The sequence below is a fragment of the Halichoerus grypus genome, chromosome 11 (genome assembly GCF_964656455.1).
Source record: "Halichoerus grypus chromosome 11, mHalGry1.hap1.1, whole genome shotgun sequence".
NCBI classification, from domain to species: Eukaryota; Metazoa; Chordata; class Mammalia; order Carnivora; family Phocidae; genus Halichoerus; species Halichoerus grypus.
The window spans coordinates 24,923,079-24,994,366 of record NC_135722.1 but is presented as its reverse complement, the minus strand read 5'-3'; the positions used below and the strand labels follow the sequence as shown (position 1 = coordinate 24,994,366).

Below are 71,288 nucleotides of genomic sequence, written 5' to 3'. Positions count from 1 at the left end.
TCCCTCTATGGAAGTACAAACCCCAAATCAAAAGTCCTGGCATTAAAGAAAGGAAAAGGTGGAGGAGGGACCCTCATTCTGGAAAGGAGATAGTCTTTGTGTCTTCTGGAAAGTTCTGGACAGTGCTCATCCAAGTCAGCCTGGTCTCTTGGGTGGCTCATCTGAGATGGGGCTTGCTAAAAAGGGGCGGGAAGTGGTATGGTCCAACCTTTGGGGGATGTCTGTGAACGTGGCTCTTGTCTGATAGAAGCCCCACAGTCAAGGTTTGTACGGAAACCTCCAGGGGGTGTGCTGAGGCAGGCATGGTGAGAGAAAAGTTAAGCCACTCTTTCCTGGGTCCCGGCTGTCATTCCCCCTTCCTCCAAACACACACACCCCACCCAGCACCTGCAGACACGCCTCCCGGGTGCCCTTCCCAGCAACCCCTGCCAGTTAGTGCAGCGCCAAACCTCTTGGCTCTGCCCCAGGGGGCCCATGACCCAGGGCTGCGCCTCTGGGTCCTCCCTGTCTCGCAGGGAGAACTGGGCCCTGAGTCAGGCTCTCCTGCTCCAACCCAGTGGCCACCTGTGCTCCTGGGGAGCTCTGGAGGCTGGGAAACCTTCAAAGAGCAGTTAATGACTAACTAGCTGGAGATAAGAGAGAATGCAACAATGGAGAAATGCCCAACCCAGAGCTTAGCGCTTCCCTGCCTGCACACGCCAGGACCCAGCCTCCCCGAGGAGCCGGGATCAAACTGAGGTGCTTCCCCGGGGGAGAAGTGGCAGGCCAGGCCTGGGGGTCTGAGAGCGGCTGCTGCCCCTCCCTCACCGGACCCTCTCCCTTCAGCCAAGCCTCAGCCCCGAGGACAAATGTGGGCAGGGAGCCAGGAGGGCTCTCTTTATCTCCAAGTTCAGGGTCTGGAATTCAGATTGGCCATTTATTATGCCAGTCCTGCAGGGGACACAGAGATCTAAGATCAATCAGACAGGGTCCCTGCCCTCATTGAGCTCGCGGTGAGAAATGGGGAAAAAAGGAACAGACACGAACAGAAGGACTTCCAGCCGTCTACCTGCTAAAATGGCAGAGCAGGTGCCAGGCTGGGATCTCCGAGGGAGGGGTCAGCCCGAGCCGGGGAAGTCAGAATCACAGTCATTCATGGAGGGTGCCAGGGGCCAGCATGCTCCTCGGCACTTCCTGCACATTATCTCGAATCCCACAAACACCCTGCACGGGAGGAACTAGCTCCACTTTACAGATGAGGAACTTGGTGACTTGCCCAAGGACACACAGCAGGCAAATGCTAGAGCCTGATTCAAACTCGGGGCTTCCCGACCTCAAAACCACATCACTTTCCTTCCGCTGCCCCTTCCCCACGGCTGATGGGGAAAATGTTCTCAGTGGAGTGTTTCTCCTTCAGCCAAAGACTTGGATTCTGGGGAAAGCAAAAGCCCAGACTTCCACTCAACCTGCTGACAGTCATTCATGCCTTTGTACAGGTGATGCGGACGGGAGCTGTGCTGGTGCAGCGCTCGTGATGCGGACGGGAGCTGTGCTGGTGCAGCGCTCGTGATGCGGACGGGAGCTGTGCTGGTGCAGCGCTCGTGATGCGGACGGGAGCTGTGCTGGTGCAGCGCTCGTGATGCGGACGGGAGCTGTGCTGGTGCAGCGCTCGTGATGCGGACGGGAGCTGTGCTGGTGCAGCGCTCGTGATGCGGACGGGAGCTGTGCTGGTGCAGCGCTCGTGATGCGGACGGGAGCTGTGCTGGTGCAGCGCTCGTGATGCGGACGGGAGCTGTGCTGGTGCAGCGCTCGTGATGCGGACGGGAGCTGTGCTGGTGCAGCGCTCGTGATGCGGACGGGAGCTGTGCTGGTGCAGCGCTCGTGATGCGGACGGGAGGTGTGCTGGTGCAGCGCTCGTGATGCGGACGGGAGGTGTGCTGGTGCAGCGCTCGTGATGCGGACGGGAGCTGTGCTGGTGCAGCGCTCGTGATGCGGACGGGAGCTGTGCTGGTGCAGCGCTCGTGATGCGGACGGGAGCTGTGCTGGTGCAGCGCTCGTGATGCGGACGGGAGCTGTGCTGGTGCAGCGCTCGTGATGCGGACGGGAGCTGTGCTGGTGCAGCGCTCGTGATGCGGACGGGAGCTGTGCTGGTGCAGCGCTCGTGATGCGGACGGGAGCTGTGCTGGTGCAGCGCTCGTGATGCGGACGGGAGCTGTGCTGGTGCAGCGCTCGTGATGCGGACGGGAGCTGTGCTGGTGAAGTGTTCGTGATGCGGACGGGAGCTGTGCTGGTGAAGTGTTCGTGATGCGGACGGGAGGTGTGCTGGTGCAGTGCTCGTGATGCGGACGGGAGGTGTGCTGGTGCAGTGCTCGTGATGCGGACGGGAGGTGTGCTGGTGCAGTGCTCGTGATGCGGACGGGAGCTGTGCTGGTGAAGTGCTCGTGATGCGGACGGGAGGTGTGCTGGTGCAGTGCTCGTGATGCGGACGGGAGGTGTGCTGGTGCAGTGCTCGTGATGCGGACGGGAGCTGTGCTGGTGCAGTGCTCGTGATGCGGACGGGAGCTGTGCTGGTGCAGCGCTCGTGATGCGGACGGGAGCTGTGCTGGTGCAGCGCTCGTGATGCGGACGGGAGCTGTGCTGGTGCAGCGCTCGTGATGCGGACGGGAGCTGTGCTGGTGCAGCGCTCGTGATGCGGACGGGAGCTGTGCTGGTGCAGCGCTCGTGATGCGGACGGGAGCTGTGCTGGTGCAGCGCTCGTGATGCGGACGGGAGCTGTGCTGGTGAAGCGTTCGTGATGCGGACGGGAGGTGTGCTGGTGCAGTGCTCGTGATGCGGACGGGAGCTGTGCTGGTGCAGTGCTCGTGATGCGGACGGGAGGTGTGCTGGTGCAGTGTTCGTGATGCGGACGGGAGCTGTGCTGGTGCAGCGCTCGTGATGCGGACGGGAGCTGTGCTGGTGCAGCGCTCGTGATGCGGACGGGAGCTGTGCTGGTGCAGTGCTCGTGATGCGGACGGGAGCTGTGCTGGTGCAGCGCTCGTGATGCGGACGGGAGGTGTGCTGGTGCAGCGCTCGTGATGCGGACGGGAGGTGTGCTGGTGCAGCGCTCGTGATGCGGACGGGAGGTGTGCTGGTGCAGCGCTCGTGATGCGGACGGGAGGTGTGCTGGTGCAGTGTTCGTGATGCGGACGGGAGCTGTGCTGGTGCAGTGCTCGTGATGCGGACGGGAGCTGTGCTGGTGAAGTGTTCGTGATGCGGACGGGAGCTGTGCTGGTGCAGTGCTCGTGATGCGGACGGGAGCTGTGCTGGTGCAGTGCTCGTGATGCGGACGGGAGCTGTGCTGGTGCAGTGCTCGTGATGCGGACGGGAGCTGTGCTGGTGCAGCGCTCGTGATGCGGACGGGAGGTGTGCTGGTGCAGCGCTCGTGATGCGGACGGGAGGTGTGCTGGTGCAGCGCTCGTGATGCGGACGGGAGGTGTGCTGGTGCAGCGCTCGTGATGCGGACGGGAGGTGTGCTGGTGCAGTGTTCGTGATGCGGACGGGAGCTGTGCTGGTGCAGTGCTCGTGATGCGGACGGGAGCTGTGCTGGTGAAGTGTTCGTGATGCGGACGGGAGCTGTGCTGGTGCAGTGCTCGTGATGCGGACGGGAGCTGTGCTGGTGCAGTGCTCGGGGACAGGAAAGCTCGGGGGAGGGACGTGACAAGAGTAGAGATAAAGAATCCCCCAGCCAGAGAAAGAGGAACCAACCTCTGGGTACCTGGTTCCCAGTTTTTCCCAAGCCCTTGCTGACCTGATAACCCCAAGGACTTTGAATTTATGCCTTCTGAGAACTCCCCTGATAAGCACGCCTGCCTTTCTTTTTGATGGTATTAGCAGGATTCAGCACAGCTACCTCATCGATCTTTATTACCTTCTGGCTCTTCAGGATCTTGGAGATAAAAATGCTCTGCCTCCTGAAAGCTCTGAGAGGCTTTTAGAGAAAACAAATCCAAACTGTTGCCAGTTGGAACCTCAGCTCTGCAAGGGGGAGCTCTGCTGTCTCTCCCTGGGGCGCATTCTCCTCTGCTCAGCTCCCACAGCCACGGGTGGGGCTGGGGGTGGTGGGTGGGGCGGGGCGGGGCGGGGCAGTGTCCTGGGCTGCTCTGAACGTTCCCTGGGCTATGCGGGCTCATCCTTTCTGGCCTCAGGCTAGCTGGATGTCGGAGAAGAACGTGTTGACTCTTCTGGGGTGGGCAGCCAGGACAGGAGGCAGGACGACTGCCTTCCTATGAGAAAGGCTCCCCCCTACCTGTGCACCTGAGTCCTGTGCACGCTGCAGCCTGCGAAGCCCTGCCCCCACCACATCACACACACTTTTCTCCCTGTAGTAGATTTGGTTCCACAACTGCTCATTCATTCAGTGTTCCTGAGCTCTGGACATCGTGCCAGGAGATCGATGGCGTCCAAGGGACAAATGTCCTCACGGAGCTGTTGCTTGTGCCTCACGTGTGCACAGTGTGTTTGGTGGGGCGAGGGTCCGTGCACGCCCGGGGCTTGGATCCACATCCTGGTGCCACCGTGTGCTGGCTGGTGGCGAGACCAAGGCTGAGTCATTTCACCTTCTGGGTTCCAGGTTGTACAAAACAAGGCAGGTGAACCAGAAGGCTCCTGGCCCCGTGCTGAATTCTCCATGCACAGGGCAGGCTAGCCAGCAGGCCATCTGCTGCAGGACAGAGGGAAGGAATGAATGAGGGTGCTGATCCCCAGCATGGGTTTTCTGTTTGTCCCCCAGTTTCCAAGTGAAGAAAAAAGTACTTCAGTGTAAGAGACGTAGGAGTGCCTCCTCTGTTGGTGAAGAGGCAGGGCTGTCCCATCCCTCTCATCCATGACACGGAAATCCTAGATTTCCCCCTCAATGCTCCTCGACCCCTCAGTGTATTTCTCTCGCTGAGATTTTGCCTCACATCTGTGGGTCACTGGGTAACATTGGCCGCACATCACTATGGGCAGAGATCAGGGTGGAGGGAGTGAGGAATGACAGAGAATCCCAGCCTCTGGCTTTAGGAACCTCACAGGTGGAAGGGAAGGAGCAAAGGAAGTCTGGACAACACCGGTGGTTTGGCTCTCCCGCTACCTCCTTCCCACACTTCTCCTTCCTCCTCCCCACTTGTCCTCTCTGCAGACTGCTGTGACTCCCTTTTGGTTACCAAGATAAAAAACCAATCCTGTGTTAATACTGGCCAGTATTGGGGCACCTGGGTGGCTCAGTTGGTTAAGCTTCTGCCTTTGGCTCAGGTCATGATCCTGGGGTCCTGGGATCGAGCCCCGCATCGGGCTCCCTGCTGAGTGGGGAGTCTGCTTCTCCCTCTGCCTCTGCCCCTCTCCCCCACTTGTGCACACACACACACACACACACACACACACTCTATCTCTCACTCTCTCTCTCAAATAAATAAAATCTTAAAAAAAAATACTGGCCAGTATTTTGGTATCTCTTACTCGAAGCCAGTCACTGAACAATGCACTTTACCTACATTATCTCGGGGAGTCCTCCAAACAATCTGAGGGTACACAGAAGCTATTGCTACCCCCATTTCATAGCCCAGACGGTGAGGTTCAGCATGGTTGAGCTGCTTGCCTGAGACCACTCAGCCACTGCCTTGTGCTGAGTGCAGGATTTGAATCCAGGTTTTTTTTAAAAAATCTTTTTTATTATGTTATGTTAATCACCATACATTACATCATTAGTTTTTGATGTAGTGTTCCATGATTCATTGTTTGTGTATAACACCCAGCGCTTCATGCAGAACGTGCCCTCTTTAATACCCATCACCAGGCTAACCCATCCTCCCACCCCCTCCCCTCTAGAACCCTCAGTTTTTTTCTCAGAGTCCATAGTCTCTCATGGTTCGCCTCCCCCTCCGATTTCCCCCCCTTCATTCTTGCCTTCCTGCTATCTTCTTCTTTTTTTTTTTTTTTAACATATAATGTATTATTTGTTTCAGAGGTACAGGTCTGTGATTCATCAGTCTTACACAATTCACAGCGCTCACCATAGCACATACCCTCCCCAATGTCCATCACCCAGCCACCCCATCTCTCCCACCCCCCACCACTCCAGCAACCCTCAGTTTGTTTCCTGAGATTAAGAATTCCTCATATCAGTGAGATCATATGATACATGTCTTTCTCTGATTGACTTATCTTGCTCAGCATAATACCCTCCAGTTCCATCCATGTCATTGCAAATGGCAAGATTTCATTCCTTTTGATGGCTGCATAATATTCCCTTGTATGTATATATACCACATCTTTTTTTTTTTTTTTTGAAGATTTTATTTATTTATTTGACAGAGAGAGACACAGCGAGAGAGGGAACATAAGCAGGGGGAGTGGGAGAGGGAGAGGGAGAAGCAAGCTTCCCGCTGAATGGGGAGCCTGATGCGGGGCTCGATCCCAGGACCCTGGGATCATAACCTGAGCCGAAGGCAGACACTTAATGACTGAGCCACCCAGGCGCCCCTATACCACATCTTCTTTATCCATTCATCTGTCAATGGACATCTTGGCTCTTTCCATAGTTTGGCTATTGTGGACATTGCTGCTATAAACATCGGGGTGCACATACCCCTTCAGATCCCTACATTTGTATCTTTGGGGTAAATACCCAGTAGTGCAATTGCTGGGTCATATGGTAGCTCTATTTTCAACTTTTTGAGGAACCTCCATACTGTTTTCCAGAGTGGCTGCACCAGCTTGCATTCCCACCAACAGTGTAGGAGGGTTCCCCTTTCTCTGAATCCCTGCCAGCATCTGTCGTTTCCTGACTTGTTAATTTTAGCCATTCTGACTGGTGTGAGGTGGTATCTCATTGAGGTTTTGATTTGGATTTCCCTGATGCTGAGCGATGTTGAGCACTTTTTCATGTGTCTGTTGGCCATTTGGATGTCTTCTTTGGAAAAATGTCTGTTCATGTCTTCTGCCCATTTCTTGATTGGATCATTTGTTCTTTGGGTGTTGAGTTTGATAAGTTCTTTATAGATTTTGGATACTAGCCCTTTATCTGATATGTCATTTGCAAATATCTTCTCCCATTCTGTCAGTTGTCTTTTGGTTTTGTTGACTGTTTCCTTTGCTGTGCAAGAGCTTTTTATCTTGATGAAGTCCCAATAGTTCATTTTTGCTCTTGCTTCCCTTGCCTTTGACGATGTTTCTAGGAAGAAGTTGCTGTGGCTGAGGTGGAAGAGGTTGCTGCCTGTGTTCTCCTTTAGGATTTTGATGAACTCCTGTGTCACATTTAGGTCTTTCAACCATTTTGAGTCTATTTTTGTGTGTGGTGTAAGGAAATGGTCCAGTTTCATTCTTCTGCATGTGGCTGTCCAATTTTCCCAACACCATTTGTTGAAGAGGCTGTCTTTTTTCCATTGGACATTCTTTCCTGCTTTGTCCAAGATTAGTTGACCATAGAGTTGAGGGTCCATTTCTGGGCTCTCTATTCTGTTCCATTGATCGATGTGTCTGTTTTTGTGCCAGTACCATACTGTCTTGATGATGACAGCTTTGTAATAGAACTTGAAGTACGTAATTGCGATGCCACCAGCTTTGCTTTTCTTTTTCAACATTTCTCTGGCTATTCGGGGTCTTTTCTGGTTCCATACAAATTTTAGAATTATTTGTTCCATTTCTTTGAAAAAAGTTGATGGTATTTTGATAAGAATTGCATTAAATGTGTAGATTGCTCTAGGTAGCATGGACATGTTCACAATATTTGTTCTTCCAATCCATGAGCATGGAACATTTTTCCATTTCTTTGTGTCTTCCTCAATTTCTTTCATGAGTATTTTATAGTTTTCTGAGTACAGATCCTTTGCGTCTTTGGTTAGATTTATTCCTAGGTATCTTATGGTTTTGGGTGCTATTATAAATGGGATTGACTCCTTAATTTCTCTTTCTTCTATCTTATTGGTGTATAGGAATGCCACTGATTTCTGTGCATTGATTTTATATCCTGCCACTTTATTGAATTCCTGTATGAGTTCTAGCAGTTTTGGGGTGGAGTCTTTTGGGTTTTCCACATAAAGTATCGTATTAACTGCTCCAAAACCCACGTAATTAAACCTCTCCACTTACTACCTTGTTAAGATAACTGTGGGTCGTTCCTCAGCCACATAGAAAGGAGCAGGGTTTCCAACCAAGATCACTGGCTTCCAGACCCAGCTGAAAGGCTGACTCTTGGAAGAGCACAAAATGCAGCTTGCCAGGCTCCCCCACCCTTGGGTGGCTCTGACTCCGGGAGTCTGTGTGGGGCCCAGGTGCCTTCATAGTGTGGCCAAGCCCCACAGGTGCTTCTGATACGGAGGCCGTGCGGGACCCCTCCCCGGGGAGAAGCCAGGCTCCCCTGAGGCTGGACACAGTTCTTCCGCATGCAGAGCAGGAGAAGCACCTTGGCTTCTGAGAACGAAGGCTGATTAACTTCCAGGGAACGTCCTGCGAGTGACCCTTGCCCTCAGTGAAAGTGTGGAGATTGAGATAAGGGAGATAAATCACTGGCGTCGCTGGCGGTGGCGGGAAGGGCAGGGTGTTTGCTGTCGGGCTCCAGGCCCGGCTCCCTTGGCCTCTCTCCTGGAGACCGCGTGGTGCGAGCCCGGCGGTGGCCGCAGGGTGGGCAGGGTCCGCGGCGACAGGGGCAAGAGTCGTTAGAGCCTGAAGCCGGGAACCTCTGAGCTCTCGCGATGCTGGATCGTCACAGCGGCCGAGGAGCACGGGGCCAGGAGCGCGTGTGCATTGTTTTTGGGATGCAGCAGGGCTCCCGGCCACACGTGTGACACTGTCTGCTTCCAGGCTCCCCGACACCCAGGGCTCTGCCCCTGCCCTTGACCACCTGTCCTGTCAGCCTCTCAGGAGCTTCTTCAAAATGATGCACTGATCAGAGCATTTACCTTTATGTAAAAAGTGACCGTATCACTACCTTTCATGGAAACTTGGCATCACTTGCCACACACAGACGTTAACTGTTAATAAATGGGATGAGAACCCACCAATGGAATTCACTTCTCGCTGGTTCCCACAGCCGCTCCCTTTTCCTTGAAAGGGGTATCCGCAGACTGAGGCCTCCTTCAAAGTCTGGAAAGGATTGAAAGACAATTGGAAAGGGCGCACATTTCCCACTATGTGATTCAATATTGTTGAATTCCAGGCCCATGTGTCATCTAAACTCGTGTCATTTATAGCCACTTACAAAAACCAGAATATAAGCTCCAGGCTGGGTTTCGATGGTCCCATCCCTCGCTTCTTCCCGGATGGAGAAGCAGAATGTCAAAGTGTGGAGGGTGTCGGACTGGCAACCAAATGTCCTGGTTCCTTGATCCTAGCCCAGCCACCTGTTTAGGACTGAAGACTCTGGGAAACTGACCCAAAGCCTGCCGCAGCCCGAGCTTCTTCCCAGTCCTAGGCTGCACGCACCATCGTGGTGTTGTGCGGACCCAGTGAGATCATGGGTGGGAGAGGACTTCCGGCGTGGTAAAGTCCTGTGCACGGGGGAAGGGCTGAGGTGATTATAAATGGCAAGGGAGATGGCTGATTGTGACCCTGATGACTTTGTGTCTCTAGAACCTGACTCTAGAACATTTTCTTTGCCCTCTTCTTAAGGAGAACCCGCTTGCTTCCCTTTTCCTGGCATTGGGCCATCCTGTTAGCATCAGGGATATAGTCAGACCTCACATAGTTGAGACCATGTTGGTTCCATGTTCTACTGACTACAGGGAGGTTGTGACACCATCTTCCCTGTGAGTGCTTATTTTTAGTGGAACCATTATTATACTGTTAATAATAATAATAATAATAATAATAATAAACAGACTCCTGTTTATAATATAAGGAGGCACCCATTTGTCTGTGATTGAACCAGTCTTGCCTGGAGGCAGGGGAATGGACTCTTGACCTCCTGAACCTGGTCACAGCCCTCTGGTTCTATTACCACCTTGTAAACCTGAGGGTGTTCTATTTTTACCCCCTAAGGAATTGTGGTTGGAACCTGCCAGAAATTTCTCACAACACACCTCCCAATAGTCATTGCCCTTCATAATATACCTTGTCATTCAAGGCTTAAGATCTCCCAGACAATGGCAAAGAGGAGCTGGCCATATGGATCAAGGCAGCAGGATTTAGGTGACACCTGCCAGGGCTGCCAAGGCTAAGTTCCATTGCTAAAGTTAGATACCTGTCATCTACCATGGGGTGACAGCCATATCATGCCATTCTTCATTCATTAATTATATACTTAGGGATTCCTATAACATATCAGCCACGTGGTACTAGTCCAGCCAGGGAGAGAGACAAGCAAATGAGCCATTACAATGCAGTGTGGCAAGTGCTTGAGAGACAAAGACTCAGGAAGAATGGAGACAAAGACTCAGGAAGATGGTGTCACAACCTCCCTGAGGCCAGTGGGGGAGATGGTGGAAGGTGGAGCCTATCTGAAAGGGTCTCCAGAGGAAGCTATGTTTGGGCTGAAGTCTGAAGCATGTGGAGCAGTTAGCTAGTAGAAGGGGGGAGTAAATATGCTCTGGGCAGATGGTACAGCTTATAGAATAGACTGGGAGGGGGGGAAGACAGATAGGGGGAGAGAGGGGGAGGATGGCCTCCCTGTTGAGGGTACTGAGCGGAGTCAATGTGCAGAATGCCAGGTGAGAATACCTGGAGATGCTGCTGAGAAAACAAGTGGATGGCAGATCACAGGAGGCCTTGTGAATTATGCTGGGTAGCCTGGACTTTACCCCAAAGGGCATGGGGCCACTGAAGCATGTGAAACAAGCAGGTGCTCACTATAAAAAGGCCCCTGAGATCTCTTATCCTGCTGTCGCTCTGAGGACAGACCCCTGTGGGCCTCTTGAGCAGAAGTTCATGTGACATACCTAGGATGGGAATGGTCCCACTGCCACACTGGGGTTTAGGCTCACCCCCCATTCAGCCTCGAGCAAGATGGGGACAAATGACTCATCCCCAAACAACGGAGCAGGAGCGGGAAGGAGGTACCTGTTAGGGTCATGCTTAGCTGGTTTGCTGATGGACTACACATGTAATTATTAAACAGGATGCCAAGCATCAAACCTTTTTAATCTCTCCCCTCTACCATGTCCTTCCCCTTCCCCGCTCTCTCTGTTCTTCCCCACCCCACACCCCTCAGCTTTGTTAGCAATGCCCAGGTACTCTGGTGTTTGCCTTGTGTCAGAGAAGATCTGAGGCCAGCATCTTCTGATTTGGGCCATGGAAGGAATATTGTAGGTATCAGCTGGGAGGGCTGGGAAGGTGCCTGCTGTTGGAGGTGGACAACCTGGGCTTCTGGTCCTGGCTCTACCAACCACCAGCCCTTCGCCATGCGGCAGAGCCTCTTCTCCTCTAGGAGCCTTCTTTGGAAAAATGGGAATAATCAGTTGGGGATGGTGTGAGATTCAAAGGAGATTTTGTTTGTGAAAGTGCTTGGTAAACTGCAAAGCACTGAGTAAATGTTTATTTGGGGGTGATTACTCATTCTTTGCTAGAAGATTCAACCAGAGGGATGACAGGGAGAAAAACTGAGATCCATTGTGTTGGGATACTCTCGTCATATAGACATAAATACAGGTAAATATACACCTGTCACAAAATTAAAACAAAGAAGCATGTGAACTTCTCCCCAACCCCACCCCCTTGCAGCCACTGTTAACTGTGTTTGTCGCATATTCTCCCATGGGTAAAAATACATGTGTTTAAACAAAAAGAATGCCATCATATTATAAGTCCTATTCTTAAGCTTGCTTTTTCACCGTTTCATGTCATAGCATATAGCTCTGTCTTCCTAATATGACTTCATGGTGTAAATGGACTCTAGTTTATTTAAGTATCCTCCTACCGATGAACACTAATGTTACCTTCGATTTTTCATCATATATTTCTGTGGCCTTTTGTACGTATCTTTAGGGGAGAAATTCTGAGTAATAGGATTGCTGAGTCAAAGGGTATAAGCATTAAAATTTTGATAGATACCCCCAAATTTCTCTCCATAAAGATTGCACAAAAATACCCTCCCACAGTGTTCCTGCCTCCCCATGCCCGAACCAACGATGGGTGTTACCAGTTCTGCTGGAGCTTTAAAGCTGTGAAACCCTCCTCCTCCCTGCACTGGTCCTGTGGGCCACTGGTCAGCAGTATTCCATTCCTTCTCTGCTATAAGTTACCCAATAAAATGGTAGTCACCAGGCCTGAGGATATCTGGAAAGCCTGCTTTTAGGGCTAAATGGAGTATCTCTGTTTCCAAACATAAAGTCTAGAAGCAAAGGGTAATCTAAGCACATAGCAAATATTACTATGGCTTTTGTTATTATAGAAAGTTCTGACTCAGGGATCTTTGTTGTGCTTGGTGGGATGGTAGTTAGGAGAGGGCATATATCTGGGTTGTGAGATCGAGCCCTGTGTCAGGCTCCATGCTGAGCAGGGAGTCTGCTTCTCTCCCTCTCCCTCTGCCCCTCCCCACGCTCTCGCATGCTCTCTCTCTCTTTCTGTCTCAAATAAATAAATAAATCTGTCAGAAAAAAAACCCTGTCTGTTTCTAAGTCAGGAAACCTTTCCCCTGTGATGGATGGTCTTTAGGAATGGGTCTGTATATTCGACTATTGAGGACTGAAAAACAACCTGTCCAATCTGGTTTTCATTGGCGTGGGTTGGTTCTATGTTCTCTCCCCAGTCTGAAGCCATGAGCAACGTAATGAGATTTTGTAAATATTTATTCGGGGTTCTGGGAAGCCCAGCAGGGTTTAGGGTAAGCCATCCTCCAGCAAGCAAGGGCTCACCTGCTAATTCCCCTTCCCTCCAAGGCTGATCAGATTGCTCAGAGGCCAGTTTCCTTCTATATGCCAAGGGAGAACAGCAGTCCGCTCCTGCAGGGCCACAGGGAGAGGCTGCTTCCTGCATCTGGGCAGATGGTGGCTAGGGATCTAGGTTCTGAGCTCAGGCAGGCTTGCTTTCTGTCTGTCCTTTCCAGCAGTGTGACCTTGGGCCAGTTACTAAATCTCTCTCAGCTTCAGCTTCCTCATCCTTAAAATAGGGGATTACAATGCTACCTTGAGGTGCTTTGTAAGGATTAAGTGAGAAATTGCATGGAAATAAAGTGCTTAGTATCTGGCACATAATAAGTGCTTAAGAAAAAGAATAAGGCAGAGCTGAGTAGATTGTGGGTTTAGTTTACAGTGCTTTGCTAGCAAGTCTCTTGTTTCCTGACCACTCAGGGATACTGGTGAGACTGTCTGTTTTGGCCACAAGGTCCTTGGCACATGGATCTCCAAAAGAGATCCAGTCAGTGGGCATCAACCATCTCGTAGGTCCTTTGATTCAACTGCAGCGATTTCTTTTTACACCTGCTTTCAGTCCACCCGCAAAGGTATTCACAGCAACCATTTACGGTGCACTGGTGGCCCCCTAGACTTCTTACATCACCTCTTTAATCCCTGCGGCAGCCCTGGGGGTAGTATCATCTCCACTTGCAGATGAGAAGGTAGGGACTCAGAGATGGTGGGTAACTGCCCAAGGACACACAGCCGTTAGAGAAGAGCAAATGGGAGCACAGTCCGTGTGACATTCAGCTACGTTGACCAGCCTCCCTGGTTTGCCTGGGATCACAGGGTTCCCTGCTAAACCCGGGGAAGTCTGGGATGAGCTGGTTACTCTACCTGCAGACTCCCTGCCGAGGCTTGACAGTGGTTCTGGAAAAGAGAACAGCAGGAGCAACTCTGCACTGTTTCTGGAAAGATGTCCGGGGGAGCTCAATAGCTTCCGTGGGTTCGATTTCCATCGGGAAGCAGCGTTGTGTGTGTCTGGAGGTGTCAATCTCTGAGGTTTGAGGAGAGCCGTCACAGTGGCGGGAGATGCTCTTGGGAGCTGTGCCCCTGACCTCGGGCCTCTGCCTGCCATGTACGAACTGCATGGCCTCTGGAAAGGTGCCGAGCCCGATAGGGTCATCAATTCAACTATCTTGTGTGTATCATACAGCCCCGGGATGTTGGGAGGATCTAAGGAGATAAACGGAGGTAACAGTTTCTAAACCACCATAGATCTACAGAGTGTGTGGGTTATATCACTGCTTCTAGACACCTGAGCCCCAACTCTGGGGTTTCAACCTCTGGGAACGGCCAATTCAATGTCCCACTCCTTGAGAGGGAGTCAGGTCAGGCCTTTCTGGGGATAGGACAATGAAAACCCTGTCTGTCTGCGTTAGGTAGGCTGGCTGGGGGAGGGGAAAAGCAGTACCCCAAAGTGGCCCCACACGACAGACTAGGTAACATGTTGACATCTTTCTTCATTAGAATCTACATTCTGTGATGGCAGGAATTGTGCCTTTTTTTCCCTTCTATGGCTGCATCCCCCTTTTGCTAGCCCAGCGCCGAGTACATGGGAGAAGCTCAGTGAACATTTGTTCACTGTCGGCTATTGAGTGGTCCCAAGTACAGCTCTTCCTCGATGCACAGCGGGGTTACATCCTGATAAACCCATTGTCAATTGAAAATATTGTGAAGTTGATAATGCACTTCATAGGCCTGACCTACCAAACATCCTAACTTAGCCTAGCCCACCTTAAATGTGCTTAGAACACTTACATTAGCCCATGTAGGACAAAATTGTCTAGCACAAAGCCCATTTTATAATAAAGTATGGAATATTTCATGTAATTTCTTGAATACTGTACTGAGAGTGGAAGACAGAGTGGTTGCGTGTGCACAGAAGTGTTGTGGGTGTACGGGTTGTGAGCCCCTGTGACCGTGGGGCTGATGGGGAGCTGCGGCTGCCCTGCCCAGCATCACGAGGCAGGATTGGACCACGTATCACTAGCCAGGGAAAAGATCTGAATTCGGAATTTGAATGTGGATCACTTTTGCACCATCACGAAGTTGAAAAATCGTTCAGTTGAACCATGTAAGTTGGGGGCCATCTGTACAAATGAACTGTTCTGGGAGATTTCAGTCCTGATGAAGCAGTTGTAGGAGACCGAAGGGAGGAAATGGGATGTGTCCCACCGGGCAAAGATGGGAAGGGGAATGGTCCAAGTGGTGGGACACGCAGGAAGCTGGGGAGCACGGGACGCATGTGCAGGAATGATGTGGGTCCACCGTACTTGGGATGCACCCCGTGAGGTGCAGTTGGGGGCCAGCGGGCTTCAGGCATTGGTGGGGACCAAGTGGGGGAGGGCCGGTAAGTGGCTTGCCCTCAGGGAGTTAGGACTGTCCATCTTGAAGCTACTGTTTCTCCAATTTTGATCACTTACGTTTTCTGAACACTATTTTTGCCATGTCTGTGCACTTCCCTATTTATTCACTTAATAATTTTCACATTGACTTACACTGACTCCCTTTTATACTTTACTAGGTCTGTCTTCATGTCAGAAACATAAAAAATATAATTTGCACTGAAAGTCGTCTTGCTTACTACCCTCTGTAAGGTAGACTTCTCTCTGAGGAACACCTCCAGGGAGTGTGGAGAACTGGCAAAGCTTTCTGACTGAGGGAAGGATCTCGTGGTTTTCCGAGAAGGCTGCAACCATAAAGAATGGGAGCGTGTGTATAAAACTCTGGTACAGTTGTGACAAAAATGGTAAGAAATATTACCAAGGTGGGTTTGTGGGGCATTTTCCAGTCTGTCCATGGGCATCAGGATAAAACATGCAGGGACTGCTGTCTCCTTCCTTACTGGTCTTGCTTCACACTTTTTCCTAGCAACTCAGCCCTACGGCCTAATGCTTGCTGCCAGGAGCTCTGGAGAATGGAGCCCTGCAGTTAGAGGAATGAATGGTGCACTCTGAGTGAGGCTGTGGGCCATTCAGTGACCCGTGGTGGGTCTGGATGCCTCTTGATTGTATCCATGTTGGCATAGTGCTGTGGCTTCCTTAGACTTGTCTTACCTGGTTGTTCAAAGAACGTTACCCCAGCCAAGGCTCACAGAGCGTTGACCCATCCCCTAACCAGCCTATTTTCCCTAGCTGTGCATTGAGCTTCCAAGTTAAGGTGACCTGCCAAGCTGGACAGAAAAGGATCAGCAAAAATCAGACATTTGCCAAGAGTACCCCTCCTCCACCGCAACCACACACAATTGTGAGATCTAGGGTTGGACTCCCTGAGGCTTTCTGCTCTGGTGGCTCTGACAACCTGGAGACCCACAAACTGGTCAATTTGAGGACTGTGAGCCTTGGGCAGACCTTGAAGTCTTTTGGAAAAAGTCCATCAACACCAAACTCTGCTGTTGATGGAGAACATCCCCAGCAAGATGACCGTGACTTTCTCACACCGTCACCTTGTCAGGGGTGGCTCCAGCCCCTCACCCTCCGTGTCCCCTTCTTTCTAGCATAACAGAACTCAATGGCTTCCACGTTTTCCACTGTAAGGAAGTGGGTAGACTGTGGCTGGTCCCTTTCAAAACAGGGCTGTTCCCCCCTGACAGAGAAGTTTTCAGATGAACCAACAGTGCAGATTTTGGGTTAAGTTTGCAGAGAAGGAGTTCCTTATTTCAGTTTTACTGTACACCCACCTACACAATATTTTTTGGTTCTCAGAATTTCAGAGCCATTAACCTCAAACCTTAAATCAGGATTCTCATAAAACTTTCCTGGGGCACTGTCTTAAAAGAAACTAGGTCTCAAAATATGACTGTGTGGTATACTGTCCTTGCCCAGGAAGACAGATTGACTAATTTCAAACCCTGGGCTCACATGCAGTTGCTAAGAATGAGGGTGGGGGAGAGAGAGGGGAGAAAAATCATAGACATGCCATGATACATGAGGGAAAATTTCATCTGGACTTCCCCAACTATGGGATAATTATTCAGAAATAATTCCGAGGGCTTCTTTCTTGACATTCCACCAGGGTGCAGGTGCACATGTTTTGAATGGACTGAATGGATAATTTATTTATGCAAATGAGTTTTTTGCACAGTCCTAATGGATGTGCTTGTCAACTCTCAGATACCGGTTCCAGGAGGTGTCTAGATGCATTCCTTCCAGAGGCAAGTAAGTGGTTGTCCTACTCAGGTGGAATGGTGAGTGAGTGGTACTAGACTTCCTAATTTCTATCTGGAATGCATTTAGGGGCAGAATCTGGTTGATTAGCATTTCATGTTACCTTGAGCCACTCTCAGCTGCTTATGAAGAACAGGGATGGAAGAAACTAGGAATTGATGGAAATTTGTACCCTCAACTAGATTCCATGCAACTTTCATATTTAATGCCTTCATCATCGCATCCACTCTTTGATCTACGCCTCTGCCATTTCTGGATCCAGATGCCTACGGGCTTCTCACTGTGGTATTTAGCCTGCCCAGTGCTATTAAGCCTGGTGGGTGGTAGAGTGACGTTTGTGTCAAAAGAGTCTCATGATTTCCCAGGCAAGACCAAGTCACAGCTTTTCCAATGGGTTTCCCCTCAACTCTTATTCTGAGCATTTAGCTTTTTAAGTATTTGGTACTGAAGGGCAGAGGCTGAGGACTTCCATAATAGGATCCAGACCTGTTTGCTTATTTCATACTTCTCCCATTTCAACTTTATCATCTCCTTCTTCCAAGAAATATTCACATCTCCAATTGCCTTCCAGAATGGAGCTTGGTTTTCCATGCCTCAGTAAGCTATTATAGTCCAGATTTCAACAAGCTGTTAAGCTTCTCTTCTTTCGTAGAGGGTTGTGTTTAGGAGATCTCGTTTTGGAATGACATTGACTTTGGTATTAGCTCCAGCTGTTGGCTTTACTGTGTGACCTTGGTCAAATTACTTCTCAGGCTTATGAGGCTTAATTTCCTCATCCGTAAAGTAAAAATGGTAATAGCACCTTTCTGATGGAATTTTATGAGGATAAAATGAGCAGATGCAAATTAAATTCTTGGTCTAGTGACCAGGACATGGTTAAAACTTCATAAATGTGAGTAGTCATTATTACTCTCTGTTCTTCCTATGACTTTTCCAGCTTCACCCCCTTCTCCTCTTTTGTCTTTTGAAACATGGAGAGTTAGTTTTCTGACCACCGTACACAACCTCATGTGTCATTAAGGGGATCACTGAAGATTGAAGCTTCATACTTAGAGGAGACAGTAAATATTTCCTGAGAGCCCACTGAGTGCCAGGCATTCTGCTAATGCTTTATACAATTTCTCACTTAACTCCCTACAGCTCACTGAGAAATCAATATTCCCAAAGAACAGACGGGGAAACTGAGACCTGAAGTTTAAGTAGATGTGACAAGGTTGTCCTGGCTCCAAAATCCATTTCCTCTCTATCACACCAGGCTGCTCCTGAGAAAGCTAAGCCATCTTGTTTTTTTAGGGTGAGAGAATAGGTTCCAAGCACCCCTAGTCTTCCAAAATGACAGGTTCTCCCAAATAATTAGGCATCTAGATGGTGATTTTACACATTTTCTCCTTGGGTCTGAGAGTCTGCTGTCTCTCGTGGTCCCTGGGTAAAAGAGCCCAGGCACGGAGACCTGCACCCAAGGTCAACTCCATTAAAATGTCCTTTTAGATGGTAGGAACCCAGTCTTCTGGTTTATCATTAGTGGAATAATATGGGAGCCCACAAAATATAAACAGATCGTGATGAACAAAAAATTGATTATTGTCTTTGCTATCACTCACCCCTGCAGGTGTCGCTTTGGTGGGCGTGGGGCGAGACTCCTGAGTTGTGAAGGTGGTTCTGATGCTCCATTGGCTTAGAGCAAGGAACAGAGTGAGAAGGACGATCTAGCAGAGAAAGCTGCGTGCTGCCGGGGGACGCCAGGAAAGACAATGGATTAGGGGAGACGCCAGCTGTGTCACCCCCCAATCCACACACAGCGGCATCTCTTCATTCTGTTTTCTGTTTGGGGGCTCCATGAGAGTGGGAAACGGGTTCTTAAGCTAAAACAATATATATTTGTTCTTATGCTAAAACAATATAAAAAATCTGCTATAATTATAAGAAACTTCCCCAGACCAAAAAAAAAAGAAAATACTGGCTGCAAGCAGGTTGCCTGGAAACAGCCAACATTTGTCTGCTCTCCCCTCCTCCTCTGAGACTGAGAAATGTGCCTTCTCGAAGACCCTGATGGGCATACTGTTTCGACACTCAAAGCAGTTCGGTTCAAGAACTAAAGTGCTTATCTCGACAGTGAAGTTGCCTCTGAGTGTAGAGCTGTTTGTGAGGAAAGATAAGGTAAGAAAGAGCATGATAACATGCAGGTGAAGGAGCAGAGCAGGGTGATTTAAGTTAGGCAAGAATGAGTGTCTTGAGAATAATTAAATTTGAAGGGGGAGTTCTGAAAACTCTGGCCCGTGCATGGCTAAGACTGGTGACTTATTCAGATGCCTGAAGAGTATCTATGTGTGTGTGCGTGCGCATACATGCATGTATGAAATGGGTCATTCTTTCCAGACACGGTAAGCCACCCTCCCCCACTCCAGCCCTGGCATTGTCCCCCACCTCAGCGGTTCAGTGGTATGTGCCATTGGTGGAGGACTTGCTCAGCATGTAGGCACAGATGTGATGCAAAAGGCATGATCAGAGGCGCCATGCAAATCTGTTAGGACAGCTGACAGTGTCAGACCTCCCAGATCGAACTCAGGAGCTACCTTCGGAGCCCATGAAGCTTCTCCTCAGGGCATTTGAAGATCCCCAGAAGTCTAATCTAAGTCAAAATGTAAGGATTTTGGAAACATGGCTTTTAGAGGGGAGTAGAGTAAGAGGCAAGATGATATTTATGAATCCTAGCTCCTTATTTGACTCTAGTCAGGGTAACTGATGATAATGTTCTGCTCTATGTAACCTCCCCTCCACCACCAGACAGAAGTTCTCGTTCCTGTCAGTCCTACAGTGATATTCTTGTGTGGCTCTCACTAAATAGTTGTCAGGTTCTGCCCTTGAGGTAACTGCATGTCATGAGGAGGGGATGATAGACAGAAACATACACAAACACACACTTGCTTTCAGAAATAAATACAGGGCCTCTAGTTAAAAGGTGCTGTGTAAAGTAAGCAAGCATCCTCTTTCTTGCAAAGCAAGCACGTAACTCTCATTAACCTTGTAACCACAGCCTGTGTTGGTATTAAGATTCAGACCCCTTAGGGCTTCATACTTGGCTTGGAGAGATTCTTTGTCTTGGCCTTGATTTAGGAAGTAAGGTCTCCTGGGGTTCTTTGGTTCTATGTCTACTAGAAAAGGTGAGTCTTCTAGTAGACAACCCAACAGAACTCAGGGTCCCCGTGCTATTGCACACCACGTGGTCTGGTTTGCTCTGCCTTCCTTTTCCTCTGTGGGAACCAGCATCAGGACTTGATTCAAGTGTCTTTGTGCAGATCTGGGACAGGGATAGGGCCTTGGCCTGCAGTGAAGACCAGGAAGAGTAATTGGGTTTGTAGAGCTGGTTCCCGATCCCAGTATTATCTTGATCTTGACCTGAGGGCAATCCGCACTGTCTTTCTCTCCCTTAAGTCCATCTGTATAACTCAGGTAGTCAGCTCTGTCTCACCACTCCGTTCACAATCCTGTGTCTTCATCAGTGCCCAACCCCCCAACCCCGAGTCCTGGGAGCACAGAATGGAAGGCATCTGTGCTAGGATTGGAGGTCTGACATGATAATGAGAACCTTGCCTGATTCCTCCTCAAGAAGGTTATGACTTTTAGGAAACAAATGATGTATCCATATAAAGGTTCTGGTGCACTTGATGTTTTTGTGGTCACACTTTTAAATTTCATATCCATGAGAGACATGCTTGATGTATTTGAGACTCTTGCAACAGAAGGTCTCAACATTAAATCCAACTTGTAGCATTCTCAGTTAAAAATCAGGACTTCCATCCATTTTTTTCTCTATCTATCTATCTATCTATCTATCTATCTATCTATCTATCTAATCTATCTATGTATCTACCTAGCTATCATCTACCAATCAAACATCTAATTTGATGCAAGTGCTGTCTTGTTCAAGTTGACCATGAAAGACCTTAAACGCTGAAGGAATTTCTCTATGGATTCAACATGCCAAAAAAATCTAGCTTTTTTTTTTTTTTTTGGAGAGGGGAGGTATTGTTTTTGTCTTTCTTCTAGAAGGTTCAACTAAGACCCAGGTAAAGAAAAGAACCAGTACTTAACAAGAACCCACTAAGTACTAGACACATTGTTAGGTACTTTATATACATGAAGACTCCACAAATAAAATAGCTTGTGAGTATGAGGTGACATCTTTCCATCTCCTTCCACCTGCACCATCCCCAAATGACTCTTGTTGGGAAAGCCTTAATGGAGCAGTCCTTTGATCTAAAATAGGCAGGAGAAGAGTGGATAAAGGAATGGAGATGTCACTGGAACTCTTTAGCTAGAAATGGAATGGACTATACATTATAAGTGGTTGGGACTGGACCAGTGAGCCACACCACTTTTGGGGTTGCTTTTAAAGTGTACCACCTCTAGACCACACAACCCCTAGCTGCCACCTGCCCCGCCTTGGTCTCAGGTTAATCTCAGGCAAAATTGTAATGGCCAAGTTTACTTCCTGGAGTCACACTGGCACAAATAACAGCCCACAGCACCCCACCCCCAACACACACACACACACACACACACACACACACACACACACACATGCGTGTGCACGTGCATACTCTGTAGTGGGTGGAGGTGCTACTTCAGATTGCTCCTGATTCATCTCTCAAGCAAAACATCACCAGCCTGTTCCCTCAGGGCTCTGCTCTCAGATCTGGAGCTGATAGACTAATTGGGGCTAATATGATAATGCACAATAATGACATTTACTGTTTTTATCAGACATTTGCATTTTAACAGGGCCCTTGGGAAATATACAGGTGGACAACAGGGGAGGGTGGCGATACTTGGTGAAGGCTTGGAGGCAAAGGGATTTTCGGGGCTGCCTAAATCACACTCCCCAAATCTTCCAAACCTCCGAGACCTGCCTGAATTCCACGACCCTCCCCAATGCACCCCTGCTCTCCCACCAAGGTTTTCACACATTCAAAAACCTCTGCCTTCATGTTACATAAACTAGGAACACAGGCAAGAAAGGAATGTTGCTACCACTCACTCACCATTCCACCTGAGTAGGACAACCACTTACTTTTTGTTCTATTCAGTCTTTGCCCACATACACACACTTTCTTTTTTATACAAGGAACTTCTTGGTTTTGATCATAAAGGCTTTTGGCAAAGCTATCTTTGCCAAAACTCAGTTTCCCTTTTCTTTCCCACAAAGGGGAGTTCTGATGAGTTAAAAAAGTCTGCTTGGACGCTTAGCTCATGCCAGGCCAGTGTCCAGGAAGACCCAAGAGAGAAAGTTAATGGTTAGGGGATTATTTTTTCCTTGCCAGGAGCCGTCACTCACCTATATGGTGGGAAAGCATTTGTGACCCAGCGAAGCAGGCCCTCGGCCCAGGGAAATGGGGGTTGCAAGGGCACTTGAAATCCATGGATCCTCTCTGGGATTCTACCTTGTTCTTGTCCACACTGTGTTGTTTTATTTTCAGTTTCAGCATCTTGGTCTTTTTCTCTCTAGCTCCTTCCTATAGGGAGTGTTGACATAAAAAAAGACCATGTAAGTCTCAAGAAGGAATAAAGAACCTGGATAAACCACCAACTGGATAGTCAGCCCTTGCAATTATTGAGAGTTGACTGTTCCACCTGAACAACTCAGAGTGGACCCTCCCCAGGGTGGGGGGGTGGGGGGGGAGAGTGACTTTTCAAAGTCCATTGACATCGCCAAAGGTCACTGTCAAAGAGGCAATCATGGCGCCTGGGGAGAACCCCTTCAGAATCTGGTACCTGCACGGCCAGGTCACAGGTCTTGATGCCAAAGCCGAGTCGACTAAATACAGATTAGTACACGAGACAGGTGTTTAGGAGGGCCCCCACTCCCCGATACCACCATTCCCTCCATGTTTGAACCTCTCCTTAGCTTGCTTTTACGCGTATTTGGGGAGATGGTGTCTCTGGGGAGCTAGCATGGCGCTTTTCACCTGAAACAGTCTCTAAGCTGAAAAGAACAGTCACCACCAAATCAATTCCTCATCCATTAACAGGTCGTCTCTCTCTGTTCTTGAGACACAGGCATAACCTGGTTAGACCTGTTTTGTTTGAACACTAACGTGTGAGTTGGCCAAATGCAAATGAGCCAATGTTTGTAATCCTTTATTTTATTTTTTTAAAGAGCCCGGCAGCCAATCAGAAGAGGGGGAAGTGACTTAGGGAATTCCCGGTTGGTGGCTTATTGCTTAACATCCTACAAAATGATTTAAAATTATTGTCATATGCATTTATCTTCACTCTGATGAGGGCTCAGACGTGATAACACCCCTGGGTCCCTATCCCCGCGGGAGCTGGCTTGCAGGCTGCGGGCTGCCTCCCCTCCATTAGCCACAGCTATTGGATTTCCCACCCAGAATCTTTAGGTAAATGAGGTAAGTCCTTATTTTTAAACCTTCTTTTGAATCTGGAATTCAAACACCTGAGTGGAAGAGCAGTCTGCCTTGAATCAGACAGACGAAAATAAAAGACTCCCGGAGGCAGGGGGCAGGCTCGCCTCACCTGTGCTTACCTCACTGGGTCTGATTAGAATTTTATTCTGGAAGGCAGCTGGGCTTCTTTGGGTATTATCTGTGAATTCGCTGCATTGAGTCTGGACTTTCAACCACTGCGGATTTAAAAGCCCCCTGGTTTCCCTCTATCTGTGTAACAAAGCCTTTTCCCTGGGTTGAATTGTGAAACCAAAAGACAGCCAGGGGAGTCAGGTGACCCTGAGATAGCTCAATGAAACACGGGTTGGCAGAATTGAGTTGGGGCTCAGAGCACGTGTTCTCACTTTCTAGAGATGTCTTCTACTGGTAGTTTTTCTGACTCGCTGGTTGGAGAGAAAGGCAGATTTGTCTTTGGTATAATCTGTTGTTGGAAAATGGCTGGAAACAGGTGATGGCGTATGCACCCACACTGGAAAAAGTGGTCAGGCAGCCCAGGTAGGTGAGGACACTGGGGAGTGCCGCACACCTAAAAATGGCTCTGTCCAGAAAAAAAAAAAAAAGACAAAGAATTTTGCCGTATCGCAAGGGGACAGACTAACCCTTCGTTTGTGCCATCATGGGATACCAAGACCAGACAGGCAGATGTGAGTCAGCAGCACCAAATGCCTATCAAAACAGGGACTCTTTTCATTTTGTTTGGACACCATAGAGAAGCGTTGGCCTCAATGTGGGTAGAACTGGGAACAGTGTGGAATTCATCTTGGGGTAAATAGCAACATCGAGTCAGGAAAGCAACATTTTCACTATCTGCCTTTGAGCAGATTTGGCATACCCCCAGTGCTGTGGAAGCATGTTTCTAAGATGAACTGGGAGACCCTGTGCGTCTACGTTCACAGGTGTCTCTGCTATTTATCTGCGCCGACCTTAGTCACAGGGAGAAAGTGGGGGTTTTGGATTGAGAACTTTCTGATGGGAGGACTAATTCAGGAATTGGTTCTGCAGGCGTGGGTGTGAGGATGTGTTCAGATAGAGCCTTTCAATGTGTAAAAGGGTAGGCAAGGATCACAAGTGGCCATGCGCTAATGCCATGGAGGTTAAGGGACGCGTTGATTTCCGATAGGGAAGATGAAGTCCTTAGGAAGCACTTCATGGGTAAGAAGTCTCACCAGAAAAAGGCTCTTTGAAGATTTCAAGAATAATTTTAAAAGCTGTATTTGGAGTTGGCAGAAGGCTTCACTTGTCCTCATTTTGAGATCTAGCATTCTGAGACTCTGAAATAAGTCATCCATTCCATGTTCTTATAATCCAGAGTTGGGTAGGATCTGTCATTTCTACAACAACTGCTAATGGCTGATGTGGATGGATTTGAAAAACCATGGGAACCTGAAATGAGGGTTACTGGGAAGTCTGTGATCACATTTGAAAGAATAACAAATATAATGGAGACAATCCTTCTCCATGTTTCCAAAGTATTTTATAGAGACCTTTTAAAAGAAAATACCTTGGAGGGCGTAACTGCTGTAGGTTCTCTTGCGTTGCTGTTCTGGATGGCGGCATTAGCCAGGCCCCTTCTAGAGTGACTGTGGGCAGGGCAAGGAATTTGATTCAGGCCTCGTATGTACAGAAGATCACAAATTCAATTCTATTTGTTCTTTTGTGTTAAAAAGCATCTATTTGTTAAATTCAAACAACAGCTTTTTGATATTTTTTTTTCCATTTTTTAATATATTGTGGGCTCCCCCAGATGGAAATGTCTTGGGTCTTTCTGGACCTCTGAGAAGCCCTACGTTCACATTTATTGGTTCCATGCTTTTTATGCTCCCATTAAATTACCTCTTTCAATATCTTTTTGACCCCTGGAGACGCTGGGACAAAAAGGAAATTGAGAGGTTGAAATATTTACTCAACTGTATTCAATTAGCTAATTGGAAACTGGAAGGAACTCGGATCGGGTCCTAGGTCAGAATGTGAGTGCTTTGGGCCAAAGTTCACTTCTAGGAAATAGAATTTAGCTTTCTGGAATCTTGTAATGTTTTATATTCTTTAAACAAATCATTCAAAAGCCCTTCAGTCTGTTCCCCTTTCTCTAGATGGAGGCATCTCTACCCCCTTTCCAACTGATGTGATTTTCAGAGACCTCTGGGAGACAGGGTGGGGTGGATACCAAGAATGCCACGGCCGACCCTGCTAACACATTTGAGGAGTAGTGCCACGGTATTAAGAAATCAAATATGAACTTGGAACTTGATACTCGGTGACACCTTTTTGTGGCTGTTTCAGCCCATTTTTCTTGTTTGAGATCTCTTTCTGGTACAATTGAAGTGACAGTTGTTTCTGTTGTGGTGGGGCTCTCGTGGGGAGGCATGGAGTCCACTGTGGGCTCTGTGTTTAGAGAGTACGCGTTCTCACCCTGGCTTTGTTACTGGGTAATTGATGCAGTGCAGAGGCTTTCAGCTTGAGTAAACTGAGTCTGCGGTAGGGGGTTGTCCTCTGAAGACAGAGGGAGGATGGCAGTCATAGATTGCCAGTGTTGTCTTTTTTAACATTTTTTTTATTTTAAAGATTTTATTTTATTTATTTGAGAGAGAAAGAGAATGAGAGAGAGAGCACATGAGAGGGGGGGAGGGTCAGAGGGAGAAGCAGACTCCCCGCTGAGCAGGGAGCCCGACGTGGGACTCGATCCCGGGACTCCAGGATCATGACCTGAGCCGAAGGCAGTCGCTTCACCAACTGAGCCACCCAGGCACCCCGCCAGTGCTGTCTTAAATCTGTTGCTGAATAATTGAAGAGATGAGGACGATAATAAATTTTATTTAATGTTTTCTTGCCTAATTTTTAGTAATACGATTTTAAGTAATACGGTTTGTTTTAAGGTGCAGGTGACTGGGCTCTTGCTAGAAATAGGTGACTATTAGGTTTGTTTCAGTTCGACGGGGTTTCAAAGGACCAAGCTATAGGGCTGTGCAGGGAACAAAGAGTGCAGTGGGGAGAACGGCTCCCACAGCAGCTACTATTAGGAGGGGCATATGTTCAAGCCAAATGGCATTGATGTCAGGAAGCCGAGATGTGCTGGAGTAGAAATTTCCATGCATCCCTCAGAGTTATTTGATAAAACATTTATTGGGCTTCAGAGAGGAGAAAAAAGATATTTCTTCAAGAATCTTCCCAGAAGAATTTCAGACTTACGTTTTTGAATGAGGGGAGCATAGTGTGCACGAGGCAGTACACAGGACTGGCAGTCAGGAGACCTGGTTTTCTAGTCCTGGCAAAGCCGGGTGCCCAGAGCAGCACACCCCGCCTCTCTGGGCTTTAGTTTCTTCATCCAGACAAAGGCATTTGAACCTGATTATCTTTAAGATCTGTTTCCACCTTCAGATTCTGATGACCGGGAGAAAGCAGGTAAGCCTAGTGGTCAGCAGGCTCCGCTTGAGTCTGCAGCAGCTGAGAAGGGCTGGGGGATGCCCTGCTAAAGACAGGAAAGAAAATCAGTAGGAGCCCGTCAGCGGCTTCCTTAAGGTCTTCGGAACGTGGCTGAAGGGTTGTACCTGGTGGAGGTACTAAGACCAGATTCCTGGAGCCTTGATTAAGGGTGTTAGCGTCTGCCGCCATGACAACTTCTCGTCTTTATCAATGGGCCTCATGATTCCAAGGCGGGTGGGGGTGTAGAAGTGGATGAAAGCAGCTGTTTGTGGCCACAGGGCACTCTGATGCTGTCTTCTGTAGAATAGCGAAGCAGCTTGCTGAAAACATTCAGGCACCCATGGAGTCTACTCCGTTTGTAGGGTGCTGATCAGCTTGCTTGACTGACTCTCCAGGGATTATTGGCTAGACTGCACGGAGATGGACTCCTTTCTCCTAGAGGAAGAACCAAGATGCAATCAGACAGAGAGCATGGCTGGCCCAGCCGCCGGGCAGCCCACCCAGGGCCTCGGTGTTCTCAGAGGACCTTGGCCTGAATCTGGAGCAATCGGAGCTTGCAACAGGGTCGAACAGAGTGGCCCATTTAAAGAGGCTCCAGGGGGTTTGATTGGCCTTGTTTTAAAAGAGACACCCTGTTAAATACTCCTTTGAAAATTGATTTCACTAGCACCTAACCACACTCTGTCTTCGGTTTGTTTTATGGGCTGGGCCCTTGTTCATTGGATTCATATTATCTCTCCTCTTCCGATCTTCCTGCACACGCTGGCCCTTAGAGCCTCCTTCCCTGCCTTTCTTAGAAGCATCTCCATCATTATTAAGAGTATTTGCCTGTTTATTTAAAAATATAGCCAGCATTGGTGCATTTAAAACATGTTTTCTGAGGAAAACAAAGCCCCAAATAAAAAGGAACCTAAATGCCTACTATAATATTTTAATAGACCACCCCATTAACCCCATCATTTTAACATAGCCACTTATTTTTACTTTTGTATGACCTCATCTAGATGCACACTTTTTTTTGAAGTTGTGATTGTGGTGACCTTAAAATTGTGTCTTTTGTCACTCTCCCCTCACTCTATGTCATAGACACACAATAAACAATCTTGGGGGCTGGGCCCTCATTGGGCCAACTGTGGTAAGAGAAGATTCTGCCAGCCTGCCAGCCCTTTCTCAGCTTGATACAAACATCTTCTAAAAGTCTGCTGAGTCTTTCTTGGAAGATGAAGAGGGCCTTCTCCTTTTCGTATATGACAATGGAGCTTGGCTAATATGGTGGTCTTGTAGAGATTATTTTGGGATCCCTCTTAGGAACCTTTGAAAACACTCCCTTAATAGGGCCAATGATAGATTCTGGTGGATGAGGTTAGTGAGGTCTGGAAGGTGAAGTCTATTTTTGGCACTGTCTTCATGGTGACTACTCACAAGACGTGTTCTGTCTTTGCAGTGGGCTTTAGATTTGGCCCCAAGATCAGCCAAATGCCCACCTAGAAACTCAGACAGCACTTAGCTCACCTTTCACCCATCTTAACTCCACCAGCTCGAAGGCTGTGGGTTGAACGACGTTGATGAACAGTAGACTTTGGCCGCTTGTGTATCTGAACTGGGCAGGAGGCTGTGAGTTTTTTGTTGCCTGGAAGCAGCTGGAATGTGTTACAGAGAACACCAGGTGTAGAATCAGAGTACCTGGATTCAAATTTGACTCTGCCACCGAGTAGCTGAGTGTTTGGGTGAGTTATGTAAGCTCTAGACTATAAGTTTCCTCATCTGGAAAATGAGGTTAATAGCATCTGCACATGGCTGTTGTCGGGGTTAAATGAGACCAAAAAGTCTGAAAATACCTGGACAAATGCTTGGGAGTAAATAATTAGAAATTTGTAGAATGGAGATTGAGGGTAAGTCCTCAACATGGCTGTTCTCAGAGAACCTCGATTGGGTCAGAGTGGATGAATAATTCTGGGATTTTGTTTTTCAAGGTGATCGACGTAAGTTCTGCACTGTGACCTTGGGAAAGAAATGCAATAAGGTTTTCACTAGGGAAGGCGGGCAGCAGGGACATGGGATCAACCATGTTCATGGGGGACCTCCAAATTGAGCTTGTCCTTAGCTGGCTGCACCACAGCCCGTAGGAGTTCCAAGGAAGACCTGGGTTGGGCACCCAGCATGCTCCTATCCATGTGTTTTGATGCCTGGCATGTAAGGGGCTTTCAGAAGAAACTGATTTCCCTCCAGGCAGTTCACTTGACCAACCACAACATCATATACCATTGCCCACCCCTAAAATTCTTGATAGTGTCTCCAGATGTATACTGACTACTACCCTCGGTGTTCTAGAGGCTTTGAAAAAAAATCGCCAAGACACCGTGGGGTCTACCTCTTGGTAAATTGTTCAAATGACACTCATAGTGTCTTGTAGTGACTTGTAGTCAGGTGGAAGTGGTTTCTAGAAGCTATTGAGTTGAACAAGCAGTCCTTGCTGTTAATAAAAGAGCAAGATTCTAACCTGGGATCCAAGAGGCTCCTGGTGTCCATGGAAAAAATTCAGGGAGTTTGTGAACTTGGATGTGTAAAAGAATGATGTTTTTATTCTTAATAATCTAACTAAAATTTAATATTTTCTTTTAATATAAATGTAGGCAAAACTCTAGAGTAGCATTAGCTGTGACCATCACTGAGAGAGATTAACAGACATTTTCATATCACATTACACCTGTTGCAGATGTCTCAAAATATCGACGTTCATCTCTACTTTGATATCATGGGTGTTATTCGATCTGCACTAGATATTCTTATTTAATGCGTTAATAAAGAAGCATATATATTATTATGATATCACACATTAATTTTAAAAAGTATATTGATAATTGTATTTCAATATAAACTGTCTTTCTAATCTTGTTATTTTAATTTGTCATTTAAAAGCATTATGTTGAGAAGGGCTCCATAGGTCTCACCAGACTGCAAAATGGGTCCACGTATGGAAATAAAAGTCTAGAAACCCTTAATTTATATCATTCTCTTGCACAGGGCCAATGAAATGATTTCTGAATGATGTCAGCTAATAGATGGTCTCTGTCAAAACAGGCGTATATGTTCTTCCCACTCATTGTTTTTGCCTATGGATAGCTCTGGAGTTGTGGAGGGACCTTGGAGTAATGAAGATAATGATTAATAATAATTAATGATGATAATAATAGTAATAACAGCTAGCATTTGTTGGGTGCCTGCTATAAGCCAGGTGTTATTACAGGCATGTTCAATGTCATATTTTGTTTAATACTACCAACTACTTCAGGAGGTCATTCATGGGGCAAAGACAAAAGATTCCCCCCCGCTCCCCATGGTGATAGAGCGTTGCTGCAGGTGAAGGCAAAGGATGGGACTGACCCCCTGAACAGGGCCAATGTCCTGGGTATGCAACCTGTGCGGTAACACAGGGCTCCACACTTAGAAAGGTCTCGGGCATGGTTTAATGCTCTGCTATTACGGTGTTGAAATTCTTAATAGCTTTTGAACGTGGCACCCCGCATTTTCCTTTTGCACTGAGCCCTTCGAATTACGTAGCTTGGTCCGTTCCTGGATGTAATAAAGTTGTTGTAATGTGTGACAACTCCTGATACTGGGAAGCCGGGAATCTGCTCGGAGATCCCCCTTACTCATCTAGCTGACCTTTGGTGGAAAGCTGAGGCCTGTCAAAGAGGGATGCTGTAGTTTCTGAGTTGGTGAATTTTATGATTTTCTTGAATGTCAAAGATTTCTTTTCTCCAAAGCAGCTGGGGGAATGGCTGAATAACTGGCTGGAAGGTACCTGGTTCCTCGGAAAATCTTTCTGGTAGGGAGTTGCTTATCTTGCTGTTGGGTTTTTTCATTTTTTATTTTCCAGGGGTCTTACTACATAGACAGGGAGCTAGGAGAAGCAGAGCAAAGTGCGTTCTGGAAGGGAAAATGAAACCGGGTGTGCCGAGAGTCGATCATTCTTGTAGGAAGGTGATATGAATGAACTTGGCTTTCTTGCCCATTGTCAGTTAACGACTATCTGTGCAAAAAGAAGACCCTACTTCTTCTAAAGAGAGATCCTCTAATCTGTGAGGAAATTCAGATAGTAGTTGCTTCTCAAGTTCAAAGATGATCATGGAAAAAGCCTTATGAGGTTCTGTCTGCATTTTACAGCTATGTTTTTACAGACTGTTCCAGGGTCATGGACACGGTTTTGGTGGGGGGATTTTCCTAGATGTATTGGTCAGAGTGATGGAATTCAGGCTCCCAAATGACACATCCAGTCTCTCACTCGCCGGTGTCATGTCTACAACACAACACAGTGGGTCTGTCATCAGGTTCCACATGTGACGGCTCAGACGTCAGGTGCTCTTCCAAAGGAGCCATAATTTCCCCTTAACTTCTCAACAGTTTTTTTTCCTTGTTATCATTACTGCTCTTTTATCATGGCTAATAAGTCTGAGGTGGCTTCAAGCAGCCAAGCCCAGCCCCTGAGTCAATGTGGGGCTTTCAACAAGAAGCCAGACTAAAGTTTTGACAGGTGGGTTGGAGTGGCCATGATCTGTTGCTTCTGTAGCATTGGGATGGATGGACACTAAAGGGAAGTTTTATATTGGGCACAAGGAGGATTGGTGTGCCTCCTATTCACATGTAGGGAAAAATGATGGAAGACATTCTTAAAGGATCTCAATTTCCAAAACAAAAGTGTGAGCTTCTAAAAGTGAGCCTCTTCCACTTCAGAAATACAAGGATCCATTTTCAGTTACAGAGAATGATGTTGCATTTCCTGTCATTTATACCCACTCCCAACTCTCCAGTATATTTATTGTAATATATCCAGTCCATTTACTAGCTATGTCCCTGGGTAAGTCGTTTAACCTCTTGTGCCTCATCTGTAAAATGGGGATAATATTAGTACCAGTGTCCGGGCTTATGGCAAGGATTAAATGAGATCATGTATGTAAAGCCTAGCTCATTTCCTAGCACACTGGGGATGTTCACTAAATAGAAACTATCATCGCTGTCATAGTTTTGGTTGTTGTTTTGTAATTAGTCTGTGAGAATCCATGTAGCGGCTATTGATCTTTCTTTGGCTGGAGAATCTTGGTTTTTTCCTGGAAAGAAACTTGAATCTCGAAATGGTCAAATCCATTGTTCCAGTCCATCCCAACCCCTCCCTGGCTCCAATCCCCACCTCCTACCTCTCTCCACCCTTCCCGCATTCCTGCACAGTTGGTCTTAATTTATTTTTCAGTCAACTGAGGGTGTTGTTAAATCTTTTATTTTTCTGGCTGCCCGATTTGGTTCTGAGGCACTCCACTCCCTGCCCTGCTCATGACAAGAATGCTGCGGAATGCTCAGCCAGCCATGTCCCTCCCCTGTCGGAACACCCTGTTCTTAACGCTCCTTGAGAAGCGGCATTTCTGAGACCTCCCCTGGCTACCATGACCACCCCCCCCCCCCATTAAGCCAGTGATCTGGTGATAATGAAGACCCGATGGCTGAGAGAAAGCCGGGAGAAGGTGGTAATCTAGGGGAACATCGCACATTGCCCATGTCCTGTGCTTTCTTCTCAGGGCTTAAAAAGAAATATTGAGAGGCTTTCTCTGATTGTGTATATTGAAGGCTGGGTGATGATGCCATTGCTTAATTAGTGTTGTTGTGATCTGCATTTGAGTGATCTGTTTAGCACTTTGTGGCCCTTTTTGGCTTGAGCTCATCATGTGATACTGACAAACCGATGAGAAAGGGATTGCAATGATGCTTGAATTAATGCAGAAATCACACCCCGAACCCGAACATCTCAGGTCCTTTCTACCTGGGACGTGGGACCTCAAGTCACTTGGCGGAACATGAGTGAGTCTACACAGCCCACCTTCAAGGTAGGTATGGCTAGCTTCGTTTCCCTGATGGAAAAACTGGTCCAGGGACCAGAGGCTTTCAAATTATGCGTGTTGCCCAGGTCTGGACGTAGGAAGTCTGTGGGAGAGGCTGGACTGAGACTCGGCACGCTGAGTCTCTCTGCTTTAGGTTACCTTAGACCACACCTACTCCCTGGGCCATGTTGACTTTCGGAAGTCAACCATCGGGAAGAGTGTGGTTTGGGTTTTGATCATATCCCGGCAGCCCCTTCTCTGCTCCTGTTAATCTGATTCATGATCTTCACCTGGGCTGACTGGAGGCTGGCCATGTCAGTCTTCAGATCTTGGACACCCCTCAGTGCCCTCACAGAGCCAGCCAATGGAAAAGTACCGTGTCTTCTGGCTTCTTGGCCCTGCCAGCTCTGGCCAGTCTATTCGATACCTCCTTTCCTTCTGAGGGAGTGGGAAGGTAGCATCCAAACTGAAAGCACAGGTTTTTCTTTGGTTTTTATAGGAAAAACAAATTGGCATGAATGCTCAGTCAAACCAGCTCAGGCTGTTTGGGCAGATGCCTTTCTTTGCTTTTTTCTGTTTATTTTCCAACAAATCAATGCTTAACTGCGTTGTTATTGGAGCAGAGCAACAGGTGCAAAAAAATCACTCTGCTGCCAACTCAAATGAAAAGGTAGGGCTTACACCCTCTGGGAGGTATTCAGAAGACAACAGAAGACCCTGCCAGCAACTGAATTAACAGCTCTGTTTACGGTGGGTTTTATGTTAACAACCTGCTCCTAACTAACCCTCCCACACATAAACTTGCCATTGTCTCAGGGAGAGACAATCAACCATCCAGACAACTAACTACTTTCTTCTGTCCTGAGTGGAGATTGGTTTTGGCTGAGGCCGCTTTGTGAAACTCGGGGGCATGATCCTGTCTGCCAACTCGATGTCTCAGTTAGAGTTTCCTGTAAAGGCAAGGCCGTGGGGTTGCCGGACGGAAGAGGATCGGTCCTGCTTTTTCAACACAGTTGCAGTTCTTCCAAGGTTGGTTGTTTCCAAATGCCAACAAGCTGCCTGGCTCCCTCTGCGCTGGCTTCCCTCTATCCCCAACAGGAGGTGGGGAATGAGCTCAGACGGCTTTGGAAAGAGCTACCATTGTTTTGGAGGCGGTGTCTTTGCTGAATAGTTCCATCAGGGCAGAGTAGCATCTGTGTTTTGTTCATCATTGTGTCCCCAGCAGCTAGCAGAGTGCCCAGCATCCAGTAGACATTCAATAAATGTATATTAACTGGAGGGGATGAATGAATATTTGTATTAGCAAGACAAGCATTTCCTGATGACCCTTTCTCTCCACTGAAGGCTAAGACATCAATTTTCTTGGGTGTGAGGCCTAAAATCCAGGGTGGTTAAGTCATCTTTTGAAGGTCTAAGATGGGGGGTGGGATTGGGTAAGGGGTGACTCAGCCAGCCACGAGATTCTCTGCATGGAAGTGATCGTCATAAAAATCCTCGGCAAATGCTGTGTTCTGAGGCCAGGTTTGTTTGTTCAGCATTCAGAGGCTCGTACTTGTGAGTAGCTGAGCATTGTTGAATTTCACAATTTGGTGGTACTGAGCACTAGGAACTGCTTTATTTCAAGTTGGCGAATAATACAGCAATAGAGTCTCCTCAGATGGTTTGGAGTGTGTGTTCTCTGGATTGAATGTGTTGTCTCTGACTTTACAAGGATTTCCATTCATAGATGTTTCCTTCAAGGATACTATCTCCTGGGGCGCCTGGGTGGCTCAGTTGGTTAAGCGACTGCCTTCAGCTCAGGTCATGATCCTGGAGTCCCTGGATCGAGTCCCGCATCGGGCTTCCTGCTCGGCAGGGAGTCTGCTTCGTCCTCTGACCCTATCCCCTCTCAGGTGTTCTCTTTCTCATTCTCTCTCTCTCAAATAAATAAATAAAATCTTTAAAAAAAAAAAAAAAAAAAAAGGATACTATCTCCTGGAGTCAGTTATCTTATTGTGAACATCGAGGGAAGGCAAGAAGGTGAGGTTCTCAACCATGAGAGTGCTTGAGGATTAGTTAAGGGAGGTTCTTGAAAATGAAGATTCTGATTCAGAGGTTTGGGGTGGGACCCCAGGAAAACTGAAGTTTAAGCCCTCCTCAGGTGATGATGATGATGATACGGGTGGTCTATAGATCAAACTTAGAGAAGCACCTGTATGGCCTCTTCAGCCTGGATGGAAAATAAGCATCCTAGGAGTCTTGGATGCTCCAGTCTCCATATCTGTGCATTTCCAAAGACCTATAGAGACCTATGGTTGTACTAGGAAGCGAGACCTCTTTTTCTTCTGCTATTCATTTCCCTCTCTATTTTATGATTACTTTGTTTTAGAATAGAGAAGGCGGATTAGCAGGGAGACAGATACTGATGTGGGGAAAATGGGGAATTTGTTACTGCATTGCTAAACAGAGGTCCAGAATGGCCCTGCTGGTCGCAGCCTGGTTCCTACTCCAGCTGCCAATGGAGAGGGACAATGGGGCTTTTCCTGGTGTCACCATAGGGGAATAAGGCAACACCCATGCCAAGGAAGAGGACAAGAATAAAATCTCTGAGGCTTTCTCTCATAGGTCAGAATAAACTTACGTCTCCTAACCCTAACTCCACTACAAAGTTTTCTTTAAATTTCAATCCAATGTGGGTGTAAGAGAGATTTCTTAAAGATCCATGGTGTCCATAGATCTGTAGGGGTCAATGGTCTTTAGAGATGGTCTTTAGAGGACCTGGGGCCCACAAGATATATGCAAAGCAAGGTATGGCCGAATGTGCATTTTTGGTAGGTGAGAGCCCCAGTGTCAAAAGGCTCTATGACCTTTTAAGATTCAAAGCTTGCCCTGTTTTCCTTAGTTTGCCACATATGAATGGGATTGATAAAGGCCCAGGAGGTCATGTAAGGCAGTCTTGTCTTTTGATCCACTTTGGTGCCTGTCCTCTGTCAGTATCTGCATCTTGTCTGGCACCAAGAATGATAAAGATCAGCATAATATGTATATTTCCAAATGGCTTACAGTCAGTAAAGTGTATCTATAATGGATCAACACTTGGCTTCCCAACACGGCATTATCACTCATGAAAATGCTTGAAAGCCCAGGAATAATACTTCAGATGTTGCCCCTGGGAACATGAAATGTCTATTTCAAAACACATTATGAGGGTATGAAATTACCTGTGATGTAATCCCGAGGGGATCAGATACATTCTCCAAACTTGATTCACATTTTGATTCATTTGGAAAACATGAATTATCGCCTGTCTTACATCCAGTTAAATTTCACATGTACGTGGATTTTCTTTTCTCTTCTCTGGGAGTAGTTCTTTTGAAATGACAGTCATATTGAAACAGGAAGTCAGGAAGCTGTTGCAATGTCCTTAGGGCAAATGCTGTGAATTCACCTGCTGGTAACTTTGATTAAGGCCTGAGAATGGTCTGGATATCGCTGTCATCACAAAAGTAATTATTTGAAATGCCTAATTGCTCCTCTGGCTTGAGGAGTAAAAATACCCACAAGGCAGCCAATTCTGTGGCAGTTCGGGGATGATGTGGCTGAATGAATAAAGGAGTCGGGAAGAAGACAGACCGTGGGCCTGGCGACAGGGAATGCTTAAGATCTACTCTGTGACCCTGATTGCTCCCAGTGTATTTTCACCCTCACCGCAAAAACCAGGCTTTCTGTCCTGAGGTCTAATTCAGATGAAGAAAATAATTATGGGCCAGTTTATTTCCAAAATACAAGATAAAATAACTTTATTGAGTCATAGGAAAAGTATTTATATTATGTACGTGTGTATGTAAGTATGGCATATGTGTTCATATGTATATGTGTGTACATGTACTATATCTATGCATAGATCTATGCCTTAATGGCTCAAGGAGTATCATGGCCCAGCTTTTAAGCCACTAACGTATTCCTACCTGTGCATATTGTGAAGTGGCAAAATGAGGGCAGCTTTCTATTCTTTCATTCTGAAGGATCTCTCTGCTACATTGCCCGGAGAGATGGCTTCAGGTTGATCTGACAAAGAGGGAAGAGGGGCTCAATCGGTGTCCCTGCATGATAAATGAACTAGCAGTTTTATAATCTTGGAGAAGCTTGATAAAGGTGTGAGGCCCCAGGTGGCCCAGGGACAATGCTGTGACTATGTTTGGAAAGGGCATGGGGGTGAGGATGGGTTGAAGGCGACTTTGTTCTCTGGCAAAGCACCCCCTTTTCAGCAGAAAGTGGCTCAGTTCCCAGGGTTTGTTGCTAGATGGTCCGAGTTTGAATTCTCTTCTAGCTCCCATTCTTGCAAAGCTGTGTGACCTTGAATAAGTTACCTGACCTCTCTGGTCCTCAGATAGGCCATCTGTTAAATGACATCATGCCTTGTAGAGCTATTGTTAGTATTGACTGAGATAATGCATGTAAAACTATCAGCACAGAGCTCACACATTTTATTTATTTATTTTTTTAAAGATTTTTTCTTTATTTATTCATGAGAGACAGAGAGAGAGAGGCAGAGGGAGAAACAGGCTCCCAAGGAGCAGGGAGCCCGATGCGGGACTCGATCCCAGGACCCTGGGATCATGACCTGAGCCGAAGGCAGACGCTTAACCGTCTGAGCCACCCAGGCGCCCAGAGCTCACACATTTTAAATGTTCAATAAACCCTAGCTACCACAGTATAGTTATTATGTATGTATGTATGTATGTATGTATGTATGTATTTTTATAGCTTATAGCATTCAGTCCTACATCTTAGGAGCACCACCATGAAGCAAAAGGCATACCTCCTGCCTGACCCAGGCTGGGTTGTGTTTGTCTCTTCTGGCAGGTTCTCTCTGTATTTTTAAGAAGAGAGAGCAATCGAGCAGTCTTTGGCCTTGTCAGGGGCCCTGAGACTGGGCAGAGCCTTCTAGGTTCTGGGGTGCACGGGTCCAGCTCCCTGCAAGAGTCCCAGGGGTGGCTCCTTCCCATGGCTTTTCTGTCCTTGTGAGCTCGAATCCCAGTTTTGCAGTGATGGAGCGCTCCTTGTGCTAAGGGAGCCTGTAAGATAGGGAAGCTCTCTGGCCACCCTCTGCCAGGAGCCCCCATTTTAGACGTGTTGCTGTCCTTTGCATCTGCAAACCAGGTGAAAGTACAACACGGAGGCCATAACACAGAGCCCGTGGGGCTGTGCTCTCCCATCGCTCCTGGCAGCCCCAAGCACGGTGTGTCTGCTGAGGGGAAGGGGAGCAGGAGGGATGGCCGTTAATCCCTGAGCAGGGACCATGCCCAGAGGAACATAGCACAGCTTCTGTGAGCCGGGGCCAAGAGGGGCGGTTCATAGCTCAGCCTAATAGCATTTTCTCACAGCGGCCCCAGACGGGAGGTGGGGAGGCAGGAGATCCAGCCTAGACTTGACTGTGCCAGCTAAAGCTAGAATTGCAAACCATTGTATAGAGGGTAGAAGTTCCAGGCCTTGTTTGAAATGGACTTGGCTGTCAATTTCGTCCTTGGAGAGTCAATAAAATCCTAGTAATAACACAATAAATAAATAATAATAATTATAAAAACCAACTAACATCCCAAGTCCTTACTATGTGTCAAACACTTTTCCAAAGATTTTACAGGCATCATCTCATTTTGTCTTTCAACAACCCTTTTCATATCATCTCCAGTTTATAAATGAGAAAATTAGGGCCCAGAGAAACTGAATAACTTGTCCAAACTTGCCCCCTTAGTAAACTGGCAAAGCCAGGATGTGAATCGTGTTTGTCTGACCCCAGAGCCCGGTGTTCCCAACCATTATACTCTGCTGCCGCTGAAGGGGCTACCCTGACCCCAAGAATGTCCTCGAAGCCAACCAACACACTTTAAAGAGAGACTCACGGGCAGACCTTCTAATAATAGCTGACACTTGGGGGGTACTCGCCACGTACGAGCTAATATGTGAGAACTTTACAAACGTTTTCACTTTCCCCACGTATCAGCTCCGTGCCCCCCCACTTTTTGTCATATGGGGAAACTGAAGCTTTAGAGAAAATAGTACTTCCTCGAGGTCAACACAGCCTGCCGAGGTTCAGAATCAAGATTTCAACCCTCACCATCGGAGACATGAGCTCTTCCTCTTAAGAGCCACTCTTGAGACGCGGAGCAATGCGAGCCGAGGTCTGGAGCTCCTTCCTCACACCTTGAATATATAAGGGAGATTCAGTTCTGTGGCTAGGCCCCACCATCTCCCATTTGTGTCCCTGAGCAGTAGCCAAAATGTGAGACTCTTTAACTTCAGGGTCAGGCCAAGTGCTCTGCTACCCCGTCAACCCTTAGGCTCCCCCTGCCCCTGCCCCCCACCCTGTGCGTGGTGGTCAGGCTGGTGCTAGACGGGAGCTTAGCCTTTGATGGAAGCCTGGAGGAGGACTGGCCACAAGGATGGTGGCCTCCCTCTCCCCCCAGAACACGGGCTGTGGCCACCCCAGCACACTGCAGCGCTCTCTGCAGAAATGCATTTGGGATTGGCCAAACCCTAGCGGCTCATTGTGTGTAGGGGCGCTGATGCCTAAGGTCGAATAGGTCCTCATGGGAAGCCTGGCATGACGTAGGCATCCATATAGTTTACTGGGCAGCATGCATGCCTCCTCCTCTTCAAATAAAGAGCAGGATTCTGTCTCCAAGAGGGTCAGTCTTAGAAACCGCTGGGTAGGTAGGGGCGCCTGGCTGGCTCAGTTGGAAGAGCATGCAGTTCTTGATCTTGGGGTTGTGAGTTTGAACCCCATGTTGGGTGTAGAGATTACTTAAAAATAAAAAAAAAAATCTTTAAAAAGAAAGAAAGAAGGAAGGAAGGAAGGAAGCAAGCAAGCAAGCAAGCGAGCTGTGCAGAGGGTAATGTCCTGGGTGAATGTGGAACTCTGAACAATCACTGGGGGCGCAGAGTCAAATACCATTCTCTCCGGTTGTTGCTGCTCATGAAGGGAGAGATAAGAGAATGCAGATAAAAAAAACCTCTGGATAATCCACATTTCATTTCACTTTGGGTTTGGAATAAATGTCTGCTATATTCCCAGAATGCACAGCACCTAGGAAGAGACAAAGGTGGCCCGCGTGCCCAGTGCATTTTCTTCACCCCACTTATGAGGCAATTACTCTTTATTTGTACCAAGCACTGCACTGGGGGATTTTAAAGCCCCTTGTCTTTTTTTTAATTTTTTAATTTTTTTAAAGATTTTATTTATTTATTTGACAGAGAGAGACACAGAGAGAAGGAACACAAGCAGCAGGGGTGGGAGAGGGAGAAGCAGGCTTCCCGCTGAGCAGGGAGCCCGATGCGGGGCTCGATCCCAGGACCCCGGGACCATGACCTGAGCCGAAGGCAGACGCTTAACGACTGAGCCACCCAGGCGCCCCACCCCTTATCTTTTTTAATCCTCTAGCAAACCTCTGCGGTAGGTCCTAATTCCATGCCTGTCTCCCAGGAGAGGCTTGGGCAGCTCAGAAAAGCTAGGGGACAAACCAAGGTCACCACACCAGCGTGATCAAAGCCTGCGGCCTTCACAGGCTCTCTTTTAACCAGTGTTTGCCACTGGGGGTGATTTGGCCCCAGGGGATGTTTCAGGGGGAGGGGCCTGGAGGGGATTGGTTCTGGCATATAGTGTCTAGAGTCCAGGGAGGCAGCCACCGTCCTGTGATGCCCAAGACGGCCACGGACCCCTTCCAGCCCAGGACGTCAGTCTTGCAGACGCTGAGAAAGTCGGCTTCTCACCCTGAGCACGTGGCCAAGGATCATTGCCAGAATCCCCCCTTTAGCTAGAGATGAAGAGACGGGGGTTCTTTTCTCTGCTTGCTTTTGACTCAAAAGGTGGAACCATTCTTACCGAGGCTCTGAATTTACTTCTTGCAATGTTGGGAAGAAGCTAACTATGTCAGGGAAACACCTTCAGAATTGGCATTTAAAGAAAGGGAAAGAAACTGATTTTTGATGGAGGGCATGTATGCCGTGCTGGACTAGACATCTTTAAATCCAGTAGGTTTATTCATCCTTCAAACAGGACATCAACATTCCCTTCCATGCCCCCTTGAAGGCCAGAGATGAAACTGAGTTTGGAAAGGTTATCACACTCAAGGTCACACGGCTTACGGATGGGGAGTCTGGATTCTAACCCAGACCTCAAAGGTTCCAAAGTCTCTACCTGTATCTACGTGATACTTTTTCTTCAAGAAACAATAAAAGCTATGCTGATGGTAAACTGCAAAGCTTACAGAGGAGCATTAAAAAAAATCCCCCTACTTTGTAATTAAAAGGATTGCTTTTTATACACCATAAAGTAATCTCTATGCGCCATAGAAAGTGTACATTAGTATATGGGAGTGTGGGTGAGCTGGTTATAATAATGCTTTTTTACAATTCTCAAGGGACATTTATTATCTATTATCTCATTTGATCTCCTCAAGACGCTTGGGAGGCTGTCGGTGGGGGGCAAGTCTCCTCATTTTCCACCTGAGGAACTGGGCCTCCCAGGGAGTAGGACTGGGGGAGAGGCTCTCAGCGACGCTGGCCCCGGGCCTTCTGCGCCCACCCCCGGGGCAGCGGCCGTGCAGCGCCATGGCGGTAACAGACGCTGACCTTCTTTTCTCACGAGCCTAAGTGAGCCTGAGTGAACTCTGACTCAGTAAGGGTTAAGACACATAAACTCTTTTACGAGTAGTAACCATTTACTGTGTCCTGTAAAAAAGGGCCCCTCGCTTAGCTGGCTGCTTTCTCTAGCAGAGGGGGTTCCAGAAGGGAGCAGTGCTCATGCGCACAGGCCACTCTCTTGGGGGGCCCGGGGTGAAGGGGCAGCTGGGGCATCCTCGTCCTAAAGGCTTCTCTGTGGGTTGAGAGTAGTTCTGGACGCCTTCAGGAGGTCACAGAGAGCAAAGATAACCTACCCCAAGGGAAGGGGCTTGTGGGCATTTGGTCACAAGTGGAGAACTAGGCCGGGCTGTCCTGTGACATTTATTGAATTCTTGTCCTTACCTGCTGAGCTTTCCACACGCATGACCTCATTTGATTCTCTCAGCCCTTTGGGGTTGTTTGGGGTTGTTCTCATTTTATAGCTGGGGAAAGTGAGGATCAGAACGTTTTGGGGGCTACACAGGCTTGGAACTGGCTCGACGTCATGCACGGCAAGCAGGGGACCTAGGATCTGAGCCCACCTCAACCCAAATCCAAAGCCGGGGTGCTTAGCCCTCATATCAAATTGCCTTCTAGGTTTTGGGGGAAGAAGGGGGGGGAACAGAAACCCTGGCTGAGGAGTAGCTGGGGGTTGGCCAGGGCTGGTCTTGCTCCCACTGAATGGCCGCTTGGAAACAGCCCCGCAGGCAAACCCTTCCGAAAGCATTTCAGGGAAGCCTTCCCCACCCCCCCAACCCCAGGCTGAAGGGCCAATCCCTCCTCTGTGCAGATGGGCTGGGCTCTGAGTTTCAGCTCTTTCAGGGTTAAACAGTAACCTTTCTACTTCTTGTGGTTGAGCAAATGCGGGCGAAGAACAAGCCCAGCCTTGAGCAAACAGGAGACCGGGCCATGCCCCTTCCCTCCCCCAGCCACCCCTCTGGGGACCTGCAGGGTTTCTTTTGCCCTGGAGTCCCCCATCAGATTGCTTAGCTGAGGGCAAGGGTTCTAGAAAGCTCAATGGGAAAAAGGAGAGGAAGGTTTGGCTAGGATTGGTCTTCCTTCTCTCAGAGTGAGAAGCAAAGAGGTTTCTGGATGGGGAACGGAAAAATTGAAGTAGTCACCGTCTTTAAATTTTTGTACGGGGAAAATGAGGCCAAGATAGTTTGTTGTTTGGGTTACCAGAGGGGGAGCGACTCTCCTCCTCATCACACCTGCCATATACCTCACTTGGTGCGGAGCGCCCCAGGTATAGAAACTCATTTAACCTCCAACCAACGCACACAGTAGGTATGGTGACTTGCATTCTGCATGTGAGGAAGCAGGTTCAGAGATGGTAGTGACTTGTCTGAGTTAATACTAACCAGCTGGTAAGGGGTAGAGCTTGGGGTCGAGCCGGCTCTTTCTGGCTTTGAAGCTCACACATATGGTTCCACCACACAGAACCCGTCTCTGCCCTCTTCCCCGCCCGTGGTCTGCTGGGGTCCTATCTTTCCTTCTCTACTTTCTACTTAGGCTGGATTCAGGCCTAATTATTGGCCAAACAACCATGATGATGTTAATAATCATCACAAATGTCCTGTTGGGCCTAGCTTGACTCCTAGTCCCTGCTCTGTCCCCGGTCCCAACAACAGTACCCAGCCCATTGTGGGGGGCGTAAATATTTGTTGAATAAATCAATACACGAATGAATGTTTATGCCTCTTCCAGACCCCTCTTCTCCCCTCTGAAGCCCTACCTAGAACCAGAGAAATAGGAGCTAAGTTAGAGGGCGGGGTTTGGAGGCTGCAAGTGCTCTGCTTGACCAATTTCAATCCTGGGGACACCCAGGGATACAAGATTTCCCCAAAACAGGCAGAAAAATTTCCATGAGCTGCTGCTATAAGGTTACCTCCTCTCCCTATCCCAACATTTTAGAAAGAGCAAGTTATCTTTACAGGCCCCGGGGGATGCTCAATCGCCTCTTGGAAATAGGCAACTCTTCTTTTGAATGATTGAACACATTTCTAGGGCTTGAGTCTGAAAGGAGGAGGGTGGCCAGCCTCAGGGTCGGGAACAATATAAACGCTGGAGGATGGAGGTGACTATTTCTAAAGTGTAACATTTTTACGTTGTTTCAAAAAATCCAAACAGTCCCATGTGAGAAAAGCTCTTCCCCCGTGTCTTTTCCTGAGAAAATGAGAGGAGAAAGTCACCTTCAGGTCGGCTTCGAAGCCTCTGGTATTCTCCGGGGCTCCGAAAGGAGAGAGAAATCTTGTCAGAATTTTTACCAGGAAGGAAGGAGAGGGGCAGGGTCTTGTCCGAGAAAAAGACTGATCCCTGATGTTATCATGGAGCCAAATACTGGAGGCGCTTTAGGGACATAGGACTGAAGTCCTCTGAGATGTGGCCGTGGCCATGGACTGTGGCTGATGTCTGCACTAAGGAAGCGTGGCTAGGTGTCTGAGTGCAGGGCCACTCCGTTGTGGGGAATTGTGAACGCCTGATTTCAGATCCGAGTTCCTGCACAGATTCTGGGGGTTGGCTGCTACCGGCTTGGATTTTTATTGATCGCAATTCCACTTTCCACAAAATCTCTTTGGCATTTTCACTTTTATAAAAAAGAAAAAAAAACTCGTGGCTGCTGGCCAGACTCGCCCTGTGAGCAGGTATTGCATTTTCCTCCTGCTTCATTCCTGATCAGAGATTATTCATTTATGAATGGGTGGCTGTAAAAACTTGCCTCATGCATATGAAAGTTGAACCTGGAAATTTTTAATTGCCAGTAAGTTTTGCTTTTACTGAAAGCACTATGGTAACACGCTTTGGAGGTAATGGATGGAAGGACGAATTCTTTTTTTTTTCCTTCTTTTTCTTTCCGAATTAACTCTATGATCTGTGCTCTCAAATGACATTTGTCCAGGAGGCCCTGACTGAGCGAACTGTTTGATCCCCTTACAGATCATGATTCTGGAAGGAAGTGGTGTAATGAATCTCAACCCCAGCAACAGTCTCCTCCACCAGCAGCCGGCCTGGACAGACGGCTACCCCACGTGCAATGGTAAGGGGACCAAATAGGTGTCAGTGTCACTACCCCCCCCCCCCCCCCGCCCCAGGGCTTTTCCCTCTGCTTTAACTGGACTTCGTTTCCCAACTTCATGTTTGAAAAATACAGGTTTTATTCAGCAGGCGTGTGGGGACGAGGGAAAATGGAGAGCACTTCATGCTGGAGGTCCCGACGGGCTCTTGGGGCTCCAGACAGAAGCCCTTTGGAGATTTTCCATTGTTTCTTCCCAATATTCAAGGCAGCCTGGCAGAGAAAGTGCTAGAAGATATGCCCAAAGGGAAGGCCACCTGTTGATGCTTTTAACAGCGTTTGGCTGGGATATTAAGACAGGATATCGAGAAATGTGTGTGTGTGTGTGTGTGTGTGTGTGTTGTGCAGAAGCATGGAACTTAAGGAAGACAGGCTTATAGCAGCTTATTCTTTCTGTTTCAAAGGGAGAGATTTTTTAGGAGACCATGTACCTCCCTTAGGTGCTTTAATTTAGAGCCCTTGATCAGAAAAGGGAGGGCCTGCTGCTGGGGCTCAGTAGAGGGTTTGGGGATCAAGCCCACTGCTTACTGTAGAAGCAAACAGAATTCAGATATTGCCAAATCAGGCCCCACACCCCACCGTGAAGGCATTAGGTCTAGGCAGACTGCTGTGCATCAGACTGTGGTGGGTTTAAGGAGCTCTAGGCCTTCTCCTGCCCCATACTTGCTGCTAATCTCCTTGCAAGCAAGCTGCTCTTGCTTCTCCTGAGAAAGGAAGGTGGCTTGTCGGTAAGCAGAGTCTGCAAACCAGGAGGCGGAGGATAATGGAAGGTTGTATTCTCCAACGAGCAAGTGCAGCTCCACCTCCTTTCAGTCTGGAACCCCAGTCAAACAAGGCTGGGAAGCATGGTCAGGTGATCTTCCCTGGTCACCTATCACAAAACTGCTATCCTTTCTGGGCAGTGAACTTTTCTGTGGCAGGCCTCGGATTCCTTGTGAGGACCCCAAAGGAGGGTTTCAAATAGGGTAGGAAGTTTCTTCAGACTGGAAAGCCTTCGGCGTCCCCAGTCTGGGCCCTGGATCATGGCAGCATTCCTCCTGTGTGCTTTGGAGAAAGCTGGGGCAGTGTGTTTAGCAGGGAGTAGAATTTGGGTGCCACTGGTATGTTTTAACTTCCAGAGGCCCCAAAGAAGGCCCAGCTCCTGATCATGATTGATGGGGCAAGGGAGGTCAGTTGATCAATAGACAAGAGCTGACCTCGTAGGATTTTCACGTCTTCTCCTAAAACTTTGGGAATCCGATGAGTCCCCTGGCAGATGGGAGAATCCCCTAGTCGACTTGAGACAAAATCCTCTGGTTCTCCCAAGTTCTCAGGATACAGTATTGGGAACTGTCCTTTAGTCTGGATCATGTGAAGTTGGGAGAGGAATTAGAGAGACTTGTTGTCGGGATATTGAGAGTTATGGTCTCTTGTTGGCAAACTCAGAGCTGTACTGTCATAGTCGTGTCATTATTTTGGAAAAAAAGATCAAAGCCTCGGGGAGCCACAGAAATATATTCCATCCTTAAACAGCTCTTTTTGTGAGACACCAAAAAATTGGAGGGACACGGAAATATCCAGTCTAAATTCCATGTGTTTGTATATTTGGGAATATTTCTATGTAATGAAATTTTTGGACTAGATTGTTCCAATCCTTGCCCCTGTTCCCCACCACAACTGGCTTCCCCTCCAGGCCCCAAGCAGAGGGTTTAGGGCTGCTTTTGTCTGGCCACGATGTATGAGGAGTAAAGCATACACTGTGAGTGGTAGTTGTGACCCATGGCACTCACCTTTGTGCCTATAATGACATCCATCTCCTGCTGTTGGTGCTCCTGAGGTCTGGAAGCAGGGGATGGATTCAGAGGGGGTGAGCACAAGTGGGACTGGGTTGGAAACATTCCCCTTTCAGCCTCTCTGGGGGTGTTGAGGCTAGGTAAGAGCCATTATGGGACTCAAACCTTTGGAGCTCTTTAGCTCCTTGCCATTCAAACTGTATTCATGGACCATCATCATCATCATTATCATCATCATCATCATCATCATCATGTGGAAGCTTGTCAGGAATGCAGAAACTCAGGCCTCACCCCAGATCTATGGAATTTGAATCTGCGTTTGAACAACATCCCTGGTGATTGACAATCACATTAGAGTTTGAGAAGTACTGATCTAACATGACTTCGAAGAAAAAAAAAATTGGGACAGTTTTCTTGCACTCTGTTTTCTCCTGTTGGTCCATTATTCAGTTTGTGGAAATATCTGTATGTCATGTTCAGTTGGATTTCCCTGCTTCAGCTTGCTGGGCTTCAGTCGTGTCTTCCCCTTGTCCCTGCCCCTCATCTTTCCTGGATGAGAGTTCCTCCTTTTGACCTCTGTTTTCAAGGGGACTGTAAGATCTCAGCCCCATTACCATGTCCCCAGAGGATGGCTCTCTCATCTCCATCTCCTTCCAGGACTTTGGGCTGACTTTGTGATGTTCTCTGAAGTGAGCACAGGAGAGTCACATACGTAGAAGTTCAGCCCATCCAGTTCAGCAATATTTATTGGCTTGGGTGAACTTGACTTCTTCACTGATATTTAATTTAACCATCTTGTGAATGCACCTCAAACTCTTCTAGATTGCTACATTATCTCTTCTTCAGGAACAAATTCCACCAAAGAAATATACAGAGAGTACCTACGATGGCATAGTGTCTGAGGTCATTTTTGTAGGAGATGCAAAGATGACTATGGCTCCATGACCTTGAGTTTACAATTTAAAAAGGAGAATAAAACAGAACCTAGAGATGTGTAAAGTAAAGCAGAACATGACAAAAGCCATTAGGAGAAGTACCAAACACGTCTGTTGGAGATTCAGGGGACATCAAGCCCTGAATAATAATATTTTTTTGGGGGGTGGTCTGTGATGGCTTTATGGGGTGGCCAGAGTCTGCAAGCTGGGTAAGTATTCAACAGGGAATGACTGGCAGGATACAAACCAGACTGAAAGAACACCAGAGAAAAAAGGCAGAAGTGATGGGGTCACTTGGGTAATAGTTACTGAAGAGCCTCAATGCCTGGCTTGGTGATTCTGTAGCTAATTTCAGTGACTAATGGGAAGCTCCTGAAGGTAGCTGAGTAGGGAAGTGAGTCACAGCAGCTGTAATAACCAGTGTGGGGCTGGGGTAGATCAGCACAGTTAGCAGGCAGCTAAGCTGGACCACTCTGGAGAGGAGAAAAGACATCATAGAGAAAAAGAATCTTACTCTCAGGCCTCAGTTTTGGTTGAAAATGGTCTGAATTCGGGCTTATGTATGTGTGTGTGTGTGTGTGTGTGTGTGTGTAAGAGAGAGTTAAAAATGGGAGAGAGAAAAGAGAGGAAGGGAACTGTGTGGGAGTGGACAATAGGCTAATAAGTTGATGACACATAGTGATGCGTTAGCCTTCACGGTACTTTGCAGGAGGCGGGGATGCGCTCATGATCTCAGAGCATTTCAGGTCTGTGTCCTCATGAAGCGCCCAGGGATAAGTACTGTTCTAAGGAGGACGTGAAGAGGCAGGGAGGCACATTTCTGAGCCTCCTCTCTAGAGACTGTCTCATACTCCAACCCCCACCCTGACGTCTACCGGCTGCAGTTGTTCCGACACCTGGCAGCCGAGCGGTGCCTCCCATGTCTGAGATTACGTCCCGGAAGAACCACAGGTCGCTCATGGGACACGGGTCCCTGCTGTTTTTCAGTTTCCAGCGGGTTTTTTGGAGGCCAGTGGCATGAAATCCATCCTCAGTACTGGACCAAGTACCAGGTGTGGGAGTGGCTCCAGCACCTCCTGGACACCAACCAGCTGGACGCCAGCTGCATCCCTTTCCAGGAGTTCGATGTCAATGGCGAGCACCTCTGCAGCATGAGTCTGCAGGAGTTCACGCGGGCGGCGGGGACGGCGGGTCAGCTTCTCTACAGCAACCTGCAGCATCTCAAGTGGAATGGTGATTATCTCTCTCTACCCTGCTGGGAGGTTCCTTGTCTGGGACTTCCAAGGGGGGGGGTCTCACCTCCGAATTACTGTTTCCCGAGGGAGGGAAGGAGAGAGGAGGCGAGAGAACAGGCACGAGTCTGGGGTTCCAGGCGTGTCCAATCCTACAGGAACCCAAGGTAATTGCATTTCTCCTTCTGGTTAATTTTTAAGGAGACAAAGCCTCGCTGGGTATTCACAGAAGACTTGCTCTCAGAAAACCTTTTCTTCTCCCCTCTCCACCCCCGCAAACATGTTGGGATAGCCTAACTCCCGATCACTTGCTTGTTAAGATCAGCATGGGTCCTTTTTCTTTTCTTTAAACTTCTAGACCGAGGTTCTTAAGATGGGACCTACACGTGGTAAGAAGTGATGGAGAATTAATTAGGTCTATGTTTGTTTTGGGGAAGAGAAGGCTCCCAATATTTCAACAGATTCTTGAAAAGTCAAGAACTCAAAAAAAGAGAGAGAGAGAAAGGGTTAGAACTAATGGTCTGGACACGTGTGGGATGTTTCTGCAGTGATTTCTGGAATTAGTGCTGCCCTAGGGCCCCGAATGTGTCTCTCTTGAGGCCCCACCTAGAGCAGAGGCAAGCTCTCCATCGGTGAGTCTCTTCACGCACGTTCCCTCCTGGCTTCTAAGACATGATAGGGCAAACAACCCGGCTTGCAGAATGTCTTTGACACTGACCTAAGGTTCTCCTGACAATGCTGGTAAAAAAAAAGTTCTTCTGGGAGCTGCGGGCATCTTGGGAGACAGTAATATTACATAGGGATAGTGAGCTGGCCTGTCCACGTCAGAATGGGCATGTCTGTCTCAGCAGAACCAGTGTTTGGGCAGGTGGCTGGAACTTCGGGAAGCAGGAGGTCCTGGGCTATGAACCAGATTCAGACCCTGACAGCTGCATTAACGCTGAGGAGGACCCAGGGTCTGGCCTGAAGCTGGCAGCTGGGGTGGCCATTTTGGATGACCTCATTCAGCTCCCCGGCACTCCCTTCTTCCCATCCACCTCACAGAGATGGTTGCTCATTTTTCTTTACTAGAACCAAACCAAACAAAGCTCTATAAATAACCCCCAGGAGTCTTCAGAAGGAGCAGACTTACACTTGAAGATGTAAATATATTTACCTCCCTACCTTCAATTAGATCCACTCCTTTAAAGCTTTGCCCTGATTGAAGCCTGAGGCAGAAAGGCTTGGGAGGCAGAGAGCAAAGGGGTGGTGGCCATCTTTGACCTTCCGTCTTTGACCTTCCGTAACTTCTTTGGCCCTACTGCATGCTGTCGGTGCCTCTGAGTGCCTAATGACCAGATTTCTCTCCTTTGTTTCATTGTTTGCCTTTTTGTAGACATTCTATTAGCTTATATTCACTGAGTGTTTATTTATACTGGACACTGTAAGTAAATTGATTCATTTAATGACCTTATGAAAAAATAAACATGTACCCATTTTACAGATGGGAAATCCGAAGGACAGAGAGGTTAAAGGTACGACCTCTGCTCCTGAGATATTTATAACCTGGCTGGGGAGGAAAAACATACTAAACGCAGTCATATGTGTATGTGTGTATATATGCTTTTATATTTGATATATAAATATCATATATATATATGTGTATATATATATATACACACACATATATATATATAACCAAGAGAGGAGTTGCAAGGCATAAAAAAGAGGAGAATTATTCCATTTATCTGGATGTATCTCAGATTGGATCTAATCAAAATGGGTCTGATTACATTTAAGATCAAAGAAGAATCAAACTGGTGAAAATGGTTTCTCCGGGATTTTCGTTTTCGTCCTGTATCCTAAGTCAGTAAGGGAAAGCAGTTTAGAGGCCATTGACTGACTTTATCTGGTTTAATCCCCTCCATTTACAGACGAGTTAACCAAGAGCCGGAAAGGCCAGGCATCAGTGGGAAAACTGGCCTTCTGACTTCTTAAGTTCTATTTCCACCATCCTGGGATGGCTTCCCTCTACAAGGCCAAACAATTGCATTGGATGTAGATGCCCCAGCTCCTGCTTTTCCGGGCCAGGGACTCCAGGCCCCAGTTTGTAGACGCTGAGAGGGAAGCCCCCTGGCCTAAACACTCAGAGGTGGACAGACGGCAGGACGGGCAGAAGCTCTCCCTAGAAGCCAGCTCCGTCCCGGTTGAAGCTTTCGGGACTTGTTTAAGTTCTGGCTCCATGTGGGCTGGCTCTGACTTCCCCAATCTGTCCTCCACAGGCCAGTGCAGCAGCGACCTGTTCCAGTCCACACACAATGTCATTGTCAAGACAGAACAAACTGGTGAGGAGCAGCAGAAAAAGGGAGCCAACTTGGGAGGCCAAGCCCGGGGGAGGACAATTGGGAGGGCGTCAGGAGAGTGTGGGAGCAGGACGAATCCAGTGCTCTGGCACGAAGCCAAGGGACGCCTCTTCCCTGGCTGTCTCCAATGGACCACCCCACCGTGAGTCTTGTTCCTTGCCTTGGGGACCAGGGACTGCCAACTATTTCCAATCTAGATTGAAGCTGTCCACACTTCTGTGCCTCTCGCTGCTGGTTAGGGCATCATCCAGGCTCGGGTCCAGGAGCTGGGGAAAATGCAGAGTCTGGGTGGGCCTCCTTCTCACACGAAGAGAGTCAGGGCCTTGGGCTGGGCCAAGTTAGGAGAAGCAAGGGGAGAGAAGAGAAAGGTTCAGTGTCTCTTCCCTGCTCCTCCCTCAGTGGGAGTGCATTTCACAAAAAGGAGGAAGCTACAGACTCGCTGTTGTGGTAACTGTAGCTTCTGGAGGGCTTGGGGGACGTCCAAAAGCAGCTGTGGAACCCACTCCCTGCCTCAAGTGCACTTTTAGACAAATGACACTATTCTGGGCTCTGAGTAGGGTCTGCAGTCTCATAGGATCTACGTTTATTTTTTGTTCTCCTTCCCTGGTCCAATGAGTCCTCCTTTCTCTGTCCCAAATCTTTCTCCTGGGGACCCGGTGGACTTGTGGGGCGGGGTGGAGGGGGGGCGGGAGGCAGGCAGTAACTGCCTGGAGAAATGTACCCCAAGGTCTCACACCCATCAGAGCTCCTTGTATATTGACCTTTGGCCTATGACCTCTCAGTCCAGGGAGAGCTATGCAAGTCCCCCAGAGTCCCCTGGCCTTGAGAAAACCAGGCAGCCAACGCTGCTCCAGGGTCACTCCCCACATCCACAGCAGTGAGATTGTGAGCCACGTGGGATGGCCGAGGTTGCCACGGGCCTCCCTGAGGCTTGCGTGCCAGTCACCAAGGACAGAATTTGACCCAGGGTGATTTGTGAGTGGCTAGGGGCTGAAATTGGCCCCATGCAGTTATTTACTCTTTTATAAGGGGCTAGTTTTATTAAAGAAAAAGCAATAGCTGCTAAGCATGTTAACTCGGTCTTCCTAGCCTTGCCCTTCCCCCCAACCCCACAGAGGCCAGGGGTTGCCCGGATGGGCCTGTGTCTCTGGGCCTGACTGCCCTAGAGGCAGACACAGGACTTGGCCCAGAGGCTGGGGCTCCACCCCCACTCCCACCAGGACCTGACAGATAGCCCCACTGGAGGAGCCAGCTGGTATTGGAGAGGGCCCAAATAGCTCGGTAATTCCTCCTTGACCATCCAGACATTCTCGTGTTGCCAGTTCCGAAAAGCTGAGCCAAGGGGTGGAGAAGTAGGTCCACCCTAGGAGGAGGGGAGAAGAGGCTCTTAGAGGGGCCAACACCCCCCAAACCTTTTCGGTTCAGTTTGTTTTCAGAGACAACAACAGGTGTATGAGGTGACCCAACGAGGAGAGAGGGTGTAACCCCAAGAGATTGGGCTTAGGGTGCCCAAACACGTAGCTATTAGTTAAAATACCAGCTAAATCCCTATGTCGCAAACAGGAGGGCTTAGCCAGTGAGTCAGGTTTTATACTATTTATGCTATAAAAACAAAATGAAACTCGGCCATTGGCTTACCATGCTGACCCTGAAATTGAGAACGCAGATGGGGGCGGGGGGAGCTGAGGGCAGCCTCCGTCTGTGAGGAGGGGGAAAGGCAGGAAGTTCCCGGTGGGGACGAGGTGAGAGCTCCTGCCAGGTCTCACAGCTCTTGGCCGGGAAAGAAAATGCTTCTGTTGGAGGTCAGCCCAGACGTGGGGGTTGTGTAGGAGTGGGGCTTCGTTTGGGGTAGGTGGACAGCAGTTTCCTCTGAATCCGACATCCGAAGAGTCAGACATGCTTACCCAGCACGCTGCAGGGGTGGGGTGGGGGGCAGAGGGTGCACACTTCTTCTCAGAGACGAGGCAATGGGACCTCACTCTGAAAAGTTGTTTGCTTGCTTTGGTGACACTCTCTTCTCCTTCTCCTCTGTTTTATTTTGAGAATTTTGTGTCACCCCTTACATTAATTGGAGAAATCCTGAAGGGAGGGGGCTGTCACCCCACTGGAAGGGGAGCTTCCGGAATTTTAGCCATGAAGACACCGTGATAAAGAATGACTAGACTTTCCTGAAAGAAACATTAATTCTCCCAGGAAGATATTTCTAGGAAACGACGCTCATTAATTAGGAATTATTTGTCCTTAACAATTTCTTTTTCCAATGTAAAAATACTCTGCTGATTACACAGTAGCATGCAAGACGATGCCAGGCTCCTGAGCCCACCCCCTGCTATGGGAAAATTCCCAGGAAGCCAAAGCATGGGCCTAGGACAGGGTCTCACAACAGTATTCCCTCACTGCCCTGAAGAGGCAGCAGGTGTAGAACACACAGAGTTGGGGCCATAACAAAGCCCATTTCCGTTAGGACGCTGGAAGAAAAAGGAGTTAACATTCTTATAAAGTAGCATGTGGTAGAAGTCCAATCTTATCCTTTCTCTCTGAGGACCACCCACGAGGTCCAGCACCTCTCTGATGAGCAGTGAGTTAGAAAGGGCAAACTCATCACCCGGGGAAAGATGATTGCTGACCATTCCCATTTTCTGTCTTTTGTAGACCCTTCCATCATGAACACATGGAAAGAAGAAAACTATTTATATGACACCAACTTTGGTAGCACAGTAGGTAACTAACTCCCCGACACTGACGGGCCTTTGACATTCTTCTTATTCTGTTTTCTAACAGCCACAAAGTTATGTTGTAAGAGAGGGCTCTTAATGTCATTTATCATTTCATTGCTGCAGATTTGTTGGACAGCAAGACGTTCTGTCGGGCCCAGATCTCCATGACAAGCACGGGTCACCTTCCTGTCGGTAAGTTGTCCTGATATCAGGGGCTGAGGGTGCCTCTTGCAAGTGCTTACTAAGAATTAATGAGAATTACAACACCCTGCGTTTCTACTTTGCTGGAGTCTTTCTTGTTAAAAGACTAGGAAAGGAAGGGAGTTATTCTTTTTAAAAGGTCTGCTTTTGAGCCAATATTTATACATTGAAAATGACCAGCAAGGAAGCCTCTGGGAAAACTGTTGGTCTCTTGGGAAACCAAGTCACTCTCTTGTGACAACAAAAACTCCTTTCAGCAGAAGCTTGCTCTTGGGAAATTATCTGATAAAACTGTTTTGACTTGGGTATACTTATGGGGGAAGAAGCTGTATTTAATTTTCAACAAACTATGTCTGACTTTAGGGAAAGAATATCTAAAAGTGACCTTCAGAGGTCAGTGAACCTGCAGTGATGATCTCTGGGTAGTGGGGTAGCTGTCGGAAATTTCTAGAACCCTGGCTATCACAGATCAGCTTTTAAGCCTGACCCTAATGGCTCATTGGGACTCTCTGATTAGTCAGACCACCTGTACTGTATGAATTATGCTCACGTTAGTTGTGTTCGGTTAAAATTGGATGCAACCAGAGGGGAGGCTATCCTTGACTCCAAGTCAAGGTTCTCCTGAGAGGGGTGGTCCATTGGGAGTCCAGAGAGGGGCTTTCAGATGATAATTTCCCCTCCCCTTACAAAGAGGCATTTTGGCACGTGTCCTGTGAGCGTGAGTGCACTGGGGAGGTGAAGAGAGGGTTTCGACCTGGGTGAGAATTTGTAAAACTGCTTGGGTCTATGAAATTTGGAGCTTAGACTTGTCATGAGGCAATTGCTCTTTTCCTGGAATTGAAGTTGGGGCATCTTCAGAATTGGGATTTAAATGTGTGCTTGTGAAAGAACTTGGAATCACACAGCCTCTCCTCCCCCGAAACCTCCCCTTGTTTTTGATTTTGTTCAGTGTGTTTTTAAGAACCGAAATAATGAGGTTTGAGGTTTTGCTCAGGTCAAACCCCTTGAATGAAGCAGGGCTGGTAGCCAGTGTGAGTGCCTCTGGAACTGAGGTTAAGGACGGAGGCCAATTCATTTCTTGACTTCCCCCTCCCCCAACGGGCACAGCATTATGTGTCACTCTCAGTATTTGTTCAGCTTAGGAAACAGATCAGATACTGGAAAGGCTCTGCAGTGGGTTTGCCATTCTGGGGGAACTGAGCCAATCAGGGGAACATTTCTGTAGCAATCATTGCCACCCAGTCAAGACCGACGGTTTCAGAGCCGAGGAAACCACCCGGTCACACTCTGACTTCCTCACACCTTGTAAGGTGATGCCTCCCGTGTTCTTCCAGTTGGGTCTCTGGATTATGGCAGAAGATTGCAGCTGAGAATAAACTAGCACCGATCACTTCCTGAGCCTCGGGGGTCCTGAAGCACCTGGAAAACATAAAAGCCATAGTCCCAGCTCTCCTGCCCTCACAGCCTGGCCGCCCTTCTCTCTTCTGTATCCTGACTTACCTTCTAGAATCTCACAATCCATAGGGGCCAGTTCTGCTTTCATATTTGCAGCAATAGGGAACTCCTTATTCCATTTTTGAATAATCCTTAAAATGGGCTTTACAGATCTGCACTCCTTTACCTCCCTTGATCCTGGATTCCTTTGTTTTTTTTGTTTTTTTTTAAAGATTTTATTTATTTATCAGAGAGAGAGAGAGACAGAGGCAGGCAGAGGGAGAAGCAGGCTCCTTGCTGAGCAAGGAGCCCGATGTGGGACTCGATCCCAGGACCCTGGGATCATGACCTGAGCTGAAGGCAGAGGCTTAACCGACTGAGCCACCCAGGCATCCCGATCCTGGATTCCTTTGTCGCCCATTCTGATCCTTTGCTTGGAACACGGTGAAACAATCCAGGACCTCTACCAGAATTATTACTGATAGAATCCACTCAGCATCTGGGGCTGGCAGCTTCTTTGGAGTAATTAACTATCCCCCAGCCTTCCAGAGGGATAGTTAATTACAGCTTTGCCTGGGTCCATTCCTTCCGGAGAGGTTTAATCTCTACTGGATGGGACCAGAACACCACCCCCCTAAAAAAGGACCTTCGTCATTTATCTGAGTCTTTAGATTTCAAGTTCCCATGAAACTGAGTGCAGTTAAATGTCTTTCTATGTTTTAATGCAAGTTACAAGCCAAGCGAAGGCGAGGCTCCACATAAACTGATGCCCTCTGTGATAAACCCAGGTGGGGAAGCGGGCTTTGTTTTGATTCCTCTGTCATCTGCCCATTTCACAAAATGGCTGCTGCCGGTGTTCCTGATCTGCCCGATAGTCCTCGAGCCAGTCACGCCAACTCGGGCCTGATGTGTTTATTCACTGACTTGTCAAGCCTAGAGCTAGGGTGGCATGGTCTATTATAACACTGACATTTGTATATCCTGTAAAGAAATGGCTCACAGCTGAATCACATGCAAATGCTTCTAATCTTCGCTTCTTGCGAAGCAGCTTAGCTGAAGTCACGCTCTGGAACTTGCGTCATAAACCTGTGGCTCGGTGCTCCCCTTGCCCAGACTGGACGTTGGCCTGAGGTGTCTGGGAGCAGAGCGAGAGAAAGCCGAGCCGGACGACTTCCCCAGAGCGAGCCATTATTTTACAAGAATGAATCACTTAACCACACGGCTAACTTCAAAGGTTTTGACTTTTATTTTAGGGTGAGGGGAAGACACAAGGGGAGAGGCCATCATATTAAAGTGAGGTTTCACATCAAAAGACTTTAGTGCGAAGGCAGGTCCGTGATTCCACAGCTTGCCCACACACACTGGGGACAGGAAGAGGAGGCTGGAAGATATCCGAGTTTTCTTTTGCCTTTGGCTGCGTATTCCTTCATATTATGATGGAAACATTTTTATTGGGGGATTTATTTTGTTCTCTGTTTTTGGTTTTTCTTTGAAGCTGGATGGAAGTCCAGGCTGGGTAAAGGGCTGACATCTCACAGAGGACATTCCCTCATGGTCTGTCTGGTCTGGGGTCTTTAAGTCTATAGAGTCCTTGGACTCGTCAAGTGAGCCTAAACCCCTGAAGTTGTTTACAGATTCTCATGAGTGTACACATACGTGCATGTTTCTGGGGAGAGGGTCCAAGGTTTCCATCTTATTCACAAAGGCACCTTAGCCCCCACAGTAACTAATTCTATATCAGCTCGGAACCCTTAAATGGTGATGGAGGCCAATAAGCTGAGAAACCCTTGGGTTTTTCTCAACTCAACGCTGGCTCTGAAATAATGGCCCTGCATCCCTCCTGGATGCCTTTGGAAAATGAGCTTTGCTTGTGGCCTACTGGGTAAATGCCACTCTTTGTCTGCAGAACAACACGGCCCTGTCAGAGTGATGTATCACTTGGAAACCGGGGTGAGTGCCAGACCTGTCGCAATATTGTCACATCCTGATGGGATGTTGCAACCTCACCCTGAAACCTACAAGGTGGGAGAGTGGAGTCTCCTTGCATTTCCTGCGAATTTGCCCTTCCAGATTTCAGAGAAACCCCAGTCAGGTGCAGGCCCTCCTGCTGACAATGCCAAGGGAGATTCTTGGCCCGAAGAAGAGGTTTCTCAGCTAACCAGAGCTTATGAAATCCCTGTCCTCCTTCTACCTTGGCTCGTGGAGAAACCACCAGGAATGCTGAGCCGTGACGAGCTGGGTGCTCTTATAGGTGACAGTGTATGTGTCCACGCATGCTGGGAAATCCAGAATCGTTGAGTTGGAATTACTTTTTCCCACTAACTTGAGCATTAGAGACCTGAGCCTGATTCTTGGCAGGGAAGACTTCTGTGAAATCTCTTATGTGCCATTGTCTCTAGAATTGGCACCGAGTGGTGGTTGTGACTGAAGCCTTTGGATTCAAATTGTGTGTGTTCACATCGTGGCTCCACTTTCAGGCTGTGTGACTTCAGACAAGTCACCTGAACTCTCTGTGTCTCAGCTCCTGCACAGATCTTTGGATCATCTAGTAGCCACCTCAGAAGGTTGTTGAGTAAAGTGAATAGGTCATTCATGTATAAAGCAGAGCACAGTGCATGGTACATAGTAAGTGCTCAATAAACAGTATTAACCATTTTGTTTAGGAGCTAATGGTTATTCTAACTTTTTTGAATCATGAACCACTCTTGACAATGGAAATGAATGCCTTGGGTGCTCTCCATTTGCATGCAGTTTCAGTCCATCCGTAATGTCCTTGAAGGCCACACAGGGATCAGTGAACCCTAGCTTAGGAAGCCCTGATGTACTGTGCACTGAGAAATGCATTTTACTGGCCCAGTTTCTTAACAGGATTGGCTTGCATTTAGAGACCACTCTGTATTCAAATTGCTGGGTTACTGATTGAGAGATTTTTTGGTAAGTTCTGCCTGGTCTTCCTGACATCTGAAGTGCCCATTCACACACACACACACACACACACACACACACACACACACACACGTGCGCACGCACTGCCAGACCATTTATTTTTCTTTTTAAGAAGTTTTATTTCACCAGATCTGCCTCTGTCATCTTGTCTTTGGTGATACTCACAAGGGTTACCATAATGAGTCATTTGTTAAACTAATCTGTGTTTCCATAGTCCCCTGGTGGCCCTCTGTACTGAGCGCAGGCCAGTCAATGGCCCCTTTGTCAGACTGATTAAAATGTAACTTTGCTTGCCAAAAAAGGGCACTCCTCTGGCTTAAAAGCCATTTTTCTTTGTTATAAGTGTTTACATTTTGTATTATGTAAAAAGAAAACCCACACACATGCACACACACACACACACACACACACACACACACCTTCTTTCAATGACCTATTTCCTTCAATGGCTTCCTATCTCTCTCAGAATAAAAGCTAAAATCCAAAAAGAGTCCCATGAAGCCTTACTGATCTCAACCTCTGCCCCTCGTTCACAGTCACGCTGGCTTCCTTCTATTCTGTGAATGTACCAAACACATACTGACCTCAGGGCCTTTGCATTCTTATTCATAGATGATTCTTCTGCAAGCTCTCTGCATGGCTGGCTGTCTCCCTCACATCCTCTGGTCCCCTTCTCTGAGAGGTCTTCTGTGACCGCCTTATATTTAATTGCAAATTATTCCCACCTTCACATTTCTATCCCCATTTCTTACCCTGCAAGATTTTTCTTCATAGTATTTCTCATCTCTGTTTTATTTTGCTCATATACCACACACGCAAACAGTGCCAGGCATGTAATAGGTGCTCAATAAATACTGGTTAAATGAGTGGATGAATGAATGGCAATGATGACTATAGGAAATGGGTAAATTAAGCAGCTCTCATTGTTCCTTTTAGCAGAGTCACCTGAGATGAAAAAAGAGCAAGACCACCCTGCAAAGTCCCACACCAAAAAGCACAGTAAGTTGGCTGGCTTTCAGATGGCTGTTGTCCCTTCCCTTCAGGGCGGGTGTAACTGGAGGCCACTAGGTTTTAGACAAATATTGCCTCTGCCTGTCACCTCCACTTCTTTACCTCAGCCTGTTTAGGGTGAGACAGTGGGGGCATCACTCGCTGGCAAAGTAAGCCCCTCTGCAGTTTCTCAAAGTGGAGATCCACTGGAATTTCCTCCTTGTGCTGTGCTGTTTGTTCTAAAACTGAGATACCCAGTGAATGAGACCTGATAGGCACGAGGTTAGCAATTTCCCTCTCTCCAGAAAAATGGATGAGAACAGAAGATGGGAAGTAAAAACGGAGATGTATTCTTTTTTTCTTTTGTTGGCTGTTGGCTTTACTACCTTTGTCGAGTGATTGTTCCAAGAAAGGACTGTTTACTTTTAATATTCAACAGTGCTCTTTGGAAGTTGTCTTTCCCCCAGTAATAAGACTTTATGAAAATATAGGAACTCTCAGAGACATGGAGGGGAGGGCTCAGAAAGAAATCATTTGGACATTGTTACATGTCGTTCCGCAGAATTGAACAAACATAGCACAGTAAATGGTGAGGAGGTGTTGTGTAGCGCAGGTCTTGTGGGGGTCAAGTAGGATTTGGTTGCTAATCTTAATACAATAGTTGCTTCATTGTCAAATTGGCCCCCTCAACTCCTACCAGACCCTGACCCAATATATTCTAGGAGTTAAAGTTCTAGAGCCCTGTTGATGTGCATTTGACTGAACCACAGTCGCTGGGTGAGAGTGCTATACTCGGGCTGAGGTTCTAGACAAAAGTGGTTGAAATTTGCTCTTCTGGGAAATGACAGATGACAAGGAATCCTGAGCAATTCATCAATAGTAATTAAAAGAGATTCCCCCTGGCATAGGAGGTCTAAGACTTATTCCTTGGTCTTAGCTTTACCACTAGCTAATTGGGTGATCTTGGTCAAGTCACTTGAATTCTCTGTGTCTCAGTTTCCTGATATATAAACTGAAAAATTGTGCTAGTTCGTTCTCAAATGCCTTTTTTTTTAAGATAAAATATTTGGTGATTCTGTGATCTGACTGTGCTGGTGGATAGGGGAAAATTGAGTATGTCCTCCCTGATGGAAGATGTTGCAACTCTATGCTTCCTCTCCCCCTTCTTGGCTGTGACTTAGGCCACTAATAAACTCCTTTTCCAACTTGTCCTCAGATCCACGAGGGACTCACTTATGGGAATTCATCCGTGATATCCTCCTGAACCCAGACAAGAACCCAGGGTTAATCAAGTGGGAAGACCGATCTGAGGGCATCTTCAGGTTCTTGAAATCAGAGGCTGTGGCCCAGCTATGGGGCAAAAAGAAGAATAACAGCAGCATGACCTATGAAAAACTCAGCCGAGCGATGAGGTGAGGAGTTTCCAGTCCTGACCATGACCACTTAATTCCCTGGCAGTCTTGGTCTGACCAGCCACCTTATGCAATGTCCTTTGTTACAGATATTACTACAAAAGAGAAATTCTGGAACGTGTAGACGGACGAAGGCTGGTATATAAATTTGGGAAGAATGCACGTGGATGGCGAGAAAATGAAAACTGAACCTGCCAACACTTTGAACACAAACCCAAACATTCCCCAAATGATAGCAAGCCAAGAGCTCCTGGACATAAGTATTCCAAAGACTACTTTTCTCTGATATTTATGTACCTTGAGGGGGAAAAACATCCACTTCTAATCAGAAGAAGGAACACTACAGTTGATAAAATTATTTTGTTACTTTGAAGTATGTCCTATATGGGGAACAAACGTACACAGTTTTCTGTGAAATATGATGCTGTATGTGGTCGTGATTTGTTTTTGCCTCTATTGTGAAGTTCCTTTCCACTGCAAGAAGAGCAGGATTTGTAGCCTTGTGCTTCTTGCTAAGAGAAAGAAAAAAAATTAGAGGGCATTAAATGTTTTTATATGCAAAATGATTAGGAGAAGGTGATGTGTCCTCTGCGCATGAGCATCCACGTGGCCTCATCAGGAGAGGCGGGTGGGGTTGCTAGGATGAACTCCAAGGTCTCAGGTTGACAGGATGAACCCAAGGATGCTGGGAAGTTTAACTTGACCTTTAGGAGCCAGTGAGTGGAGCATGAAGACTTCCAAAATCCAAGTGGACTATAATCACTGCGTAATCACATGACTTGCAATGCTTAAATCAGCAAGAATAATGGTGAAGGCTTTCTACTCATTCAAGAATGATTTACCTGATGCCAATGCTGTCTCTCTCCCTCCCTCTTCGATGACGGGAAAAAATCTTCAAATGCCATCTCTGCTCACTTCTAGGTATTTAAGAGAGGCTCTAACCTTGCTTGTTTTTAATCCCAATTGTTCGAAAATAAATGGGAAAAAGGAGGTGGTGATGAGTTTGCTTTTGTATTCCTATAGCCCATCGATTCTCGATTAGCAAAATGGACATTTTGGGCTGAGTAGTTCTTTGTTGTGCATTATTTGGCTGTCTTGTGCATTGTGGGATGTTTAGCAGTATCCGTGACCTTTACCCACTGGAGGCCAGCTGCACTCTTATCCCCAAAGTTGTGACATTTTCAGACATTGCCAGATTTCCCTTGAGGGGCAAAATTGTCCTTGATTGAGAACCACTGATGTAGTCTGCTGAGATGAAGATGGTGATTTACTCTCAGAACGAAAATATGTGTAGATATTTCATTCCCTAGTGTGAAGTAAAAGCAAGACTCCAAAGTCAACCAATTTTTAAGTTCTAAAATATTAGGGACAATGGGAATTTTAGAAATGGGAAATCTAGAGGTTCCGAACCCCAGATGAGAGCCAAAGTCAGATAAATTAAACACAGTAATAGCAAGAATTATAATAGAAGACATTTCACTAGAATGACAAAGCAGAGTAAAAATTACATTGCAAAAGGAAATGCTGAGAGAAGAATTGGGTGGGGGGAGTGGAGAGAGAGAGAGAGAGAGAGAGAGATCCAGGGAAAATCTTTCCTCTTTTGGATAATCTCTTTCCCGTCTTATCTGGACTCCTCCCAAAGTGAATGGTGTGTTGCCTAGATTTGTGTCTACAGGATTTTTTTTTTTTTTAAAGACAGAGAAAAGAAAGGTAGATGGAAGAGAAACAGAAAGCTCAGCTCAGGAGCTACGGTCAGTAAGACGTTGGGGATTTCTTCAGTGGAATTGTTCTGGGGTGTTCTGGTGTCACTGGGGCCTGAAGCCTGGGAGGAGCATGAGCCTGTAGACACTTGGAAAATGGGTTTGAACACCTAGATCCCTTTTGCACCTTTTTTTTCTGGCTCCCTATGTCCTTGGCTTTCTCCTCCCTTTTGCCTCTCTATCTGGAGCCGTAATACAGGAAGGGAGACAGCTAATCTCATCAACGAATGGAGCACCTACCACTGTGTCTTACCCAACGAAGGTGAGCAATTCATAGTCAGAGGTTGCAAAGTGTTTGTAATGTATTCAGAAGGTTGGAAGTAAGAATTAAGAATTTGTCCTGATTATAATGAGAACCATTATGGATGGTGACCTTGGAATGGCAGCTTAGTGAGATGATCTTCTGAAGGTACAACCAAGTCCATTTGTATTTCTGCCTGGCTTGGTCACCTCCACAGAGGTGTTATTTGGTGTTGTCAAGTAACAGTTACTGAGGGAACTGAGAGAAATAACAATGAGCAACACAGACCTAAAGCATGCTGCATAAAAAGACACACCTTGCTTTCCCAGCATTTTACTATGTTTCACTCAGAACAAATTAAACATCCAAATATCTGAATCGGTGTAAACGCATGAATGTTTGTGTGTCTGTGTGCATCTGAATCGTGTGGAGTTATTAGGGACGTCTGCTAATTCGCTCTCTGCTCTTTCTCCCCTGGCTTTGCCTGTTCATCACCCAGGGTGGCTAGATCCTTCCCTGAGCTCACCCTTCTTAAACCTGCAAGTTTCTCACATTCCTCCAATTTGGCCTTGGCTCTTTCTGCACCCTCCCCATCGACGAGCAATTTCTACTAGGTAGTAAGTAAATCTGGGGAGTACCGATTGGAACAGTTCTGCAGATAATTAACAGATTGTGCTATTTGTTGAAAGTGACGGTTTCTTGGCACCCAGTTCCTGCTTAAATAGGCTGGAGTATTAAGTTCTCAGCATATCTCTCTATTGTCTTGGCTTGAGTTGATGCATTTTCTATGTGCTGTTCGTGACTTGGAGAACTCAAGGTAATTGAGCCATGCCAACTTGGGGTGTGAACAGAATACTTCCCACCACAGTGTTGCAAGGGACAGCAAAATCCCAGAGATAAGCCAGCATCAGGTGAAGCGTCCCCCGCCCCCCCGCCCCGCCCAGTCTCTTGGGGACTCACAGCTTCTCACTCAAGAAGCTTATCTGTGCTGGATGCTCACAATGTCCCTAAACCTGGTCTCCTTGAGTTCTCAAGGCTTAGGCTCTAATTTGCCATTTTCATGGGAATCTGAGGCAGGAAATGTGTTGCTAAGACTTTACCAGATGCACATAATCTGAGTCTCCTGGATATGTGACTTGATGAAATTTGAGCAAGGTCCTGGATCCCAGAGACATACACCCACAGCTTCTTGAACTTGCCTTCTGAACAGGGCAGACCCACGTGATGAGTTTTCCTTTGAACATGCTGGTTCTTCCTCAAAGTTCTTGCCTTGCTAGACTGTAAGCTCTTGGAGGGCAGGGACTATATCTTATCCATATTGTTTCCCAGCACCTAGCATGGGCTAGGTCCTTGATAAATATGTGTTGACTTAATGAATGAATGTCTTCTGGAAGACTTCTCCATATCCATAATCGGGATGTGAATCATTTCTTCACTGGAATAAGAGCACAATGGCCAAAACTTCAAGAACATATTATGGATTAGATGAACATTCTACTGCGAGACTTTTTACTTTGCCTTCCTACTTGTCCTAAAATGAAACCAAACAGACAGGTTGTTTGGTTCCACAAGTCAAGATATGTTGGATGAGAATTCTGTTGCCTTATTAGGAGCTGTGAGACTTATCTGGTACGAGAAGCCAGTAATGGACCTTTAAACTGTTTCAACCAATGAAGATTATGAATGTGTTTATATGATGTACATTGCTATTTAAGTGTAAAGCAGTTCTAAGTTTTAGTATTTGGGGGTTGGTTTATATATATATTTTTGTCTTTTTGAAAAAAGGGATCTTTTGATAAGGTTAGTCATGCATGTTAGATCTTAATTTTGCAAGTGTGTTGTCTTTCAAATCTATAAAATAGAGGAAAAGGTAAAATAGTAAGAGGGAAAGGCAATTATCTTATTCTTTTATTGTTAAAAAAAGCATTTTTTTAATGGAGCCATCTATGTGAGGAGCTTCTTTAATTCTACAGAATGTAAGAGATGTTCCACATGACCCTATTGCATGGATACATGCGGTGTGAAAGAAGGAACAGCACAGCAATCACAATATCAGAGCTGAATTAACTTCAGCATTGGTTCTCAGGATGCCTTTTCTGGAATAGGAGATAGAGCACTTAATAAAAACCCATCAAGACTGTGCCTTATGAACCACTGAAATGTATAAGCCCTCACAAGTTTAGCTTAATTGGGATTAATCTTTCTGTAGCTATCTGCATAATTCTTGCTTTTCTCCCCATTTGGCTTCTGGGTCGACAATTTGTGGGAAACAATCCTACTGCCGCTATTTTTTTTAAAAAATCAGAAATCTTGCCCTTTAAAACTATGTGAAATGCAAACTGAGTATTTTTATTTTATGAAAGAATTATATTTTTCAAAGTATGGGGTTTTTTTTGTTGTTGTTGTTTGATGGGTCCCAGAAAACACTAATAAAAACCAGAGACCAGCCTGTAATTGTATGTTTCATGCTTCAACAAACTACCCAAAACTGGGCTCAGAGGAAATGTAGTTGGTCTACAGAACAAAACGCATGCAATTCTTGCATATATTTATTCCATAAGCATTTATTGAACATCTACCATGTGCCAGGCACTTTCCTAGACACTAAACTATGGTAGAAAAATGAAAGAGATAAAAAAAAACCCTCTACTCTCATGAAGTTCATGTTTCATTGGATGGAAACAGACAAAAAACCAAAAACTAACAAGCAAATATCAGATATGTAGTAAGGAAATATAGAGCAAAGAGGACTGGAGAGTGCTGGGGTGTGTAGGGATGTATGCAAATTTCACCAGGGATAAGGAGGAAACATTTCAGTGAAGACCCGAAAGATGTTAAGGAAAGGAGCCATGCAGATAAGAGGGAATGATACCTTACTGAAGGAACCAGCAAGTGCAAAGGTCCTGAGGTTCCTGACATGTGTTCCTGACATGTCCAAGGAGCAGTGAGGAAGTCTATTTGCCAGAGCAGAATAAGCAATAGTAGGAAATGATGTAAACGAGGCGCTAGATGACATAGAACACGGAGAACATTATGAAGGCTCCAGGTTTTCTTTTGAGTGAGGTGGGGAGCCACAAAGAAGTGACACGCTCTCACTTCTGCTTTAAAACAACCCCTCTGGCTGTTGTGTTGAGAATGAATTGCAGGGAGACATTCAATGCCGAACAAACATTCTTACTGAAGGATGAATAAAAGGAGGAAGAAAAGCTCACACTCACATCCAGGCTTCCTATACGATACTTAGCAAATATTTCAAGGCAGTAAGTGAGCTCTACCTGTTCATAACATATTTCTCCTGGGGCCCAGAAAGTCTCAGTCAGTTCTTAACTTCATAACCAATAATATGAAAATAATAATAGGTGAGCATTTGAGGAAGATCCACTGGTGCCAGGAACTGTGATATGTGCTTTACATACATTATTACATTTAATCCTCCCGCAAGTCTCTGATATATAGATATGATCTCCAATTTTCCAATGAAGGAAACAAAGGTCAGAAAGATTAAATGACTTTCTTAAGGTCACACAGCTAGAAATAAGTGGTAAAGCTGTCTTTGTGCACCCAGACCTCAGTTCCCCAAAGCCTATCTTCCTAATCCTGATAATCTCTAGTTCATCGGGATGCTAACGTCACAACACACATGCACACACGGTTTCATGGTTAAATATATTGGAGTAATACTGAGTTAAGCAAAGTCTTACGGAGTTATTCTGTAGGAATTCTTAGAGCCTTTATGATGATGGTGTGCACTGTGAATCTGTAAGAGAGGGAAAAGTGTTCCCAACTTTCCAAATGTATGTAATATGGACCTTTTTCATCAAAGGCAGGCTTGATGAAAGCGAGACCCTTTAGATGCCCAGGGAAATGATGATATGTAGAGATTACTTCTCTGACTTAGGAAAAGCAGTCTTTTCATGTTTGGGCCAAATTAATATGCTGATAATATTCATGCACATCACACTTGGCCAACTTTGAATATATTCTATATCTTTCTCATTGAGAAGAAATTCCCTTGCTGCCCTGGGCGTTATTTATTTGCATCGATGCATTTCTCAGCAATCACAACGGACTTGCCAAGTGACTCCTCTTGGGGAACTGTGAACCCTCCTGAATTTTAACTCTTTAGAACTATCTGTCCCAAACTATAGGCACTAGCCACATGTGGCTATTTAAGTTTCAATGAGCTCAAATTATATACATTAAAAATCGTGTTCCTTAATCACACCATCTGCATTCCAAGAGCTGCCCAGCCACGTATGGCTATTGGCTCCAGGACCGGCTGGTGTCCCCGTAGAACATTTTCATAATCAGAGAAAATTGATGGGACAGCAGTGCTCTAGAATCTGACTGGGAGGAGGGAGTAAGGGTGAAAAGGGTAGTGAGTAAAACTAACCCAGGCTGAAATAAGATCCAGGGAGCCTTAGAAACCAAAGGTGACCCTGAATTGTAGAGAACAATGAAAATAAAGATCCAAAGCAAATATCTCTATGTTTGTTGGAATGGTGACAGTATCTGCGAGTGCAAACAAGTTTGACGCTGTCAGTGGAGACTTGGAGTGGGAGGATTTTATTATTCTTATCTCCAAACCCCACACATACCCTACAGTCATTAATATGAGTGTTCCAAGGATGTGGCTTTCTGGTCGGGAATATTGGCATTGAGGGAAGATCACTGAAATGGGCAGGGACACGAAAGGTTCTTAAGCAGGATGGCTGGTTACTTCCACAGTCTGCCACAAACGACACGAATGCCATTTTCGTCCTTTTTTTTCAAGACTCACTTCTTGAATCATTCATTTACCCATTGGCTATTTCCTTACAAGTCAGTTCTTCTCTATTAACTAGCGTGATCTGGCCTCTGTTTACATCAAGTCACTGAAAATGCTCTGTTGAAGGTCACAGCCAAACTCATTGCTGCCTCGGGGACTTTGCTTTAGCTCTTCCCTTTGCCTAGCATGCACCTTTGAGCGTCATGGGGCTGGCTACTTCCAGTCATGTGGACTTCAGTTCAAAAAGTCACCTTTCCTAATCACACTGAGAGCTGGAAGATTGTTTGGTGCAAACACCTGTCCTAAGAGCACAGAGAGCTTAATGCATAGACCCAAAGTCACACAGGCTTTTAGCTAGGAGGGGAGGCCAGTTTCCCTGTTTTCCTTTCATGAATCCTTACGAGTACAGGTTATGGGTTCTCATAATCACAGGGGTCTTCTGTTCCCCAACATGGGGACATCCTCAAGGAAGCTCCTTTTCCTCTGTCTCCGTGGTGATGCCATGCAACTTTCTTATGCTGATTTCTTTGAATCCAGTCAACATCATCTCCCCTCTGGAGCCCAGCCAGGTCTGGGAAGAAAAATCACACTTCCTCGATGTTAGTGGAAGAGCAGATGAGACCAAGAGCTGCTCAGAAGCCATAAATGCAAAGGTCCCTGGCACTGCTGAGGAGGGAGCATGGGAGTGTACAGAATCTAGTACAAGATCCGATGAATCATCAGCTTTCTGACTTCTCTCCTCAGCTTCAGTCTGTGTGTGTGTGTGTGTGTGTGTGCGCGCGCGCCTTCCTTGCTCTTACTCTGTCTCTTTCAGAGTTCTCATTTCTTTCCCATACCTTTCCTTCCTCTTGCTCACCAATCCCTTTCAGACTCCTTCTTGCTCCAAACCTGTCTTTCTAGGTTGCTGAAAGATGGAGGGATGACAAGAGGACAGTCCTGGACCAGGAATGGTGTCACCTCCCTGAAAGCCTCAGTGGTGACAATAACAAATGGTATTTACCTAAGAGTTATTAACACATCAACTGTTCTCCCCTTGACTGTTTAGTCATGTCATTCAGCATTAATGGACTTTTCCAATGGCAAACAGAAAGAGAAGAAGGAAAACAAACAGTGTATTCACACTTGATAGAGTCAGTGATCCCTGCCAAAGCTGTGAAAACAGAGGTGATCTCTTAAGTTTGACCTGAGGACACGTCTCACCTGAATGCGGATACATAGGATTCCGGGTCCATGTTGGACTTTCCACTGAGCTTCCCGGTGAGAGGGAAAGCAAGTAAAGGATGTGGCAGCATGGCGCAGAGGAAAAAGTACTTCACTTGTTTCCAACTACATAATGATTACAGCCAAGGTGCCAGGCACTGTACCAGGTGCTGCCCCAGAACACAAGATGGACTCAAGGCAAGATCAAGTGACTGGTCCTGCTTCACACCACAGATTAGTGTGAGAGCCCATGTCACTTCCAGTTCTACTCTACTCTGCTGTCTCCATCAATGTCCATGTTTTCTTTAGGAAGGAGATATCCTTAACTCACTAGGACTGGAAAACAGGCTAACAGAGTAAAAAGCATAGGCTTTTTTGTTGTTGTTGTAGTTTTTAATTTTATTATATTATGTTAGTCACCATACAATACATCATTAGTTTTTGATGTAGTGATCCACGATCCATTGTTTTCGTATAACACCCAGTGCTCCATGCAGTACGTGCCTTCCTTAATACCCATCACCGGGCTAACCAATCCCCCCTCCCCCCTCCCCTCTAGAACCCTGTTTGTTTCTCAGGTCCATAGTCTCTCATGGTTCATCTCTCCCTCCAGTTCCTGCCCCCCCCATTTTTCCCTTCCTTCCCCTAATGTCCTCCATGTTATTCCTTATGTTCCACAAATAAGTGAAATCATATGATAATTGACTTTCTCTGCTTGACTTATTTCGCTTAGCATAATCTCCTCCAGTCCCATCCATGTTGATGTAAAAGTTGGGTATTCATCTTTTCTGATGGCTGAGTAATATTCCATTGTATATATGGACCACATCTTCTTTATCCATTCATCTGTTGAAGGGCATCTCGGCTCTTTCCACAGTTTGGCTATTGCGGACATTGCTGCTATGAACATTGGGGTGCATATGGCCCTTCTTTTCACTACATCTGTGTCTTTGGGGTAAATACCCAGTAGTGCAATTGCTGGGTCATAGGGTAGCTCTATTTTTAAATTTTTGAGGAACCTCCACACTGTTTTCCAAAGTGGCTGTACCAACTTGCATTCCCACCAACAGTGTAAGAGGGTTCCCCTTTCTCCACAACCTCTCCAACATTTGTTGTTTCTTTCCCTGTCCATTTTGGCCATTCTAACTGGTGTAAGGTGGTATCTCAGTGTGGTTTTGACTTGGATTTCCCTGATGGCTAATGATGATGAACATTTTTTCATGTGTCTGTTAGCCATTTGTATGTCTTCTTCAGAGAAGTGTCTGTTCATCTCTTCTGCCCACTTTTTGCCTTGATTATTTGTTTTTTGGGTGTTGAGTTTGAGAAGTTCTTTATAGATTTTGGATACCAGCCCTTTATCTGTAGTGTCATTTGCAAATATCTTCTCCCATTCTGTGGGTTGCCTCTTTGTTTTGTTGACTGTTTCCTTTGCTGTGCAGAAGCTTTTCATCTTGATGAAGTCCCAAAAGTTCATTTTTGCTTTTGTTTCACTAGCTTTTGGAGATGTATCTTGAAAGAAGTTGCTGTGGCCGATGTCAAAGAGGTTACTGCCTCTGTTCTCCTCTAGGATTTTGATGGATTCCTGTCTCACATTGAGGTCTCTCATCCACTTTGAGTTTATCTTTCTGAGTGGTGTTAGAGAATGGTCGAGTTTCATTCTTCTGCATGTGGCTGTCCAATTTTCCCGGCACCATTTATTGAAGAGACTGTCTTTTTCCCATTGCATGTTTTTTCCTGCTTTGTCAAACATTATTTGACCATAGAGTTGAAGGTCCATATCTGGGTTCTCTATTCTGTTCCATTGGTCTGTATGTCTGTTTTTGTGCCAGTACCATGCTGTCTTGGTGATCACTGATTTGTAATATAGCTTGAAATCGGGCAACGTGATGCCCCCAGCTTTGTTTTTCTTTTTCAACATCTCCTTGGCGATTCGGGGTCTTTTCTGATTCCATACAAATTTTAGGATTCCATACAAATTGTTAGGAACAAATTTGTTCCAGCACTTTGAAAAATGTCATTGGAATTTTGATCGGGATGGCATTGAAGGTATAGATTGCTCTGGGTAGCATAGACATTTTAACAATGTTTATTCTTCTGATCCATGAGCATGGAATATTTTTGCATCTTTTTGTGTCTTCTTCAATTTCTTTCATGAGTGTTTTGTAGTTCCTAGAGTATAGATCCTTTACCTCTTTGGTTGGGTTTATTCCGAGGTATCTTATGGTTTTTGGTGCTATTGTAAATGGAATCGTTTCTCTAATTTCTCTTTCTACAGTTGCGTTGTTAGTGTATAAGAAAGCAACTGATTTCTGTGCATTGATTTTGTATCCTGCCACATTACTGAATTGCTGGATGAGTTCTAGTAATTTGGGGGTGGAGTCTTTTGGGTTTTCCACATAAAGTATCATGTCGTCTGCGAAAAGAGAGAGTTTGACTTCTTCTTTGCCAATTTGAAAACGTTTTATTTCTTTGTGTTGTCTGATTGCTGTTGCTAGGACTTCTAGTACTATGTTGAACAACAGTGGTGAGAGTGGGCACCCTTGACGTGTTCCTGATCTTAAGGGAAAGGCTCTCAGCTTTTCCCCATTGAGGATGATATTCGCTGTGGGTTTTTCATAGATGGATTTTATGAGCTTGAGGAAAGTTCCCTCTATCCCTATACTCTGGAGAGTTTTAATCAGGAAAGGATGTTGTATTTTGTCAAATGCTTTTTCTGCATCAATTGAGAGGACCATATGGTTCTTCTCCCTCCTCTTATTAATGTGTTCTATCACATTGATTGATTTGCGAATGTTGAACCACCCTTGCATCCCGGGGATAAATCCCACTTGGTCGTGGTGGATGATCCTTTTAATGTATTGTTGGGTCCTATTAGCTAGGA

At 46.9% G+C, this 71,288-nt stretch overlaps 1 protein-coding gene across 4 annotated transcripts; it reads left to right on the top strand.

The window, feature by feature from the left end:
• Positions 1 to 23,257: 23,257 nt before the first annotated feature.
• EHF (ETS homologous factor) lies at positions 23,258 to 64,888 on the top strand. Of its 4 annotated transcripts, none has more exons than XM_036106989.2 (9): positions 23,258 to 23,397; positions 44,322 to 44,421; positions 48,152 to 48,397; positions 50,658 to 50,720; positions 53,391 to 53,459; positions 53,579 to 53,647; positions 58,976 to 59,035; positions 60,243 to 60,438; positions 60,528 to 64,888. In XM_036106989.2, exons 2-9 carry the CDS (start codon positions 44,325 to 44,327, stop codon positions 60,625 to 60,627), a joined length of 900 nt encoding a protein of 299 aa, XP_035962882.1. In that variant the 5' UTR covers positions 23,258 to 23,397; positions 44,322 to 44,324; the 3' UTR covers positions 60,628 to 64,888. The 4 variants fall into 4 exon arrangements, with proteins under 4 accessions (XP_035962882.1, XP_035962869.1, XP_035962893.1 ...); XM_036106976.2 differs by having other exon boundaries at positions 58,973 to 59,035; XM_036106983.2 differs by having other exon boundaries at positions 23,279 to 23,388; positions 58,973 to 59,035.
• The last annotated feature ends 6,400 nt before the right edge of the window (positions 64,889 to 71,288 follow it).

What these genes read in the sequence shown, in the direction of transcription:
- EHF (XM_036106976.2), top strand. Translation starts at nt 44,325, where the DNA reads ATGATTCTGGAAGGAAGTGGTGTAATGAATCTCAACCCCAGCAACAGT. An exon ending in CGGCTACCCCACGTGCAATG is followed by an intron (nt 44,422 to 48,151) that starts GTAAGGGGACCA and finishes GCTGTTTTTCAG; the next exon opens with TTTCCAGCGGGTTTTTTGGA. An exon ending in CAACTTTGGTAGCACAGTAG is followed by an intron (nt 53,460 to 53,578) that starts GTAACTAACTCC and finishes TCATTGCTGCAG; the next exon opens with ATTTGTTGGACAGCAAGACG.